Genomic DNA, 71,742 nt, shown 5'->3' with positions numbered 1-71,742 from the left:
TGAGTCTGATAATATACACCGAGACTGCAATGCCAACCTTAGAAACTGTTATGATAGAGCCACTATAGCAAAATAAAATGACTTTAAGATTATCAGTAAGCATCTCATGTTGTCTATCTTGAGTTATTATTTGTCAAATATGTATTCACTTTTTTCAATGCCACATCAGCACTCCAGTGATGTTAAAATGATTCTCACAAAGAAGCGACTGAGTGAGATAAAATATGCAGCATATTTCCCCCGAGGCATCACCTTGAAGATAACAGACCCTTTGCTGACGTGCTGATCCCGTCTGAAAAAGATCTGTCTCCATCCATCAAGCAGTACCATGCTGCACACCTGAGGTGCCCACAAAAAGAGAACTCTCCAGACTTCCATATATGTATTAAATACTTTTCTTAATCTAGTCTTATGGTATGGAAATTGTTGTGATGTGCTCTGTCATATCACAGTTATTATGTCTGTCTGTCTGTCTGTCTGTCTGTCTGTCTCTGTGTGTGTCTGTGTGTGTGTGTGTCAGTGTCTGTCTGTCCTGGCTTTTCCCCCAAATGTCCTCTCTTTGTCCAACTCCATGTTTAACTATCTTTCCCTCCTTCCTCTTTGTGTCTCTGTATGACTCTTATCAAACCACATTAGACTTCTATCACATGCCACAAGGCAAGCTCATGGTCTGCTCCTTATCTTGTTCCATCTGATAAGACTGCCATTCTGTGCATGTGCAGAAAGCCAGACACAAAGCAATACCATGCAGATGTGCAGATAGAGGTGGGGGAAAGAGAGGACAGAGACCATGAGAGAGAAATGGGGCATCATTATTCCTAAACCTAACCCAGCCACCACCACAACCACTAAAACATGTGAGTGTAAATGATCATTAAGTTCAGCTCCATACAGTATATAGCTTGTGGTCGGAGTAATGCCCACCTGGCTACTTGTACTTGTGTCCTCTCCTCCACACTACTACAGTGCTGTAGTCTAATGGCCTGACTGAAGCTAAATCCTCTTGAGGGCGTTTTATCTTCCCTGGCTGATGAGGACAAGGGGGGCTTTCATCTATGCTGTTAATAAACACATGACAGGGCCCAAGGTGACGCTCTTTAGTGACTCCTCCCCTTCCTTTTATGTAGCTCAACACAAAGCAAAGACCTAAAGCTGCAGCTCAATAATATGGATCAGCATGGGGCATGCTACTTGGGCCCTTGCTTTACAGAAAAAGCAAGACAAGGCAACAAAGCCATACAAGGCAACGATATTAGGTTCCTCTCAGTAAAATGTATTATTTTCTCCCTTTAGTTCCATTCTTCTCGAGGTCATATTTTGTTGTCCATCCATTCATTTTGTGTCCTTAATAAGATCACTATCAGTTCGCCACATTTATTTTACAAGAATAAACTTGATAATGGGTGCAAATAAATAATCACTTGTAGTTTGGGAAATTGGGATGTAAATGAAACACACTGGGGAAGAATCTTCTCTAGAACCTGACAAGCATACTGTATAAGTAGCTGACACATTTTTGCTGCATCCCTCTGCTTTCTACCTTGTGAGTATTAAAAGTCCATCAGCCTCAAGAAGAGATGTAACCAGAGGCTGATTTTGAGCTTTTAATCTTCACATACAACTTAAGACATTATAGGCGTATATGAGTCACATGTCAAATTAAAATAATCTCTCTCCCTCTCAGAAATGTGATTATAATAAGCTGTCAAAAAGTAACCCCAGAATTTAACATGACCAAAATGTTATTCTGTATTTCTACAGAATTGGTCATAAGAATTGGACATCTCTATCTCTCTCTCACTCTCTCTCTCTCTAACATTAATGCAGATATGACAATTCTCAAGCAGATATATATATATAGGATTCCTTCCATCTTGCCCTCCATTCAATCATGTGTGAGTGAGGAAAGGTGACAGGCCAAAGGCAGGCTTCTCTCGTGAACAAGCTCTTGTAAGGATGATGGTAAGGATGATTCCGATGACAGCTGTCCATCTGTTCACTCTGCTCAAAGCTAAGTGGCTTGCTGATCAGCCTGTGCTGGTTGTCCACTGGAAGGGGACCCAGTCAGGCGAACATCCACTCACTGTTTAGTTGAAAAAAAAAACTTCAGAGGCCATGCATGACTCATTTCTTCTGTGTTTTTCTGTCGCTTTTGCATGAGCTAATTATCACCCATGTGTATAAATGGGAGCTAATTTTCAGTGCAGTTTAGTTTACCTCGTTGTTGCTACTGAATGTAGCATCTGTGTTGGAAATGGAGCGAGACTGTCACTTAGTCATAATTGGGAGATATTGTACTTACTTGGATGCTATTGTCATTTGGGACACTGTTTGGCGTGCCTCCTCCTTACAATTTAAGATCCTTCTCATAGTGACGTTTTTTATGTTAAGAATCATATCCCATAGCCTAGATGTTAGAGGGCTTGACTGTCATTTAATAATTATGAAATTCTATGCAATACAATGCATTTTAAAGAATGCTTAACAACAGAACATTTATCAGGTAGATAGATATAAAGAAAGAAAAAGATTTGTCACAGATGGAGTGGAGGAGATGATTACTCTTCCCACATGCAATATGGTGGCTCCACATGACCAAAACACTGCCAGGATAGCATTGCAAGGATAAACAACAGCCAGGGCGGTATTGAAAATGTACTGTTTTGCCAGTCATGTACATATATCTACCTTGAAGCCACACTAGAATAGGTAATGTTTATAACACATGCTGGTTAATGGTCTCCCTGCAGATTGCAAGTAGCCTGTCAAGTTACATTTACCTCTGTTTACCTGCTGGTGATGATAAGGCAATGTGAGACATGTGCTGTGTACTTTAGACACAGTTCTCCCTCCAGATAATTGCACTTCATCAGTTTATTTATGTGCAGCATAATGCACTCTTTGCATCATTTCTTGTCTTCATCGATGATGAAGTCTCTTGCTTATTCTATTCCTCATTGGTATTTCATAGCCTTTTTGGGGGCAAATATTACTACTTGTGTACTTCACAATAACATGATTTAAAGACTGCACATCAGATACCTTTTATGATTGAACAGTATGAAAACACATGCATCTAAGCCATTTGTTGAGATTCTTTGGACTGTTGATCAAATTCCGAAAGAAATCGGCACATTGAGTCACCTCTTATGCTGTAGTTCCAGTTATTTCAAAGTTGCAGAGGAACAAATGGTGAAACAAACCAAAGGGAACTGACTGGCACAGATTAGAACTGTGCAACATAAGGGTTTGTGCTTTTGTTTAGACTTCAGAGTAACAGCACATTGCATGACAGAATGTTTCTTCACCAGACTGATCATTTGCCCTGCGGTGGGTTGGGATCAACTGAAAACCTCATCCAGATCCTGCACTACCTTCCATGTCATTCCCCCACCACAAGAAAAATCAAGGACAAAACAAAGAGAGGTCCCAGTGTCTTCTATGTCAGCACAGTGGGTGTCTTCTGAAAAGTAACCCTATACAAAGGAAAGTCAAGTTTCATGTATTTCAGTCCTATTCAGATGTAGTGCCAAAAATGCAGTCCCTCCTGTGGTTTACATAATGTGTGCTGAAACAGTCACAGCGACCAGATTGTGGGGAGGGATATTGCCGGAACATTCTCTTGAGTACCCAGCTGAGAGTGCAACCCCTGTTTCATGCTTGATTAAATCTGTCTGCCATTTGCTATAAATACTAATATATCATGTGTGCGAACAGCGTATCCATCACAGGTTATGCCAATTGATAAATCCTTACATCAACTTGACATGAGACAATACACCTTATACAGAAAGGTCTTCTTAATATCTGGGGTTTTGCTGGCTTCAACTGTATCCTATATTATGGAATTGTTTTATGTGTGATAATTCTGATCCCTGAACTGCTGCTTTTATTCCCCAGTGTTACACTAATTAAAATGTCTATCACTCAAGTTTTTGGTTCTTCTGTCATTTCATTACGGTCAGTTCTCTTTGCTGCTTATTGCTGCTGAAAGCATCTTGACAAAATGAATTTCCTCCATCTTTCTTAGTAGGTCCTCCAATCCGTGAATGATGGCTGACATGTTTTACGTGTGCCTGATGATGTTTGCAAAGATAAATCTCCCTGGAATGATGACTCAGCTTATTTAAACTCAGTCCTCCACCAGGGATACAAACTGAGTGAAACCTCCTGCTGTTTTTGCTCTGTGCAGCCAAATAAACATTAGAGGTGGCAGCTGGGTGTCAGTCACAGTGACTGACATGGTATCGCTCTACTCCAGCAGGGCTTTAGTTCTCCCTCTGGCTTTCCTCTCAGAAGGATTAGAAGGTTCCTTGCAAGAAATTATTTTCTTGAGAACTAAGAACTTTTTAGCAGTGCCTCTAAAAATGTGTTTGATGTAAGTGTGGCATTTGCCCCATGGCAGGTGAACAACACTGTCATTTCCCTAGTCGTTATCAACTGCCACTTCTTCTAAGACAGCATTTTTTATTTAAGTCAATCTGTTCTAATTCATGTTAGTGCATATGCTCCACATGCCTGGTCAAAGTCCTAATGCATTTGACCCAAGCACACCTATAGCCTATATTCTATAGCCTACTGCACAACAGCGTAACACAACACTGATGCTGTCGATACACTTCACTGTCATCACATCAATATGACAACTCTATGTTATGCTGTATACTGAAATGGTACCCTGCATTGCAGCTTCCAAAAAACCCCTGTCAGACAAAAAATGAATAAATACATACATTTATTTCGCTGTGACTGCTGCTGCAATGGTAATACCTGAATAAGGCAAGACACCACATCAGCTTGGAATGACGTCCACCAGTGTTTTTACTAAGGTTGTCTACACTGTATAGTCTTTGAACTAGTTGGCTAACTGTTACTCCCTCCCAACTTGTTACTGTACATTCAAATGCTGTAGGCTAAAATATATTTATACTAGTTTTCTTCAATGTTTTTATAGAAAAAAATATCTTTATACTAGTTTTCTTCAATGTTTTTATAGAAAAAATTCAGTCATGATGTCCGTTATTCAGGACAAGTATCCCTTCAGCTGCATGCTCATGATATGCTGTTATGAAGACATATAGCAGAATGTATTCTAGACTGTTCAGCATTAATCTCTGGTAGGATGAAATGCCCCCAAATTACTTCAATCTCACCATGGTAATGAAGAGCCATGTAGAGCTAGACATGTTCATGCATGAGTAGCTCTGTTTCTAAACAAATCACTCTGCTCCCGTAACCCTTTAACTGCCAGCGAGGGCAGAAGGTGCAACACAAATGATGATACATTCCTCATGTAACTGGTCATCTAATGTAATGGAGGACACCATAATGACATGGTTAAATCACAACACTGTCACAACGGCTTTGGCTGGGAGTAGCATTTTGCACGGGAGAGTGTGCATAATATTTCACTGTGGGATGGGCCAAAATGAGATTTTAGTGGCAACAGACATTACAAAAGCTGTTTGTGAGGCAGCAGATACGATCAAACTTGTCAGAAGATGGACAGATGGAGCAGCCGTGGCCCACTGGTTAGCACTCTGGACTTGTAACCGGAGGGTTGCCGGTTCGAGCCGCGGCTGAAGTGCCCTTGAGCAAGGCACCTAACCCGTCACTGCTCCCCGAGCGCCGCCGTTGAAGCAGGCAGCTCACTGCGCCGGGATAAGTGTGTGCTTCACCTCACTGTGTGTTCACTGTGTCCTGAGTGTGTTTCACTAATTCACCGATTGGGTTAAATGCAGAGACCAAATTTCCCTCACGGGATCAAAAAAGTATATATACTTACTTATACTTATAGATACTGTTCGTCTCTGACAGGCATTTAAGAGCTGACAGGCTTCCATGGCTGCATTTGTCCCCTACTCACCAATTAAATCATGCCTCCTTTCTCTATTTTCTGTTTTCTTTTTTTTGTCTGAAGCAGGTGGGATGATTGATTTTGGATGGCTCCTCCATGGCTCTCTGGGGGTATCTGCACGTCCTCACTGGCTATCATTCAAGCATGCCACAGACAGCTGTAGCACATTCGCTTTTCAAACTGTAACATGTGGCTGTTTCTCAAATGTATTTGTGGTTTGGCAGGCATCCTGGGTACATAATAGTGGGATCACAGCACTGAGAGGACCACATGACCACTCATATTCAATTTGATCTCTGAAAACATATGTCCGTCATTGGCCGACTATAATAGGCTGTCACTTGGTTGGCCCTAACATTTCTAACAGTGCAGTGTATGGGTTTAAAATGTAGATGAAATCATTTGAGAGCACCTTTGAAACCCCTTTCTACTATCATCCATCTTCACTTGGGTTTTTTTCCAGTCTCCAATTATCTTGCGTCTCTCTGCCTTTTTCACCTATATGTCTCATGCACCATCCTTTCATATCCGCCTCTTGTTCGCCCCCATTTTCTATCCTCTCACAAACACACACACACACACACACACACACACACACACACACACACACACACACACACACACACACACACACACACACACACACACACACACACACACACACACACACACACACACACACACACACACACACACACACACACACACACACACACACACACACAAACACACACACACACACACTTGAATTATAGGACCATCTGTACATCTCATCCTGTGGCTATCAGAGTCAGGCTAGTTCTTGTGCCATCACACTACGGGAGGATTTTGTACAGATAGGGAAAACAGTGCTTTCCTTCAAAATGCAAAACCACATCAGTGGATTTCTTCAGGTATATAGGCTGCCATTCACCAGTGCATCTTCTTTTCTTGTGAAACACAGACTCATTAGCCATTCTGAGAGGTCTCGTTTCTCTGTGTGAAGCCTGTCTGACTCGGAACTGACTGTCTGTGCCTGTGTAATTAACAATGTTTTATTCTGAACACCAAAGACAAGAGCTCTAGCCCCCGCACATGCTCTCTGCCCAGATCAGTTGGTGGTTCACAACATGGGTTAACAGCTTTGCCAGACATTTTACACTATTTCTAGGAGACAGAAAACTGGCATTCAGCACAAATGGATACAGACTAAGCACATAGCATCTTTCTTTACCTGCTATACCATTCCATACATCTTTTTTCTCAGGAAAATGAAATAAAAGAGAACATTATCATAACACCATTGTGCTGGCTTAACTTTGAAAAAGCCAAATGGTTTGGATAGCAAAAGCACACAAGTAGGTGAAAGCAGATAAAGAAGAACAATGATTGAAGAGCATAGAGGAAACACATGAAAGGGAATTTTATACCAAAATATAAAGAATTATGAAATGCAAATGTTTTGCGTGACAAACAATGGCTCATAAAGAATGCCATGAAATATTTACAGTATATGCACAATGTATTTTCATTGTGGAATTATTGAAATTATGAGGATTAGTACCGTCGTGTTTGCTGAAAAGATGAAAAGGAGTCAAAGATAGAGAGCAGGAGAAAGAGACAGAGAGATTCTGTCCTGTATAAAATGTGAATATTGTGTGTTTAAAAGAGTTTGTGGTGAAAGATAATTTGGAGTCTGCTTCTTACCTTTGCCCTCTTCTGAAATGGCACATCTGATGGCATTTACAGGCTGCAGCTCTGAGAAGACCACGGTCAGTGAGAGGAGGGAATTGATAGCCTTTTACCTTCAAAACACCATAGAGGTCTCCCATAAACATAGAGTGTGCGGTCCAACATGAATCACAAAAGTCAGTCACACAGTACACCACAGCATTAAGAGGAAAGGGTAATAATAAAACACAAATGGGGGGAAATAGAGAATAAAATGGAGAAAGGTTGTGTTCATGGGTGCAATGATTAGAACATGTCCTTGTCCTAGGCAATGTTTCCCAATATCTAATCATTGTAGTGGGAATATGTGGTACTCTAGACTGGAGAGAAGCCTGGGGATCCAGCAAGGAGATGTAACCCTGGAGGCTATGGTCATGATACAGTGCCATACTTTCATGCTTACAAAGGCCCATATAGTGATGGTGGTGGTCATGCTATTTAAAGTGAAAACATTTATAACAAGGACATTTACATTTTTAGTTTAGTAGCCACATTATAACACATCATTCTGCATTATCTCAATACAGAGTATAGCCACTGCTGTGTCAATATGGATGGAAAAAATGAGATAGCTTGAACAGTACCCATGTTGTGCAGATTAGAGACTCTACTAATTAGAGATAACTCATTAGCAGTCCTTTCCACTTTGACAGGTCCAAATGGAAATAGGATGTGTTAGATAGCTATGGTTATATGGCATCAGTGCCAAAGTAAAGCAGACCCGATTTAGATAAGCTGAGCATATTTTTAACTCAGTGGGCTCCTCATTAGTAGGCTGCAGTGTGCTCATGCTGAGATGTGAACCATCATAAGACATTGTAAACCGCATTGCCTTTTTAAAGAATCAAAGGGGGAAACATAACTGTTGAAAGATAACTGTTGCCTTGTTTACACAGAGATCTCACCCAATCGCCCAAATACACCTCATTATGCCAGCTTTGGTTGTTTACACTGAACCAAATAAAGTCAACATGATGAACAGTACTTCATATGTTGTGGGATTGTGTAGTGAACACTTTATGGACTCACATATGTAATGGTTTGGGTAAAATACTCTGGATTATGATAACCCCAGACCCAGTCTGTTAAATGATGATATGTTTTGAACTTTGAATGAATACATAGGGGAATATTTTTTTGGCTTTTTGGCAGAGAATCAAACCATCTTAGAATATTGGTTTAATGAGGAGATAAATGTATTAAGACATTGGAATATTCAACTGCCAGACTCAAGCTGATGAAGCCCAAAACTGTAGCAGCCTGGGGAAATGTAGTGGAGACGAATGTGTTCTTTGGAATGTGCTCCTCCAATTCCATGTAGGTGCAGAATTAGCCTGGGTGTTCCCATGCTGCCTTGCGCGCGATTTGATTCACGCTGCTAAGGCAGCCTGGAGACCATGGAGCAAATTTTCGCCTGAGATAGGGAACCAATCACAGAACAGGGGGGAAAGCAAGACGATGATGAGCTATGCACAGACGCATTTGATAGACATCCGTGGCACCCAATAAACGGATCTGGGCATTTTTTTCTAATACGAGAAAATGAACGTTTGGTTCCCAGACCACGTCTCATTGAGAAGTGGTGGCGCTAGCCAGGCTAGTGCAGAATGGTGAGGTGGAATAAAAGAACAGCACTCCCGCCCTGAAAAGGCTGTACAAAAAGCATGTGGGTGGGTGGAGGGTCACTCTGTTGATTGACAGGACTATAAGGATGTTGATCCAAATCCTTTAAGACTGCATAGGCTACTCTCCTAAAAAAAACTCACCTTTCTCATTATAATGTATTCAGCATCCACCATGTTTGTCAAATAAACCAATGCCTCTATCCCTGCCAGGGGCGTTGTGTGGAAAAGCTCCAGAATGATCTTGTTCTCTAACCCTGTTCGTAAGTTACGTTACACTTGCCAAACAGGCATTTCCTCCTATGTTCCACACCACAGAGGTCAGAATAAATACCTGAGTACACTTATTTCTATACCCCAGGGCAGTTAATTTCAAAACTGGCATTATACAACAATTGGGTTCTATGGAACTATTTATTTGTTTCTGATTGGCCGAGTGACGTTCCATGAGTTGGAATATCCCTGGACATTTCAACTCAGACTTTGCACAGGTAATAATAAATCACTCCGCGAAGATTCAACACCATGTTCTCATCCCAGCTCTCCACTATTTTAAGCAATGGGTTACTCCTTAGCAAACCATAACGAAACAGTGCTTCACCACATCTGTGGATTAAGCCACACAGTCAACTCTAAGTAAGATAAACGAGGATGCTAATTGATGCCATGAGCCATAAACCAGCGCACATCACATCAGCACAGCAGAAACTTAAATGTAAGGGACAGAATACCTTCTACACTTGAAAATGCATAAATGAATAATAAAATCATATGAAACTGTATTGTATTTTGTTCATGAAAAACACAAAAATGTGGCACACTTGCATTGTGTCCACAAAATATATTGAAGAGGGCTCATTGTATCATGCACAAAAACAAAATGAATAAAAATAATGGTTATATAAATATTATTCTTGGAATTTGTACTATTGAAATAATTAGCCTACCTTTGTCTATGAAATGAGTTGATCAGAAGAGAATTTGGACTTGTCCAAAAAACAAAAAGATCAACAGTCAATTTAGTACAAGAAATGAATCCATTGGCATATTTCAGAGTGAGGAAGAGGGAATTCTCAGACTGATGTAAATTATTCATCGTTCTGGATTCAAAGTCAGATCTAAATATGTCTTGCCATATACTGTATGTCTGTATATGGAGGGCACACATGAACATTGTTTGCACCATAATAGACAAAATCTATAGGCTCTTTGGTGTGCTTGAAGGCACATTTCCTTTTTTTAATTTGTTTGGATTTTTAAGTGATAAGAAAGAGGGAGAACGAGAGAGAGCTCACGTGTGCATGTTGGGGAGAAAGGATTGAGGAACATCAGGTTCCCACTGATCGACTTTCCTCTAGTGTTACTATGGAAACATGGGACCAGCAGGCTACCATGTTAATGTTGATCAGAAAAGGCTCATCAGTCGGCCCTTTCGAGTTATTTTTTTCTCTCTCCATGATGAGTTAGGAAATTAGGAAATCAGCTGCTTCACAAGATATCATTTTCCATCAACAGAATGCAATAATTATTACAAAGCTTCCGACGATGCATACAATTATGTGATTCATGAGAAGACAGTATTGTTTATTTGCTTTCTCATCTGCAAATGACCAAAGCTATTACACTAGCACATCTGCTGTTGAAACTATGGATCATGTCCTAGCAGATATAGCAGTGAAATAATTTGATATAACGGTCAAGACCTCATCTATCTCTCCTGCAATGCATAGGCAAATATGTGCAAGTCGGGTATATTTTAGCACTTGTGAGTCTCTTGTAGTACATTATTGTCACTAAGATAGGCTACATAAAGATGAACTACAGCCTGGAACATCTAGACGCAAGGAACCTAATGACCCAAATCTGCTAACGCTGTCGGGCATGGGGGCATGAGGCAATAACTGAATGAGAGCTCCAGGATTGTTGCATGTGAAAAGCCTGTTTGCATACTGTAACCGAACAATAGCTCTTACCTGGGCCTTCAAATGGTCAAATAGTTTGAGTCTTGCACGGGTTAGTTAGTGGTGCAAAGTGAAAGAAACTCACATATTGATGACATGATGATCATGAGAGTCATCAGGCATTACTGGTGGTCATGATTCTGAATGATGACGATAACAAACATGCAGGGTCATCACGTATGGCAGCATGTCCATTCACACATGACCACACTTGCATTTGCACCCTACCCAACCCCCACTCCCATGCGTTTGGTGAAGGATATTTTATTTATTTGTAGTGTTAGAGAGAAGCAGCGAGGCTCCCTCCCTCCATCACCAACAAGCCTTCGCGCTAAACGCTAAGAGAGGTTTGAAGAGCGTCTCGTGCATACGCACCTGCTTTCTTGGAGACATCCGGGGAGACGGATGAGGAGATGGCAAGCGCAGTTTTATATATATTTGGTGCACGGCATCGAACGCCAACCATTCATATGATGCTTGTCCTAACAAAATCCAGTGGGATCTAATAAACCAAAAGGTGAGTTTATTTGGATTCAGTCTTGCATCGATGAGAGATGTGTTGCGCTCAAATTCACAATCATATCGCATTTGGATATAGTTCAGCAAACACGCGAGGTGGCGAAGAGGATGAAAAGGAATACATATTATCGATTGTTTTTATTTTATTGAAGGCATCAAGTGCTTTGCTTTACGCATCGGTGTTTTTATATAGAGACATTTTACACGGATTTGTTTGTGGCGTTTTTGAGTACTGTTTCTGTAACCTACATTTTACTGTCCACAACAGTAAGCCCATATTAGTCATATTAAATTATCATTGTTATTTAGACTATGTGAAATTATTAACTGTGAAAAATATATAAATCAATGCTTATTTTGTCCTGGTAAGTTGTGCATTCATATTACCTTTCGTTTTGGAAGATATAGTATTTTTTTTCTCACGTGGCTATATGATAATTGTATGATTTTAGAAATTGTGGGAAATTGACTTCAGGCATAGTGAAATAAAGAGCCTAGTTGTTAGCTGGAAGCCGAGAGCACAAAAGGCTCAGACGTGCGAAAATCTGATTTCTGAGAGAAAACACTATTCATGGGAACACAAGATGTTCAGAGAACACTATAATTACATCCATAATTTTAAAACAAGAACGAAAGGGTGGGTGAGTGGAGAGAGAGAGAGAAAGAGAGAGAGAGAGAGAGAGAGAGAGAGAGAGAGACCCCTTGTGGGATTCTATGTAGTTGCAGTCTCATACCAAGATTTCCGTTGGAAGCGATCACTCTGTAGTACAAAAGAGACAAATTAAAATCCTTAAAGGTGATTATTTTTCTTCCACAACTATTTACATTCTGTTTTGGGTAGAATCGAACATATGCACACATATATGCATACATTAATTAATGCATATATGCAGCATGATGATAGATATTACCATTCCATTATCATTTTTCTCTCTGAATGGAATTACAGTATTTGCTGTTTTCTCTTTTCACTTTGTATATCTCCTGAATTGTAAACCAACCTCTGGGTTTGCCTCTCTCTTATATAATGTCTCAGCCATCAAACTGAGTCAACCTCAACACGCTTCTCTAAGCAGGCTCTACAGCACTTAAATATAGACATTGCATTGCACATGAGAGATGAAGGAAGAAAGAGAGAAAGAGAGAGATAGATAGAATGATGGAAGTGCAGAGTGAGACAGCCTGAAAAGGGGAGCACTGAGGCAGTAAGTTATGAATTATGTAAGCACCTCATCTGCATTTGGGGAAGCCGTGGTAGTACCTTAGTAAGCAATAAAAATAGTTTACTGACACCGTTTTGATCCACGCAAAGCGGATTGTTTGCTTCTAACAAAATGTTTATTTAATTTTTTTGTTTATGAGCACAAACAAAATCAAGGAACTAAGATGCACCGGATCGTATGGATTTTTAAGTTGCCAGTGTCTTAAAATGAATGTTTTAATTTTATTGTATTTTTAAAAAAATATTATTATTAATCTGTGCCTGTTTTTTTTCCCTAGCAGCACCGCACTCTATTGAACTCCTTCAGATTAGAGTTCAGGAACCATGGATCCAACCTCCTCAAAACAACAGTATGGCTCCAAAAAGCGAGTCAAAATCCATCCCAGCAGTGTCACAGTGAAGTATGCCACCCACTTCCCTCAGCCAGGTGAAGAGGGCTATGATGATGCACCCTCCTTCGAGGACTTCAGCTCCTTTATGGATCAGAGTCCTGGTAAGCGACTGGTGACGGAGGGTGGACAGGGCAGGACTTTGTTTGGCACCATGGACACGCGACCACGGCCCCCAGGACCCACCAGCGCTGAGGCCATGCGGGACAGAGGCGTGGGCAGTCAGCTTCAAAGCTTTGGCGAGGCCTCGGTGCTGGCCTCACGCGTTACCTGGGGCGCCTTGTTTGGGGCAGCGGTAGCCCACGGCTGCGTGGCCCTCATCACACGCCTGGCGGCTGACCGCTCCAACGTGCCCTCTCTGGAGCTCATATTCATCCGCTCGGTTATCCAGGTATTGTCAGTGGTAGTGGTCTTCTATCGCAAGGAGGCTCCCTTTGGTCCCAAAGGCTACCGTCTACGGCTCTTCCTCTATGGCGTCTGCAATGTCATCTCCATCACCTGTGCGTACACCTCCTTTGCCATTGTGCCACCCAGCAATGGCACCCTCATGTGGCGTGCCAGCACCACAGTCTTCAGCGCAGTGCTAGCCTTCCTGCTGTTGGAGGAGCGGCTGGGCTACACAGACGTGGTGACAGTGGTGGGTAGTGTCTTCGGCCTGTGCCTGGTCATGGTTCCCAACATCGCTGACGAGGATAAGTCACCGCTGGGATTCTGGAAGGAGGCCTTTGGCTACACCATGACGGTGATGGCGGGCTTGACCGCTGCCCTCTCCATGATCGTCTACCGTGCCATCAAGGACCGGGTGAGCATGTGGACTGCACTCTTCACCTTTGGGTGGACGGGCACAGTGTGGGGCGCATCCACCATGTTCATCATGCAGGAGCCCATTATCCCTCTGAATGGGGAGACCTGGGGCTACCTTATTGGCATTTGTATCTGCTCGACCGTGGCGTTCCTGGGGGTCTACTACGCCCTCAACAAGTTCCACCCCGCGCTGGTGAGCACTGTCCAGCACCTGGAGATTGTGGTGGCCATGCTGCTGCAGCTCATCGTGCTGCGCATGGTTCCATCCGCCTATGATGTGCTGGGCGCTCTGGTAATCATGCTGAGCGTGTTCGCCCTCACTGGAGTCAAGCTCTACTGGGTGAGCCGGGCTGTACGACAGGATTACCAAGAGATCCTCGACTCTCCATGAACACTCGGCATTCCTAGATGTGTGTGTATTGGTATCTGTCTGGATTTTGTGTGTGTGTGTGTGTGTGTGTGTGTGTGCATATCTGTGTGCATTGTTGATGTACAGTATGTGTGTGTATGTACTAGTATGAAAGTGAGTGTGAATGTTTGTATGTATGTTTGTACGATGGATGTGTTTACTTGTTTGCTAATCAATGTGCAATCAATGAATGTCTGAAATATCATCTATTTATTTTATATGGTGTATATGGTGTTGAAAGAGTGGCAATTGTGTAAAGTCTCTGCTAAATGTTATTGCGTGACAAAATAAAAAATAAATATGTTCCATGATGCATTTGTACTCCAAACATTATCCTATCCAAACAACATTTTATTAACTGTCAACAGTTATCAAGTACGGTTCAGAAACAACTGAATTAATTTGTCCTGTGTCAAATTATTCTAGATACTCATGGCTATGCTATATACACATGATATAAAATCAGGGTAAACACTGATTCTATCCCAGTATGTTTTCAGCAAATTCTTATAAAGATTAGATTTAAAGACAGCCATCCTAATTGTTGAACCATTATTGATTCTGACCCCTGCTACTGATTTTCTTTTGTGCAATTAGTACTTAAGAAAATGGAGGTCAGCAAGAGGGTAAAAAGGCATTTGTGTCTTTGATGTTCTGCAGTCACAAATGATGATACAGAATTCAATAGCTACAGCTGTGCTACTGTCTTTATATAATGAGCATCTCTGAGAGACAGCAAAGAAATCAAGGGCAGGTGCTGCAGACCCTCGCAGTCAGTCACAATAAGTAAAACATCTGCATTCTGAGACGAATCATAATGATAATGCAGCAGGATCAAGATATGGTGACTCCCTGCCTTGTGTTTTTGTAAATTATACATTTTTGTTAGTACATCTACAGCAGTTTCTCCAGTTCTGCCTTCAAGGCCACTGCTGTTTTCTTTTTCTTTTTTTACTTTCTGTGGCACAGAAGCCCTTTATTCAAGAAGTCTCTACAGCTATTGAATGTAAAGTTTTAGCACAACTCACAACCTAATGATGGGGAGGTGAGGAGAGGTTGCATCACTTGCAACATTTAGATTTCTGATAAGTATTTCAAATTACTACAGTTTCAGGTGTAGCAGTGTGTGAAATGTGCATGTAAGACGTAGGCCTACATACAACATGGTAACAAACAAGCATCAAATGTGTATTGTTTCCCCCCCATAGTACAGTGCATTAATTGTCATCCTGATCTGATTTAATGAAATTTTGTTTTTTATGTTTCTCTCCAGTCCAGTAGGTGGCATATGAGAGATATCCCTGGATGTAATCATATTCAGAGATCAGTGTTATGTAGTCTCATGGTTAATGTTGTACTGGCGAGCCAAGGTAACCAAGACTACAAATCAGTTTAAATTGTATTAATTGCAGTGCTGTTTAGCAATAGAAATAATAAAGATAAATTAAGGGAATATTATCTGTGGTGGTCAGATCAGAGCAATGAAAAGGAGGGGTGCAATGGGACATACACTAAGTCCATCTGTTTGTGCAGGAAACAGATTGCTTCCTGTACTGTGTCATGCAAGAGCACCATCACATACTGTCTTGCACCTCTGCCAACAGAGCTTCAGAGCTCAGTGTGTGTGTGTGTGTGTGTGTGTGTGTGTGTGTGTGTCTCTTTGTGGGTGTCAGTGTGTAGTTGTATTCACAACCAGTGACCTGGTATAACCATCTCATAGTCAATGTAGATTAGCTTTCTGGACTCTGAACCATGTGTATGATGAATAAGTAAATGTAATGTATTGTTTACCTGAGTACAGCAATGATTTGGATGTAACTTGACAATGTTGAGTCATTTAATTTTCCATGGCCAATAGAATCCACTGTTTAGTATCCGTTTGTGCCTTAGCTAACAATATTACAATTTGGCCCTTTTGAGGTAGATTTTCATGAGCAAATGATGGACAGATAAAAACACCTGCCATTCCCACCATAATTTCTTTTCACCATGATGCTCCCCCTGGGCCAGTTAAGCCATCGCCATGGACTCAGCTTCCACTGCTGATGACACCCAACTATACTGTACATCAGCACCAAACCCTCTACCCAGCTCCCACACACACCACTTGTCAACTGCCTGCAGAAAATAAAAACTTGGATTACTGCTAATTTACTCAAACTAAACAGCAATAAAACCTAGCTCATGGTGGTGGCTCCCACGTCACTGCTAAGAAAGGTTGGGGATCACCTCCTAGATGTGGATGGCAGTTCCATCTCTCCATTCTCAGGAGTCTGCAACCTGGGCAACATCCTGGACTCTACCCTCTTATCCCAGTCATATATAAAAAACATCACCAAATCTGACTTATACCACCTCAAGACTCAATCCCTCACTCACGGACTATTGCAATGGTGTCCTGTCTGGTCTGCCCAGCAAGGTCCTGGGCAGTCTACAATATGTGCAGAACTCGGCTGTCAGAGTCCTAACACACACCAAACCATGGCAGCACATCACCCTTTATGCAGCTACACAGGTCTCGTATCAACTTTAAAATCCTCCTCCTTAAATGGCTCCATGCACTTGCGAAGCGTTTAGTCAGAGTTTTTTCCTACTTTTTTTTTTTTTTTTTTTTTTGGCCTTTTTATGCCTTTATTGATAGGACAGTGGAGAGTGACAGGAAGTGAATGGGAGAGAGAGCAGGGGTGGGATCCGGAAAGGACCACAGGGGAAGGAATCGAACCCGGGTCGCCGGCGTACAGTGCAGGTGCCCCAGCCAGTTGCGCCACAGCTGGGGCCTCTACTGATTTTTTAAATAATTTTTCTCTTCAGTAATTTTGTGTCAACAATTCTCGGGACACTGAAAGACCGAGGTACACAAAACTTGGTGGGCATATAGGCCCACAAGGATGACCCATTGTTTTCCGTTTTGATCAGTCGCCCCATGTCAACCCATCCCATATCCACTCATTTGATGTATAGCCTAGTATAGCCTTGATGTACAGTATACCTGTACACCTAGCTAAAAATGAAAAAGCAAAAACGAGGCATCGTAATCGCAAGTATCTTTGGCTGAAACCCTCTGAATGCATGCCAGGTTTTGTGGAATTCTGTTCATGGGGGACCATACGATAAATGAATATATGTGCACATTAAGTGACTGCACATGCACACACACCCGCACTCATTTACACACACAAACACACATAAACACACATAAACACACACACACACACACACATAAACACACACACACACATAAACACAAGCTCACGCACACATGCACATTGCACACACACACACACACACACACACACACACATAAACACAAACATGTACACGCATGCATGCATGCACACAACACACACACACACACACACACACACACACACATCAACACACCCACACGGACACACATGCAGGCACACACACACACCCCATTACCCCCAGTCCCCCCCCACATACACACTCACAAGCGAACACGCACACACGCACAGACACATAAAACACACACACATGCAGGCAAGGGACACATGCACGCACGCACGCACGCACACACACACACACACACACACACACACAGAGAAGTACACGTATACACAAAAGCAAATGCACACATGCACACTAATTTACATACACAATAAAAAACACACGATAATGTATAATCATCAACAGTTAAGTGCCAAATCCTTTTGTTATGCAGGCTATATTTGGAGAGGTGTTGCCTACAGCCTTGTTGATCTGACTCAGAGGAACACATCTTGAGGTGGAGGTGGTATTTTCTAAGTAAACTGTCACAGGCTTGCAGTGCGTAGGCTACCCTACATCAACAGAGCAAGATAGGTTACTCTGTAGGCCTAACTAACGTCGTGTCTAAAGAAATTCTTAAGAATTCCCAACATGCGCCGCAATATTCAATAACAAAAAGGACCCTCTTTTGATGAGGCTCTGGCGTTTTTTGTAAAACAAACAACTATAAAGAGATATTCCATCAAAAACAAAATAGCCTATGCCAGTAGAGGAAGAATAAGTAGATAGATTATTTAAACATTAAACTACAGTAGGCTACTATTGTAATTTGGCCAACGTTGGTTAGACTTGAGCAGCTAACTCAAGAGCTGATGATTCCTTAATTTTGTGTAGTGTTACATAGAGAGTACTATATATGACTAGTGTTACATAGAGAGTAGGCTATATAACATTGAATCGTATCAACTCGCCTTGAATCCACAACCAACAACTGATCAGAAGACTTCGCGTTTTCCCCTCTAAATAAAGGAGACAGAGTAGCCGCACAGTCCATACGGCTTCGACCCGTGGCATATGAGTTGATTGGCAGAAGCGCTGGCGAATAAAAACGTGTTCTGAGTAGAGCAGCCAATGAAAACCAAGGCAGCGAGGATTGTAGAAACAAGTTAGATCGAATAGAACTTCTCATGCTGGAGACTGAACCGTGAACCACACTCCATCCAAGGCAAAATGATAATAGAAGCCTTGGCACCGTAGCCATACTGATGTGCCCATCATTATACTTTTTGCGTCTTGGACCTCATACCTAAAGCAGTGCACCGTCAAGTGATTGAATCGAAGATAGTTCAATCACAGACAGGTAAGACCGCCGCGCCAAGCTGACATAATTTGTGATCACACCGATATCAGGGTTGGCACACATGCTACTCTTGCAGGGCTAGGACAACTACCCTATGCTAGCCATCGACCTAGCATTTGAATGCTAACCCATCTCCGTATGGAAATGAAAAACGTATTTTTTAAGAACTAATAGTAGTAATTCCCCCCAGATAAATCCATTCTTAAAGTAACGTCAACTGACAGAGGCAAGCAGATGGAGGATGCATTTACAATGCTTGTGGAGTCAGAGGGCTTTTAAATATGGGTAGGCTAGCCAGCTAACAGTTAATGTTATATATAAACGTTAGCAGGATTTTGCACTTAACGTGAATGTTGTCGAAGATTTGCGTTTGTTTGTATTTATTGCATTAATACGTTTTACATATCCGGCGCGGCAGGATGTGAGTTTAAGGCCAGCTTTAATCTTAGATCGTGGTGTGGTGTTTTCACCCGGCTAGCTGGCTGACTGTTGATGTGGCTAGTGCGCTTTGATTTTTTTTCTCCCAACGTTAATGAATCCGTGGCCACTTAACTCGATTCCTTTTTTTTAGAAGAGAGGTTGCAAGGGGTTCAGCAAACCTCCAGGTGACATTATTGTCCTCGTGCGGCTTTATTCGTCTAATGGCCATTTGTGAGGACTGTAGGGTGGGTATTTGTGATCCTCGGTAACGTTACTGTGGAATTAGTACTGCATTGGCGTCTATGCTGAATGCTTATTTTTGTCTTTGTGACATATCCTAAGTAGCGGCACAACTGTCAGGCATTGCCAGGTGTGGCAATGAGGTTGAATTCAAAACTGTCTTTAATCCACGAAGAGCGTGGAAACTTTAAAACAACGTTGCCTTTGCCCTTCACTGTTCTGAATTACAATCATTATTCAGATATTTTTCGCTTCCATAAGCTGGATACATTCATAGTCATAGTGGATGCCCATTTGTGAAACGTGTGGTTAGCACGTATAGCGAATTAACCACTTTCTCGAAAGTGCTGTAATCGAAGGGTTTTGTGCTTTTTTTTTTTTTTTGCCAAATCAAGTCAAAAATGCCCCTGAGTTTGTCGTGCAGGGTATTTTATTTCTTACTTGTTGCCTAAATGTGATTATTTTTCATTGTCGTCTTTTATAATGTTTTTTGTCTTAACAAAGTTTGATGGGGATTATTGATAGCTGTTACTCCTCACCCACAAGTGCTCCAGCATACATAAGTATTATTTTGACTTGGTTATCTGATGAGGATGCCATACCTCAAAAAATAAATAAATAAAAGAATCCATGGATTACTTGGGGTACAGCTGATCACCATGACCACCCCTCTTGATCTAGTAGGACTCCTGGTCACCTAGCTCAGGCTCCCAGCTCTCCCCAAACTGCAGTTTCATCTAATGGTAGAGCTCGGAACTACCAAACCAAGGAGCCTCCCATCCATTGAATGATAGTGTGTAGTTATAGCATGCCTGTGAGTGTGACATCACATTCTAGAGCTCATTCAGTTAAATCCAGAGCCCTAGAGAGAGATCTATCTATAAGGCTCTGGTTAAATCAAGAGAATCCTGCACTGAACTCCAGTATTACCCAGCAGTAGCTGTAGCAGGTTCAGTATGGCCAGTAGAGCCCTGTACTGTGCATTACTGTACATCCTTCATCCTTGATCTCCCCCTCTTTATGCTTTTCTGTTTGCTCCCACTTTGTTTTGCTCCCCACCTTTACACTCTTAGGCACATTTTCCCAACTCTCATTACGGTACTGGCAATAGGCACTGATGCTGTGACCCCATCTTCTCTTGCTAGCGTATACACTGCAGCAGAATTCTGGGTCCTACGTCTCCACCCATATCAAGTATTTTTGCCACTTAATTGCCACTTAATACCACAACTTCTATGAAAGGATGTGGAATGGGGGATTCTTTCCATCCCCCTATTATGCCGGCAGTTAACATACTATGCCCTTTTACAAAGCAGAGCCCCAATCATAGGCCCACGGGAAGAGTGGACAATTATAGTTATCTGCCCGTGCCCGTGTCCTGAAAAAGAAACGGGGAAAACGAAAGAAACACAAAGCAATAGCCTATATTTTTCACTCAAGTATTCACAAAGTTTTTGTGTCACTCATGCCCATCCCTACGTCACTGGTTCCACACACTCTTCTACATCTGGACTCCATTAAGAGAGGAGCTGTGATATGAGGAGCAATTAAAATGCTTAGCTGTTGATCCTCAAATGCCTAGCAATCATAGATTACATCATGTTACATGCATCTGTTCCACTATAGATAGGCCTACCTCTTTTGAAAGCAGCCACATGCATGCTCTCTTGGGGTGTCTGTGGACGTCGCTCACGTAATCTTGGCTGTAGGCATCCTAGGACCACTATCAAGCCAAACGTCCTTATTAGCTTTTTAATCAAGCATCCTAGTTGGCAAACTAGTGAAATTATGTTTTCTAAGCTCAAAGTTCTGGAGGAGCCAATGATCGACAGCTTCAGCTTTTGCGAGATCTGCCTTACCTCTCTGCATCACACATTCCACCTCTTCCCCATTCTCCTCCACTTCACTAGTAGCTCTTAGCTCACATTATCCCTCATCCAAAGACAGTGTGAGTGATGTCCACTGAAACTATCTCCTTTATAGACATGATCTCAGAACCATGGCCAGCTACCAATCCAAACATGCTTCTTATTTAGTGTTCTAAATGAAAGATCCTGATAGGCAAACTAGTGAACTGTGATTTAACAAAGCCTCACTTCAACACATGTGCAGAGTTATCAACAATAGCCTTATTATTTTGATCAGCCTATATCCCTTTCTCCTCACTGGATTTGGGCCCATACACACAATTACCTCTGTACACAGGGTACAGGATCTCTCTCTCACTCTTTCACATACTCACACTAGGCAAGGAGGCTACACTTGGGTTGTGACACTTAGGAAACCGATTCAAGACCACAGTAAATCTCTTCAGTGTTCTATCTTTGAGGACTTAACTGTTTTTTAACTACGGTATGTGTGCAGTTATTAGCTGTGGAAATGACACTGAAGTGAGACAAAACATCAGTCATTTACTGTAGTACTAGTATGCCTCACAGTAGCAGCAGCAGCACATAACCTTTTCTGAAGCCTCAAGTTCAAGAGCTTCTGACGTGTGTTTGTTGAAGGGGGCCTGTTGCAGCTGGTGAGATTCTGTAATTACTGTGACACTGACAGACATTTCCAGAGTCTTTCATTATGTCTGGGGTGGAGGTGGGTTGCATTTGCATTTGCATTTGCTTGAGGCCGACTCGAGACTATCCCACAGCACTGAGACAGTTGTGTTTGAGGAAGATTGAGAGTAGCTAATTTATCAAGTGCCATTTTTCTCAGACGTGGAGGTGTGGCATCCCCATTCTGTTGGGTGTGAATGATTATATCTGACTGGGAAAAAGATGGGAACCCCATCCCCACACACACACATCCGACCCATTCTGTCAAGCAGATTTGTCTCACAAACATCCAAAAATCTCCAAGTAGACCTCCTCTCTTCACCCTCTTACTGGTCCTGGCTGCCAAGAGATTAGCCAAAAGGCTGTTTTACCCCAGTCTAGGGGAAACACATGTGTTATAGCTCCATAGTTTTGTAGTGCTAACATGAAGGAACATGAATAATGTTGTTTTTTGAGATACAGGATGTGATCTTTTATAACTAGCTACAACTATTACCTACAACTTTATCACTTCCTCATTTCTTTGTAATTGTGTCTGGTCGAGCGACTGCAGTCATCACTACTGCACCACATGCAAAGTTGTTATGTTGGCAGTAGATTCAGAAGAAGCCCCGACTTTAGGGGTCTGCAAGCTTTTCTCTGTCAGAAAGTGCCGGGTGAGCGTAGTTTGTTTAATTGAAGCAAAACATTTAGGCTACACTAAAGCCACTGCACCACCACCTAGTTGTGCATCAGACAGGAGGAGGCATTATGCCACATGACATACTACAAATCAACTGAGGACTATGTAACCTAATACCTACACTGAACATTAAGTGATGAGTTGACACAGTGTATATATATATATATATATATATATATATATATATATATATATATATATATATAATCACACACACATGTATGTATATATGTGTGTGTGTGTCAACCCATCACTTTGGTTAGATATAATACACACACACACATGCGCTGAAATGCCAGCTAGTTTATTATGAACTGAACTGTGCTTGATTAAATCTGTTTTTTGTGTCTGTGTTCACTACTTCTTTTTATGGAGAGAATGATTTGTCTGAGTGAGCACACCACAATTCTTCACAGCTTTCAGTTTCAGCTTACTAAGTTATTATTGCTTCTTTTAGTTCTCCTTTGGTTAATGTTATTTTTGCTTAAATAAAGTTTTCATAGCTGTTTGTTCATTCATGAATATCAGGACAAGGATTTGGCCTTAGTCCAGGGAAATTTCCCAATGTTGCAGAATGAAGTAAGCTGAATGTGATTAACTGGTTGTATTTACAATTCCTTACCACCAGACTTTGTCACTGGGTGATGTGTAGTGTAGAGTGTTGCTAAACTTGACTTCACTAGCATCTCTAGCATAACATTTTATTATACACAGTACACCATTGGTTTATTGTTATTGTTTTGATTTTGTTTTAAGTTGCTACATTCTGCCACCTGACCTCATATGTAGGCTAGTCTACTAGTCCATATTTAGGCTCCTGATGTATTTCAGCTGTTTCCCAGTTCCTCTTATTATTCAGACTTAAAACTCTGTGTCTTATTTACCAAAGAGGAAATGAGAGAAATCTATTCAGCCACATTTTGTGTTTATGGCTTTCAATTAAGTGCAGGACATGGTCAGTGGTCATGTGGGCTAGGTTATAGGCCGTCTCTGGTTTGTTTTGATTTAGGGGGAGGGGGGGCGGGGGCTTCTCAATGCTCAATTCCCAATTCCATTTATAATTTTCGTGCCTTCCCCTTCCATTACCCCTTGCTCTTATCCCTCGAAACTGAGTTACAGAATTAGGGGACAGCCCTTCAAGAACCCGATAGCCTCATCATGCAAACAGATATGACTGGGGGATAGACAACAAATAAGATTATTTCCCAAAGTAGTTCCGAAATGTATTTCAATGAATCATAAAATGGCCCTGATATGTCACTAGACATTAAGTAATCATGTTCATTTCAAATACTTATATCACTGACAACAGTACTCCGGCCAGGATATTGTCATTTAAGAAGTGAAGTTGCAGCCCTCAACTGATGTTGATGTTGTGTTTTGCCCTGATCCTCTATCTATCTACTAATCACAAAGTCAGTAGTGTTTCGGCATCCGGGTTGGCAACCTCGAGTCAGGGAGGAGAGGGAGGGGATACACCATTCTACAGTAATTTTAAAGTAATTGCAGTACCAGTTTTGGCCACAATCTTACATATGGTTCCTTTAACATAAGCGAAATGATCAAAGAAGTGCAGAAAATTTGTCACTGGCTTATTATTCAACCATCATGCATCGGACATTGAAATGGCTGTAGCCTACTCACTCACACGTCATGTTTACATAAAGTTACATTGTGGATAAAGATTTTTCAGAAATGCTTGTTACAGCAATCCAATTTTATGCCCCCTTGCATCTACAGTCAGCTCAGATGTTTCGACAATGTGTAGTGATGCTCATAAAAATTTCACCTTGTTGTAGGCCTATCAAATAAGTGGGAAAGTGGAGAATTGACTTTCGAGAGCATAGCTGTACTGTCATTGCATCTTTGACACCAAACTCTGAAATGTGTGTATTGCATATTATTCCTCAATATTACAAGACTTAAAAGATTATAACATTTATGGACTTCTTTCAATGCATTTGATAGTTGCCCCTCAAAAATCATACAATGGCCGTAGCCCCTCAGTTCCAGAATTAATCGGGACACCCCTACATGTGAAAACGTAGGAGTACAGTGAATTGGGAGTAATGGGATTCAGCCTAACTGTTGATTGTAGTAAAATGTTTTGGAGACTGAAACTGAAAGAAGGTGGTTTATGTGAATGTTTTTGCATGTGCTCCATTTGACCTGGTTACAGCAAAGCGGGCAAACCAGGTGTGCCAGTACTGAAATGTTTCCCTTCTCCTTTGTCAAACGTCTGTCTTGGTCTCTTCTTTTTTTTTGGCATGATGTCATTTTGCTTGTGTGCAGTGCATCTCGGAATGCTTTCGTGTAATATCATGCGGCCCTGCGTGTTAGAGCGTGTGCCGCTCAGCTCCGTACCCCAGTGGCTTGTTTAGCCAGACTGTGTCCGAGCCCTGGAGCAGGTAAACTGTCAAAGCACATTGACTGGAGATAAACCTCTTTGTGTGGATTCACTCCACTCCATTTTCATACATCCTGTAGCTGCCTTCCGGGACTGTTATCTCTGTGGTTTGCGAAATATCTTTCAACTCAATTGATTGTGTGGGTTGGGACCTATCTTTGATTCTCAGTGACATTTCTGTCAGGTCTTCCTTAACCCTTAGAACCCGATTGACGCAAAGTGCGTCAAAAAACACACCCTTTCTTCTCTGTTACATTGCTCCGCGACTGTTCATCACAACGAGATAAAACCTTTATTTTATGACAGAGAAGAATTGGGGCTTTCCAAAGAGACTATGCACTTGTCTGTACGATCAAGTATGAAAAATCATGAAATTAAATCAAATTGCATCATATTTACAGTCTATACTTCTCTGCGTTCACCTGCGCACCCATTACTCTCGTTTGAATTACCCGCGAACCCGTGATCGCATAGATATGGCAAGCATATCAGATGAAAAAGGAGAAACAGGGCTATCCATTGGTACCATGAAACCAATGGATAAACCAACGCTGCACACCCATTACTCTCGGAGTAATTACTCGCGGACTCGTGATCGGATATATATGCCACGTATGTTAGATGAAAGAGGAGACACAGAGCTATCATTTGATACCAAATACATTCTTCTGGGTTATAAAACAGATGAAGTAACAGCAAAATAATAACTTCATATAGCTGGACTTACCACACATTTTTGTCTGTTTTTGTGGCAAAGCATGTTTATAATCCAACGCTATCGTGTGTTTCTCTATGGCAAAACATGTTCATAATCCGGTTTTGAGATCCTAGCAAATTCCTGCATGGCATCCAATTCAAGGCTCACATTGCATCCCAATTTGTTCAACAAAGAAACACCTTTTTTGCCTTTACTTTGTTCATGGCAATGCAGTAAAAAGTGGAGAATCATCACGAGTGCATACACCATAGTCACACATGCTAACAGGCAAACTTGGGTCAAGTCAGGTCAGATCAGTTCGTGTCACAGATATGGAGCGCAGAATGGTCATTTTTCATCGCTAAATAAAAAATGGCATTTATTTCTGTAAATCACACACCACATATTTCTGTAAATTGCTCAACCCCAGAGTATCCCTCCAACATGGCAATTATATTGCCCGTTTCAGGACAGTCTGCCCTACACACACATGAAATGCATGTAGAGCTATGAGCTTGCTGTGGTGAGATACAGGTCAAAATATAAGACTTTTTATAATATGATTTTTATATTTTAATTATTGAAAAATCAAAATAAAATCAATGCTAGTACTAATACATGAAATGATGGATAGCCTAGACTCTGCTGAAAAAAACAATATATAATATGTGTGTGTGGCACTTACAATGGCCAGAATAAATCCTTATGAATAAAGGTAGTGAAAATGCCCTAAAAACAGCTTAGGGTTCTAAGGGTTAAATTTGTATGTTGGTTTACTTTGGTGTATATCATAGTATTAATATAACACTATGTTTATTTGCTTTTATGATGCCATGGATTGAATGCCTTTGTAATGAAGGGAGAACTTTAATTGTTTGAATACCATAGAGGATGATTATTCCAGTATGATTATTATTCACTGTATGGATGCTTGTTATGTAAACTCTACTGGGGAAAACCCTTCCTTGTTCAACTGTAAGGTGTAAGGGTTATTCAGGCTTCTCTTCTATACTGGACAAGAAAGTAGGAGAGAGGAGAGAATACACTGATATCATAAACAATTGCACTCACTGATGTTGGATCTGTGTTTTTTAAGTGAACAACTTAGGTGACACATACCAACTGGACATTATTATTGCCATGTAGCCAGGGTAGACAGTCATGCACACAGAACTTATGTAAGCGGGTGTGACTTGTGGCCACACAAGGTGACATGTCTTCAGCTTGCTAAATCTGATGACACTTTTGCCATGGTCAATGGTTTTCTAGATTTAGAAGAAAAGTAAAAAAAAAACTTTTTTGTACACATTTGGCATCAATCATTTTTTCTTTAAATACAAGATATTCTTATTTGTTGTTGATGTGCCAATATGTGAAGTCTCCAGAAACAATGGGCATGAATATATTAAGGATAAAACGGGCTGGTTGGGTTTTTTAAGTCATTTTCAAATGACTAAAATTGTATGTGAGGTATCTAGCAGGAACATGAAAATCTATAGATTTGGAAGTAGCTTATACGATAAGGTAACTGTATTTAAAGTGCTCCACACACAAGACATTAACATCAGACAAAAGATGCTGGACTGAGCGGCGTAGTCGCCAGCATACCTGTGACCCCAAGACATAAATAAATGTACAAAATGGCAAATTACACAAGACGAGATGCTGAATGGAGCGGCGTAATCGCCAGCGTACCCGTGACACCAAGACATACAAGACAGACAACAAACAAAATTATCTAATAATAAATAAATAAGAAGAAATTTCACAAAAAGAAAATTCCATGTTAACTTAGTCCAAATGTTAATTGGTTGCATCTAACTGGCTGATGTCCAAGGGCAATGATGATGACGGCGCACAGCTGTGTCTTTAGGCAAGACAAACCTGGTCAGAAATCCATGGCGAGTTGTTTGTTGTTTTAAGAGTGCATTATCAACAGTGATATGGGCGGGTGCACAACGCACCCCGCTTCTCTTATCCACGAACGCACCAGTGCACATCCATGCAGAACATTACAAATTATTACACGATTAGGCTACCATGGGAAACATAATTAGAGTAAAGATATTATGAAATGCATCTCTCAATGAGTAGTTATTCACCATCATTTGCAAATTGGTAATGATGTGATAAAAGTGATTAGGCAATAGGCAAGGGGCAAATACGAAGCACAGCTGAAGATGCACTTTCACGAGATGTAAGCAGCAACTCCTCTGCAGGATAAATGTCCTTAGGTTTTTTATTCAGTCATTCAAACATTATTGGGGAAAGTGCTTTTTTCAGGCTATGTCTTCGATGGTAACCTATTGTCAGTCAATAGTGAAAGTAACTGTGTATAACTGTTTTATCGTTGACTATGAGACTACGGTGAAGTTGGTTTCACTTTGGCAATGAGTTCAAATGTGTGTAGCTATACTCTGCTAGGTTTTAGTAAAGTATGGTTTAGTGGAATAACTGTTCCATACGGTCTCGCGTGCAAGCAGATTCCTTCAATTATGCCGCTGTCTATCAAAATACCGATGCGCTGTTTGAAATTGTGCTGCTCGCTGTTAAAGGGAATGACATATGTCATTCTCATTGGTTTAAATTATGTTAAGCCCATAACACACCCATGACTGATTAAGGAACGCCTTGTTGCGCCATCCGCCCGACGTTTGATAACGAAAACACTCCCTATGTGGACTGGACATCCTACTAAATTTAAGTAAGCTTTTGACTAGTGATCATGCGTTTTAGACCACGATAATAGGGAATTTTCATGTTCGTATGCTGTGGAGACCTAAAATATATTGGCACAACATTAATAAAGTATTAGGCCAATGTTTGCAGACAAAATACTAATGCTATGTGACTACTAAACGACCCTCAATATCACTCTTTTTACACTTTAATCTGAATCTAGGGCCTTATATAAAATCAGAGGGCATACAGTGAAACTTTAAATGAACATTAAAATAGCCCCACATCACGTACCCTTCACCATACCAGGAGATTGGCATGGTTTTATTTCAGTTAGCCTAATAGCTGGTTTGATTTGCATTGAGAGATGATCTTATGGAAAGTACCCCATGCCAATCACGAGATATGGTGAAAGGTATGATGTGGTGCTATTTTAATTCCAAAGGCCAGGGGATCTTTATCAGGATGCAGAGTATCCTGGATCCATGAAATAACTGACCTTTGAAAAATGTATCGTAAATAAATAAATGTTCTTCCTTAAAATACAGGGGCTCATAAGTATACATACCCCTATGTTAAATTCCCATAGAGGCAGGCAGATTATTATTTTTATTCACGAAGAAAATCGGTGTCCTTAAAGGTTTGATTTTTCCTCATTATATTTAATTAAGGCATTCAGGTCAATTCCCAAAAGATGATTTTTTTTTTATTTCTCTTTTTAGTCAACTTTATCATGTGTATGTACAGGGTATGTAAACTTATGAGCACAACTGTACCCTTCTCGTCTCTGCGAGCAGTTACTCTTGATACACCTACCGCTAGCCTAGCTTAGCACAGTGCCTCGAAGTGGCCGGCCACAGTTCCCAATAGTGACAAAAGAACTCCAACATTTTCCTATTTACATGTGATTTGCATAGTTACAATTTGTACAAATAATAATGTCAAATGAGACACAGCCTAGCTGGAAATTTGTGTAGGGTACAGGATGACTTTTGGTCTACTGGTTTGCAGGCTCCATTTTCCTCATAGCTAAGTACACAAGGGTATTCGGATCCTGTCTTCATATAGACATCACATAGATGTTTGTTGAAAGCAAGGACATTGTTGAAATGTGATGTTGATCAGTGTAATCTCCTACTGTTTGAATACAAGGAATAATAAAGTGCAAAAAGGGACAGAATGTTGTGATGGTGTAGAGCCACTGTTGTGGTGTAGGCCTACCGCCTGTCAATCATCTATCTATGCTCTCCTAAGTTCTCTTGGAAGTTAGCAAAAAATGCAAATATAGTTTAAATCTTTCACATTAAATAGTTTCCTTTGGGCTATGCTTTGTAAGACTGCAGAGCATTAGGAACTACACACACATACGCAAAGCACATTCCAGAAGGCTCCACAGCCCTGTTATTTGAACAGGCTCTGAAAGGGATTAGGTTTCTGTGTGTTTGTGTGTGTGTGTGTGTGTGTGTGTGTGTGTGTGTGTGTGTGTGTGTGTGTGTATGCTCTGGTTTGTGTGTGTACGCCAATGGTATTGCCCTGCTAAAAGGGGTATCACCTTCTTTTCGATCACTGGCTGTCTGTTTAGAGACGGGTAAGGCATATGACTGCAACAACATGTCTGCATGTTCTTGTTGTCTCAGACAATACTCGGAGCTCAGAGAACTGCTGCAACCTTGTGTCATCAAATGAGGTTGAAATGGAAACAGAAAACTTTGATATAATCTCAACAAATAAAGGACTGGGACACAATGTTCCTCTCCCTGTAATTTTCGCTTCATTCAAAGCCCCCATTAGAAGCCATTAATCAGTGGTCTGTCATGGGCCCTCTGCAGAGCTAGAGGGTGACTCGCTGAAATCATCTTCTGGCTCCTCTGGCTAAAATCTCATCTCTCTGATCTTCAGCGTGGGTTCACCCTGGCATGGGCTGTCGATGACACGCTTGTTGCTGTGACACGAGGCCGGGGTGCAGCAGTGATGAAGGATGTGGGGAGGCTGAACTTATCTTTGCACGCTTTGTCTTTTTTGTCCCACGATTTCTGCACTCACATCTCAGTGCAAGTGCACCAAAACCACACTCGGCGTCGGTTATGACACAAGAATGAGGTGTGAATGCACCTTTTGTCATGGTGTGTGAGGTTGCTATGCAGACTGTTTTCTTACTCACTTCCTTTGAGGTGTGGTAGGTGAGAACAAGCAGGTTTCCTCAGTGGCTGCTGGGTGCCTGGTGTGGAGGTGTAGATGATGCTAAGTCTTAGACGATGCTTGTCACTGTCAATATAGGCTGGGATCGGTGTGCTGTATTTGTTTGGGGGAAGGAGATTCTGGGAGAGGGAGGGAAAGGGAGCTATCTGTGAGGGAGTGTGAGGAGAGGAGTGGAGCCATCATGTCACTGGATGACCTCCTGGCCCACAGCTGGAGCCTGACTGGGGAGTGTAAGCAGTGCTCAGATAAGGTAGGCCGCTGCTTCCTGTCAGCCAAACTGCATGTTGCCGTGCTCTGTGTGTGTGTGTGTGTGTGAGAAGGCAAAAATCCTTCCAGAGAATTTAGTGGTGTATCAGTTTTCCAGTAAACACGTATAACCTACTTTTGTTCTTGGCTTGTTAAAAGCCAAAGCAAATATAACAGAGTGTCTTTCGACAACTAGCTCTGCTTTTTTCCCAGCACCTCTGTTAGTCAAGAAGTTCCATATGGTGCCATTAAACTAAATTAGAGCCAGTCAGACTGTTGGTGTGAGAAAGCCTAAAAGAGCTCGCTAGTGGGCAGTAGTCTTTCTGCAGTGCTGTAAATGTAGACCTGGTGTGGTTAATAGAAATGGTGCATGGTCCTTCCTGTTTCCTCAGGACAAGCTGCTGTAGAACGGGTGGCATCTTTAAATACCAGTGAGAGGTTTTCTAGGGCAGTTGAGTGGGGAAGAAGGGAGGAGCTTAGCACGAGGGAGAGAAATCCAGCTCGTTCTCTCTCTCTTTTTTTTTTTTTTTCTCCTTCCCCTTTCTCTCACTGTTGAAATGTTTTCCGTTTTTTTTTTTTTCCCTCCCCCAGATTTGCCAAAATTAGGAAAGACTCTTGTCATAGCGAAGTTACAGCCCTCAGTCATTGTTCAGAAGTCTTCTTTTTCCTTGGAAGCCCTGTGAATTGTGTCTGTTGGTATATATTGGATCTGTGAAATATGAGCTTAGAAAGTAATGTCCCTGTCTGTGCTGTCTGTGACCACCTGACCTCTCTGTTCTTTAAATCCTGGGATCTGGTGTACTTTTCACTCTTGGTTATGGAAACCAACCTGCCACCAAGCTTGGCTATCACTGCCCACATCTGTTGGAAAGTCGTCGCCAACAAACACTCAGTCATGTGCACACAGACCACATCAAACATGTGTTGCAAAGCATCCTTGATTTTATAAGTGTCCCTCTCTTTATTAGTTCCAATATCAAGGCCCAGTTTTCCACAATATGGCTATCTCTCTACAATAGTTCTCTACAAATCCCGTGAGATTATGTAGTCCTATCTCTCCTCTCACTTGTGCTGTTCATATAAGCCTGGGTACTTTTTTTAAATTATTCTTAAGAAATTTGTCTAGGGCATTTCATCATATCTCCAATAGGCCTACTCCCTGCAATTTGAGTCATGGGACTTTCATGTAACGGTGGGGCAGCAGTGGCCTACTGGTTAGAGCTTCGGGCTTGTAACCAGAGGGTTCCCCGACCAGTAGGAACGGCTGAAGTGCCCTTGAGCAAGGCACCTAACCCCTCACTGCTCCCCGAGCGCCGCCGTTGAAGCAGGCAGCTCACTGCACCGGGATTAGTGTGTGCTCCACCTCACTGTGTGTTCACTGTGTGCTGAGTGTGTTTCACAAATTCACGGATTGGGATAAATGCAGAGACCAAATTTCCCTCACGGGATCAAAAGAGTATACTATATACTATACTATACTATACTGTACAATCCCATCTGACCCCAGACAGACAAACACTCTTTTAGCCGGCCTTACATTGTAGGATTTTCGTGTGATTTCACAGTCAACGACTACATTTTCATGGCGCGCTCCTGTCAACTCCATCGTAACTTTTGGCGTTACGACAATATCAAACATGTTTCGCAAGTCTTTTAGTCGTGGCTCATGCAAATAAGGACGTAAACAATGTAAAAACCAATAGTGACCTCGCTCCACCAAACACGAAGGGGCAAAGTAGGTGACAGCTGTAGCCTATTCATGGGTTTCATCAGGTCCCTTGCCACAGGTGCATTAATCAAGCACCACTATGCAGTCTGCATTCATAATCTAGGTGCTTGATTTTATACACCTGTGGCAAGCGACCTGATGAAACCCATGAATATGATAATTTGCTAATTTGTTTCTTAAAAAATATTAGTCGGCTATTCCATTTCAGTTCCAACTCTATCATTTAGGGATGCCACAGAAACACGAAAATATGACTGATATGAGTAGGCTATCGTTTGAGTTCCTGCTGATATCTAGTGCACAATGGGAAATAATTGAAAGGAATCTAGTTGCAGTCTTGTAATCGGTGACCCTGCAAGATCCCTAGTCGTTAAAATCATAGTCTCTGTGATTTAAAAACTCGATTTGTCTTTTAATGTGAGGGGGTCTGAGACTGTAGTCTTTCAAAAAAAAAATCTTTGCAAAGTTTTTCAGTGTAAGGAGGGCTTTGTTAGAGTGCTTGATGGTACAATTTCATATTAAGTTGGATTGGCAGAGGGAGAGTTTGCCAGGGTCTGTATGCTCTACTCCTTCTACATCTCCATGGTTTTATTGAGTCAACTCTGAAGAGAGTGGTGCTGGTGCCTAGAGCTTCCTGAATACTCAGACTGTTGAGAGGAGCTTCTGGATAGAATAGATGGCGGAGTATCACTGCATTAGTGCAGGGTTGAGGGGGATATCTTGTGATGTTGTTGTTATTTTATGTGAGTTGAAAAGGGTACGTGTGCATAGTAACATAGCTAGGCAGAGCAGCTGGTTGTCTCTGCTTCATCTGATATTTGACAGAATAATTTACGAGCCTTGTAATGGCTAATTCTCACGTTACATTAACACTTGACCCGGTTTGGATTTTGATGTATTCTTTGACTGGTTGCTCCTTCTCTCCTCTCCAGCCTCTACTTCAACTTTTTCTCTGCAGATCAAGTGTTGGTTGAAACCCAGTTTTCTGCATATCGTTGTCCCAAATGCCCCTTACTTTGATTGCAGGCTGTATCATCTGCTGCTCACATGGCACTAGCGATCGCTTGTTTGATCTGAGATCTGAGGAAAAGGGATAGGCTCTATGTGAGGCCCCTTGCTATGTTGTAGGTCTGCAGAATGTCTATGTTGTAAGCTGCTATGTGGAATACTGTACTGCTAAGATGTCTATTTGAGTCTAAATCACTTGCTTTAATAAGGAGTTTTTTTGAGAAATAGAACGGTGAATGGGCTAAAGTTTTGTGACCTATGCCTAACCGTAGAGAACTACTCTGAGACGCCTTCTATAAAGGATTAAAAAAAAACACTTACACCAGCAATACATTTGGCAAATGATTAATTTAAAATTCAGTGCGAATGTTGTTACGGATTGTCAACAGATGAACCATGACATGTTAAAGTGAAAGTGTTACTCCAGGAAGTGGTAGGCCATACTGTTAAACTGCATTGAATTCAATTAAGTTAAGACATGCATTTCATTCTGCTTAGTCATTTGTAACATCACAGAGATTGCCTCAACCATCTTTTTTGTGCTACCACTAATGAGCCTAAGCTGTTTTGTTACAGTTGTATAACTTCAGAATGGTACAATTTATTCAGAATCATTCCCAAAGCATTTGTTCCTGCTGAAAAGAGCAAGACATTAAAAAAGCCAGTTCCTAGTTTTCCTTGCAGTAAAAAGACCATCATCCATCATGACAGTTATAAGGTGAAAAGCCATTTTCTTAAGATCATTTTATTATATTTTCTCTATATTTATTTATATAGTCTTTCCCTGTCTATGCCTTTTCCTTTCACCATTCCCTCTGAGTCATGTTGTGGACAATAGACAATTGCTGGCTACATTCCCCATAAAGGAAGTCCTGCTGAAGTTCTAACTACATCAGAAAATACGGAAATATAAACCCATCAGATTGTATACTTACCTTTTGGCAAGTGAGGCAGTTGAACATTTGAAAATAATGGGTGACTTCTGTCCTTTTTTCACACAATCTACTAAAGTTTGTCTTGCAGTACCGTACACTTCAGTTTCAATGTTTCATTCTGCATGGCTTAGATCTTTTCACATCAAACAGTACAACAACAACAACAAACAACAAAGTTAGCAGAGATGATCAATCGAGTGGAAAGCATTTATCACCTGTTGGCAAAATCTAATTGTTAGCCTATGCTAAACGCTTATTTACTTGCTTGATTCAGTGATATTTGTCAGGATGGTGGTTGGTTGACAGAAGTCCATAACATCTGGTGGTCCAGGCAGACCGACTTGGCTCATGTCAATGATGTCAAACAAGGCAGTATGCCACTTGTTGCATGCTACATAGGCCATCACCTCTCCTGTCCAGTTGAAGTTTTATTGTCATGTTCTCATAAATAGACATTTATCAATAATGAAAAATCTTGTGCTCAGGAGCCAGCTCAACTTTAAAGAATAATCAATTGGATAGTTTTAATTTCTAATAAACAAGACTGAAAAGTGGGTGAGTATTAGAAATAAAAAAAGGAAATAAAGTGACGAGCAATAAAATATTGAGGAGCTTTACACATTACGAGTGGGTGAAGTGACAATTCAGCATCCTGATGGTTTGTAGATGGAAACATCACATCACTGCATCTGCTTTTACAGGCCTGACTACTCTTGTACCTTCTACCAGATGGTAGGAGGGTGAAGAGACTGGCTGGGATGACTGGGCTCAGAGAGGATCCGCTTGGCCTTTCTCGTGCAGCACTGGCTGTAAAAGGTGCTGGATAGTTGGTAGCTCAGTCGTTGTAATGCACTGCGCTGCGCTGACCTGACGACACTCTGCAAAGCTTTGCAGTCATGGGCAGTGCTGTTACCATACCATGCTGTGATGTTGCCAGACAGGATACTCTCAATGGCACAGCGGTAAAAGTTGGACAGTATCTCACAGTACACACCAAACCTCTGCAGCCGCCGAAGAAAGAAAGAGCCTGTAAATACCTCACTAACAATTCATACTTTCTAATGAGGAGACACAGCACTCAAATAATCCTCCGTAGAAATGCATGGGGTTAGTTTGTAACACCAATATAGCAGTTGTCTACACATATCCTGCCTCTTCCTCGGCAAAAAGTACTGTATATGTAAGTAACCATTTAAAACCTATATGGAACAGTGAAATACTGTGGTACTGTTCCAGTCAGTGAAGATGTTTTAGAACTTGTAAAACTGCTGTTACAACAATAAGTGATTTTATTTTCTTTCTTGCAGGTTCACACTAGAACAACTGGATTCTTAAGCTTCCAGCTTTGATGTGGTGCAGGTAGGTAATGCTGTAATACATGTTAGTTTTTATTTAAATAGCATATTGTAATATGCAGCCTTCTAGCATATCAAATAAAAGGTATTTGTCACATTATACAGTCATAGAAAATGCAATATGTACTGAAATGCTTTATCAATGTGCATTAATGAAAAGATGTGTTGTACATAAAACACAAGAATTGTATGGATGAATGGTGATGTGACATTTACAGGTGTACACTATGTCAATAAATATGCCTTTGTTTTCATAAACAGCATACAAAACATCATGCACACCTTCAATACTGATTTATTTCAGAATATTGAAAAAATAATAATAATTAAAACTTCCAAAGGTTTAGATATTTTGTTGTATCAATTTGTTGTATCAATTCATGTATGAAATTCATCTTTTGGCTCCAGAGAGCGGTAGCAGACCAGGTGGTGTAGGCTACTGCCACTTCAACAGCCAGAAGCTGATGAGCACTGAGGCTTAACTGACATTCACTAAAATTCATTGGCCCAAACCCCTTAGGGGTGATGTGATTATGGGTAAAGGATCTAGAACTTTCTAGTCTGTTGTCTGCAATATGTCTGGCTAATGTTCCCTGTCGATTTTAATCAATCATCTTTTCAAGAATCATTCAGAATGACCTTAGGTTCTCTGTCCATCTCTTGTTCATTACTTGTTATGGTTGTCTTGAGCTAGACATTTCCAGATGCCATCTCTTTCATCTAGAAACAATTACACTCGTTGCCTGGAGTTATAGTTTCTGGCCCTCTTCCTTCATAGTATCAAGTCAAATCCAAGATGACGGAAGAGGTGATTGTTGTTGCCAAGTTTGACTACACGGCCCAGCAGGAGCAGGAGCTGGACATCAAGAAGAATGAACGCCTCTGGCTGCTGGACGACTCCAAGTCCTGGTGGCGCGTACGCAACGCCACCAACAAGACTGGCTTTGTGCCCTCCAACTATGTGGAGAGGAAAAACAGTGCAAGAAAAGCCTCGATCGTCAAAAACCTCAAAGACACACTAGGTAGGGATGTTTTTTTTCCTTCACACCTTCCAAAGCAAAGAGTTTTTGATACCATATTCCAGTCAGCTGCTTAATATTCCTGTCCACTTGTATTTCTAACTATTGTTAAGTGTTCTTTTATAATAATAAATCCATATTTATTGTGCACTACATGCGATTAGTCTTCAAAAGTGACTGAAATGAGGCCACTGTAACAATAGGCTGGTATCATGGTGAATCTCTCAAAGTTGCTCTGTGTATTCTCTCAGTTTTGCTTCATTAACCACAAGCAGAGACCAGACAGGAAGATTTGCTACTCTGCAGCATGCTTTCTTTTTTCTTCTCATGTTGCTTACCTTGGTGTACAAACACTTGCGCTCATACACAGCCGATGCACAGATGCATAGATGTACAGCACGCCCGATAGTTAGAAAACTGACTCTCATCTTGTCTTGCTGGTGAACAGATCCTCTCCTCTTGTCTTATCAGGTAATTGGGACCTTTCCTATGATACGTATTTACTGTGCACTGGTCTGAGTGGAGCAGTGCAAATTGAGGTCAGATCAAAAACAACATTTTTATGCAAAGAAAGATTCCAAATAAATGAGAGATACATGAATCGTCTATTTTGCTTACACCCTGTGGTTGAATTCAGGCAGTTTGGGGAGGAAAAACAGGAAACATGGCAGGAATAGAGTAATGAGCAGATGCAATGATTAATCAATTATTTTTATTTAAAGGGCTGCAGGGGCTTAGTTGTTGTTATCGCCTGTATTATAGAAGGAAGGGGAAGGTCTGAGCCAAGTGCAAGATAATTGGTCAGAGGATTGAGTCCAACTAATCATTTTTAATGGGGCTCAGGAAATTATTAGTACCTATAGGACTTTTACCAATGAACTGACATTATAATGCAGCCTTGCAACTTAGTATTATGTAGCCTATGTAGAAACATTGGTTTCTTCATTTGGGAATGCTTTAATGATTACTCAGAAAATTGTACCATGTTTCCATTTTACTTCTGCTATAAAACAGGACATAGCTTCAACCTTGAAATCAGAAGATCTATGTCTTCAGTTATGTTCTCCCAGATTTTTTTTTTTTTTTTTGGTGAAAATCAAAACAACATAATTTATCACTACTCATTTTAAAAGGAAGCCTGTTTCAATTGTTTTCTCTTTGCTCTAATGTGCGCGAGGGAATGCGCATATGCCTCTAGAGGAGAAATTGGGTCTTGCTAAACACACATGTGAAGTGAGAGCTGAAATTCACAGAAATGAGGCTCAGGAAATTCAGCCGTGGACTGTGCATGAAGTGACCAGGTTTCATTATGAGTAACGTGTGTGTGTGTGTGTGTGTGTGTGAGAGAGAGAGAGACTTGTAAAGAAGTTTAACAAGCTAATTTTCTACACTTGGTTAACTAGGTTGCCATAACAATTCCTATTATGTGTTTGACCACAGTAATCATTATGAAGCCTAAGAATGATGTCAAACTGAATTATTAAAATGGCCAACCCCTGGTTATGTGCTCTTGGTATCTTGTTTAGTATGCTAAAAGCCATTATGTTGTAGCAGAGAAATCACTACATTTGCACAAATAAAGCACCCTACGGCCTTTTTTTTTTTTTTTTTTTGGAAAGTTTTTATACTTTAGGCCTGTAATCTTCAACATTGCCATTCAGCACAAGCAACTATGTTCAGTATGAAGGATCTGGTTCGTAATATTGCCCGGTTACATTCAGTTATTGAGCAAATAAATGTCTAGACCATTATTTGCTGTTTTGTGGCAATAAAACAAATATGGACCATGGTATGGTGACAGCCTGAAAACTTTACAAGTGCTGTCCTAAAAAAAAATATAGGTCCTATTGAGGGCAGAATACTGTGCAGTGTAGGCTAGCTAGTGTGGACAGCTGATTGTTGCTCCTGTTTTAAAAGAAAGCACTTGTTAGGGCCATAACCTTTCTCTCTCACCTGTACCAAAACATTCAAACTTGAATGAACATTTGATTTGTGTTTTTTAGACTGTGCTGCTGATACTTAGCCTCAAATTGATGTAGGCCACAGTCATCAGCATGCTGCCATGCAGAGCAGATGCAATCCTGTACAGATAACTGTTACAGCCCTGCCCTGATGAGACATGAGGATTAGGAATGCAGGCGGCCCAACAGTGTTATGATCTCAGTAGTAGGCTCTTTTAGCCCGCGAGCAGAGCCCCAAAGGGAGCCGAGGGGCTGATCACGGTCTCCTCATGACTGCATGCAGATGGGTGCTGGCCTGGCCTGGGGGGTGGGGGGTGTTCAGTGGATGTGTTTTGAGCTTGTTGCTATACGGCACAACACATGACTAGGACCACTGTGAACAAGTCAATTGTTTTTTTTGTTTTTTTTTCTCAAAAAAATGTGTAACTTGATGGGACAAGAAGAACTATCTAAAATAAAAGCTCAGTCTCATTTCCTCTCTTTTCAAAAGTGCTGGTGATGAATCATTGGGTGGTATGGGACCGTTTCCTCTCGTTTGGAACCTGAAGTGTGTGTGTGTGTGTGTGTGTGTGTGTGTGTACATGAGTGGAGGGGTGAGTGAGGGGGGGCTGAGTGTGGAAAGTAGCCTCTTCATTGGTCAAGTCTGATCACATGGGGAGCTGTGGAGTTGGAGGGCAGTGAGATTCCTCTCTGAGTTGTGGGAGTTTCACATGGAATAGCAGCTCAGCAGAGGGAAGTTGGGACTCGCCGGTGGGGAGGTGAAAATGGATATGGCTAACCTCTTTAAGCACTTCTTCCGTGAGTCCTTCACTTATCTGTTTTGTTTTGTTTTATAATAAACAGCGAGGAAACACTCTTTCTATTACTTTTTCAAAGATTGGTGAAAGATTTGTTCATCTATTTTTCATCTCTCTGTGTCTTTTTTCGTTTCAATGTCTGAATCAGGGCTGGGTGGTTATTTCCTGAAGTGATTTTGAGAGCTTTTCTCTATGTTAACAGAGTGTTAGTTTTCCAATGTTCACAACTTGTTAAAGAGAATTGAGAATTCAGTAATTAATGGATTGTTTGGAAGTTGGCTATGGCATAGAAAAAAAAAAAACTGTCCTCGCAGCTTTGTAAAGCGTCTGCTCGGGGTGTCTGCAAAAACAGGGCGGGTAGCACTTCTGAGAGCTTGCTGTCGAAGCCTGTAATTGCACAGTCTCTCTCACACACTCACACTCACACACGCATACGCACTAATACACACTCTCAAACACAGAATATGCATAACAATCCAATTCTGTGTGAAAACCTTCCTCCACACATTGCGCATATGGAAAAGAAGTGTAATTTTCTCAAGACCGAAATGCTTTTTTCACACCACTCAGTGAGCCAGCATGACCATGGAAATGGTTAATTTCAGACACAAGCTGCTGCTAATATGCCCTATCCCCAACTAAATTCCAACAGTAGGGATTTCTTTCTGTTGTGACTAAAATACTCCAGGTTATTTAAGGCAGTAGTTGTGTTTGAAGAAGTTGAAGTTTTTTTTTTCTTTTTCTTGGTGATCTGTAAAATCTGGAACACAGGCAGTCCCCATGGTTCCCCCAGCAGCCAGCCGGCAGTGGAACATTACTTTTCCCTGTTGAACACTGCAGGCATTGTGTCATTTTTTTTTAAACTGTGTGCTAAGATTGACTAGTGCTTGGCTGGTTATCAGACGAACGTTTTTGGTGTGGAGGAGCTTCCACAGAGAGATGAATCCTTAACTGCTGTGTAGCTGACTTTTTTTAAGTCAGCCGTGCTGGGCATTATTGTCTAATCACCATTCCCATTGAGTTATGGTGACTGCTCTTAGGGCTCGAGATTATCATCATTGTTGTATTAATACATTGAGATTCTAGTGCAAAAAAAAATCTGCATTGATGTAGGAAGTTTAAATAATTGTTAAAAGTGCTATGCAATTTAAATGATGAAAGACAAGTTCCTTTGTACATATCACTGGCAGTACCACATTGTGTGTGGTGAAACACATTCCTTAGGGTCGTGACACTAGCCAAGTACACTTAAATGTAAACAAACCGAAATCATTATCATATTTTCCATTTTCAGGCAATACCCTGTCTGACAGGCATAAGAAGTTGAATATAATCAATATCAATCTAAGAAATCAATCCTATCCAGATTGAGAATTACAAGCGAAACACTAGAAAAGCAAAAGTCCTCATGTGGCGCTAGTAGGCCTTGATTTGATCACAATCACAAACACATTTTACAGGCTGTTAGGCCAGCCAAGTTTTCTCAAGAGCTGGTTATTTCAGACAAATAAAGGTCAATGAGGGGGGATAAGAGTATTTCAAATAGACCTAGAACATAAATTGAACTTGGACTGAGGTGAGAGGATGGCTGTTTCTTTGGACTTGAATATAAGAAATATGAGAAAATAGTCAATCTTATTGAGCCAATGCTGTAAGTAAGATCAATTATATCCTGAGCTAGACAAAGATGAGATCTTGTGCTCAGTTGTAATGCTATCCAGGTACAGTTACACGTTAGTTTGATCATATTTTAAACACTTATTGATCTAACTATGTATTGTCACATCAGTGAATGAAAACATACAGTAGCTTTAATGACCAGAGAGAGAGAATTAAAGTGAAAAGATGTTCCAAAAAAAGGTTTACCAAGAGCTAGCAAAACACAATGATGTGTAAATTGTGAATGTTGGACTCTCACTCTCCCTGTCTTTTTGCCTCTCTGTCTCTCTTCCTCTGTCCCTTTTGCTGTGCTTTATTTTCGCCCTCCGGAGCTAGCGGAAGTAGTTTAATTTGAGACAGCTTTTTTCTCCCACCCCAAGGCAGGAAGCTGGGGCTTTTGGATAGAGCAACCAACCCATGCTGTGTACGTCATTCTTTCTTCCGGTCATTTGCTCGTCACCCCTGCTTCTTTCATTTGTATGTCTCCCTTACAACCATCCCGCTGCTTGCTCATTTATTGGCCTTGATGGTAACACTTGTAATAGATGTTTTTTGGAACAGATGTTGATATTTTTTTTGCAAATGTCCCTCTTGTTGCTTGCTTCTACCCTGCCATTTTCCACATTTTCCATCTTTTTGTCTTCGTCTGATTTAAGGGCCAGAGTTCAGGGCCTGTGAGCCAAAGAGCGTTGCATAAGAGGAAGTGATAGTGGCCCTTTTTGAAGTGTGTCCAGTGGTTGTAAATGTGTCAGGAGCGGTGGAATTCTGCAGAAGGTTCCCTGAGTGCCTGAGGAGAGGACTCCAGCCCTGCACTTGGCTCCCCCTGTGCTCTACAAATCCCATCTCTAACCAAACAAGAGCACTCCGACGACTGCAGACCCTTGTCCCTGTCTCGCAATAACCAAAATCAAATCTAAGTTCCTTGTTTGTGTAAGCATTGGCCAGAAAGGCCTACATGTGTTTAGATATTTTATATATCTTATATATTTGTTTACACTTTACTTGACAGTATCGACATAAGAGTGACATGACACTGTCATGAACGTTTCATAAACAAGTCATAAACATTTATGACATAACACTTCTGTCATTGAGTGTCATTCGGATTTTGTCATAACAAGTTAGGGTTATGTGTTCATGACTGTCATGTAACTCTTATGTCGATACTGTCAAGTAAAGTGTTACCATCTTTTATAATTGATTTAAAACTGACCTTTTTTTATCCGTGATTATTATTTTAATTCTGTCCACAAGACACTCGTTTCAGAAATATCTCCCTACACTCTAGAACACAAACTACAGCTGATAATGTGACTATATTTTTGCTCTTGCCCTTTTTCACGTCATTGTTTAATCTAAAAATCTCTGTTTTACTTGTCCACATGGATCCACGGAAACTGCCGTTTTGTACAAAATATATGAAACACATGTTAGCAGGCATTTTTAGAAATGTCCTCTTGAGTGAGCAGACAGATGATTGACCCACTGGGGGACAACAAGGGTAATAAACCCCTTTTGCACCAAAGATTTCATATGCCAATCAGTCGCATCACACCAGGTTAAAGCAGGAGGCCTGAAGTGTTGCAGTGTTCACCCTCATATAATCCATGGTATAGTGGTCTGTCCTGAAGTCTGTTTGATGGTGGAAGAGTATAGCTGTCTGGTTAAAAAGCCTATTGGGAGTGACCTTACTGAAGCCTTTGCGTGTCTGTGCTGTAAGAATAGTGACCTAGGTGAAGCTGTTTGTGAAAATGATCGGACTAAGAGCTTGTGAAGTCTGTCAAGTTGTTTGAGACTTTCATGGTTGGAGTGTAGTGGGTTTCTTTTTCTGATATTCCCTTTAACTCATGATGCTAGCTTGAGGCATTCAACATCTTGTTTTTGTTTTCTTTAACATTCTGGTAAATCTGCAAAGGTTTTTTTTGTCTGTCATGATCTCTATCTAGGCATGATCAGTTTATTTTTGCCTTTTCATTAAAAGATTGCCTGAAATATACCAGTGTGTAGGGTTATGAAGTCACCCTGAATCTGACCAAAACATACACATATGTCAACAGTCTGGTCTCTAAACTGTCGTTGACTAATCAATGTATAACGTGGAGGTTTGACTTAGCTTAAGCATTCTTTTTGACCCTCTTACATTCCTTGTTATGTGAGGCATCTCAGCCTCCTGCTTGAAGAATGCTGTCAAAAGAAATAGAAAGAAGTGACTTGATATCATACAGAAGGGCTCAGATAATGACGATGATGGACAGATGATGGAAGTTTTCTGGAGAGTCTTTCTTTAGAGAGAATTCAGTTTTCAACAGAGACCTGACAGTGAAGAACCAGAATGAGGTGAAAGCTCTACAAGTTGAGCCTCCTGTTTCCTTGCTGTCTTTCTGTCCAAATGAATGTTAAGATATCATTTTCTCCTTCACACTCATTTCCAAATGTCTGAAAGGCATTATGTTAATAAGGACCACTTTAGGTAATGCATTTGTATCAATTAAGTAGACGTGTGACCGCGCACATCCCTTTTCACTGTTTTGGATGGGTGCTGGATCAGAGAAATGACTCCAAAAGTAAAATAAGAAAGTGATCCGCACACCATATAACTCCCTTGAAAGGTTTTTTTTACTTTGCATGCAACGTTTCGAGCCCCTGGCTTTTCCTCAGGCTAGGAAGAGACGGGGGCTCGAAACGTTGCACGCAAAATAAAACAACTTTCAAGGGAGCGATATGGCATTTGTATCAATCGACATGAAAAAGCAAAAGGAAAGGGGAAAAAAGTAACACAGAAATATCCCCTTGCACACACATCTTTGTGTATGTGCATATTAGTGAATCTCAGTCGATTCAGTTTAAGTCAATACACTAATTTGGCAATTTAAAATGAAATGGTGTTGCAAAAGCAAACATAGAATAGAACATGGAATCTTGTAACATGTCCTAGGCCTAATCTCTCTCTCTTTCTCTCTCACTCACTCACACACACACACACACACACACACACACGGATATATGCAGATTCAAGTCCTTTTTCCACTGAAAGGTGAGCGACAAATACATATACATCCATATATACACTCAGACGTATATACATATACACGCACTGTATGGGGGAATTGGGATGAGTACCTGTGTGTACTCAGTAAGTACTCATTTACACATTTACAAATAACAGGGGTGTAATCATTTACAAGAAATGGTAGACAAGCTTGAAGGTTTGCTCTACCTCTTCCTTGATATATAGTGTAAAGCTACATAAAGAGTAAGAAGTGTGCAAAGAAATGAGAAAATAAGAACAAAAAAGACATAAGAAGCCAAAGAAACGACTGTTGAATAAGAGAATATTGCAGAAGGTTGCTTTACACACTTGGTACTAACACAGGGCGAAGATGAGCATGCTTCGAGAGGGCCTCTGATTGTTGTTGAGGAGGCTCCCTGTTCTTCTCTCCTCCCTGCCATGCAAGCCATGACTCATCTCATTTCATAACCCATCATTTCATGACTCATCTGATTTCTCATGTCTGCTTTTACATTCATACCTGTCTTTTAGTATGTTTAGTGTGTTAGTATGCAGTAACTCCTACAGCATAGTTTGTGAGTAGACTCTTTCCATATACCCTCTGCTAATCCTATCAAATGCTGTTTTTGAAAAATATATATTCTAGGCAGACACGTAGAAATAGTCACGTACATTCACCAACCGTGTCTCGGTGTTCAATGATTCTGCACCTGACCTACATAAAGGTATAAGTGAGTTTAAGATATGATATGGCTGTTTGTGTGAGACCGTTGCCGTTTGCAAATCTCTCTGTGCCTTCAATCAGCCATCAAAAAGGAAACATAGAGGCAAATATATCAGTCCCAGATTGCCTGTGTTTGTAATGCAAAACAGGCATTTCGACACAGCAGGAACTTCTCTTAAGTAAATTATCTTGCTTGATAAGGAGCAAAGCTTTATCAGAAAAACCTGCAGGGGCAATGCAGGAGTTCTGTGCTTATTGAAGTGAAATTGGCAGTAGAACAGTTAAAACCTTCAATGGATACTGTAGCTGCTTGCACACTAAGGATTTTTTTTCCCTTGTCACTAGCATGTCTGAGTAGACAAAAGTAGAGTGGCGAAAAGTAACAGTAACCTTAAAGGTATTTTCATTCCTCACTTGCAGTGATGCACAAGGGAAAGGAGTTATGCACAAGTTGTTGCGCAGCACAACATAGGCTACTTTGAAACAGTGTGTGCACAAAATACACACAACAGCTAGTCACAGTTTCTCAGCTGTCTTAATAACCGAGATCCACATCTATGAGCTGTTTGGGTGTAGTACTTCATGCACGTTTATGCTTTAGGTTGTCTTGTTTGGTTTGTTTTGATGTAGAGGAGTGATCGTGTTCTGATATTGTTGGGGCTTTTGAGCGCACGCTGGCTGCCAAATGGACATTCCTTTGCTGTAACACCATCACTCCCCGCCCCAGCTGCCTGCCAAACCCAGCAACATGGCAAGGAGGCCAGACGAGGGTCAAAGTTTTTTTTTTTTTTTTTTTTTTTTTCCCTCCCGTAGTAATCCGCGCGGCCGCGCCAAGCCCGACGCTCTGGGCCTGATGGTAATGTAGTGCGGCAGGGTGGAATCCTCGAGAGTGTCAGAGGACCCATCCCTGTTGACCCGCCTTCTCCTTCCCCCTGCGGAGGATGACGGCAGCTGGGATGATGTCACCAGTCCAGTCATGCAGATCACTGGGTTTGTGCTGCACTAAAATTGTAGCAGAATATAGCCTAGCCTATAGCACAAGGATGGCACGAGTAGGTTAGTGAGTTTGAGTCGTTATTAACTAGACTTATTCTGCAAACTTGCTCTGGATTTCTACAAGACTGTTTTCTGTAAGAACATTATAAATTAATATTTGTTCTGTGCTACGGTAGCTCTTCTCAGAGCCTTAGCAGTTTGCAGCCAGCCTGGTGTGTGGGAGGAGGCCCCTTCTAAGCCAGCATTTTTAGTTTCTGCCAGCCGTGCAGTGGGACTGACAGGTGTTAACTGCTGTTTACCCCTCTCCACTACCGATCTTATCACAGGCCTCTTCTTTCCATGTCACTGTGTGCATCTGTTTTTGTGTGTGTGCGGTTAGTATAACGTACGTCACCATGACTGCAGTGGCCCCGGTTGCCAACGTTAGGATGACTGGAATGCCACACACACACATTTGGTACAGTGAGACTGCTAGGTACGTGTGTACAGTACATGTGAGTATGCTTGATGAGCTCAGCTGTGCCAAAACATGTGTTTGGACAAGTCATGCCTCCTCACAAGCAGCCTGTTTGTGCCTGTCCCAAACCACAGAATCTTTTCTAAGGGGTTTTATCCAGTGAATACCCTAAAACAACACTTCAAGTTGCTCTTCAAAAGTCTGGTATTTCCCCCCTCTCTCCTCCTTTATAAAGTTTATTATTGGCAGCTATTATTTTCCATTTTTGTGTTGTGGTTTTTGTCCTCTGATGGCTTTTTTTTTCAGTATAAGCCTGTTGCACTTCCCGTCGAGTGTGACCCAGATGGGTTTGAGCCAAATTGAAGTGCGTTTGTGGAGCAGGAGGAGGATTACACAGTGTGCCATCATGAGCTGTGTGGACATGCTAACACACATTCACTCTCTTACCCCACTAAAGCCTGTCGATAATAACACCTTATCATCTCCTCTGGTTACAAACCACTTGCAACAGCCCATAATTCAACATAATTTGTACTCTGTATCATCTTATATACTATAGTGTACCTTTAACTAATACATGTAGTCTTAGAGCTGGGTTAAGGTTTAGTGTTTGGAGGAGATTCTTTCAGAACCTTTTTACCAGTCGTACAAATCATAAAGCTATTTGACCTGAGCTGTATTTACTGTAAACGTTTGTACTCTACCCATGCACACAGGTTACATGCACACACACAGTCCTCTTGAAAAACTAGGGCATATGGGGTCTTTGTTTCTGCACATCTGGACTGAAACTCTTCCATGTTGTTTCCTGTGGCTGCAGGGATCGGCAAGGTGAAACGGAAAACCGGCATGCGGGACACAGCCTCCAACGCAGACACAGACCAGTACGCTGACAATGGCGAGCGCCTTTATGACCTTAACCTGCCGGCACTTGTCAAGTTCAGCTACGCGGCTGAGCGCGAGGATGAACTGTCGCTGGTCAAGGGAACGCGGGTGATCGTCATGGAGAAGTGCAGCGACGGCTGGTGGCGCGGCAGCTACGCGGGCCACTCCGGCTGGTTTCCCTCCAACTACGTGACGGAGGACATGGACGGCACCGCGGCGCTGGGATCGGGTGAGCCTGTCTCGTCGCTATCCGAGAAGCTGGCAGCTGCCGTGCACGGTGCCTCGACCGGCGGCTACGCTTCCAACGGCAACAGCAGCTGCGGAGTTCTGCACACGGTGCAGGCCCTCTACCCCTTCAGCTCCACCAACGAGGAGGAGCTGCGCTTCGAGAAGGGCGAACTGATGGAGGTGATCGAGAAGCCCGAGAACGACCCCGAGTGGTGGAAGTGCCGAAAGGCAGACGGCCAGGTAGGCCTGGTACCCAAGAACTACGTGACTGTGCTGGCTGAGGCACCCAGTGTAGGCCCTCCCACTCCAGACTGCGACTACGTCCAGCCCTCTACGACTGGACGCTTCGCCGGCAAGCTGTGGTACTATGGTAAGGTGACGCGGCACCAGGCGGAAGTGGCCCTCAACGAGCGTGGCACTGAGGGGGACTTCCTTATCCGAGATAGTGAATCATCGGTGAGTACAGCCAAAAATTATATTTTAACTATTGTTTTACAAGCACTCTGCATATGGTACAGTAAAGGTATCTTAAATCTAATTCCGGCATCTTTATTTCCTTTGTGCAGCCCAACGACTTCTCCATCTCCTTAAAGGCCCAGGCAAAGAACAAGCATTTCAAAGTGCAGTTGAAGGACACCCTCTACTGCATAGGCCAGCGCAAGTTCAACTCGATGGAGGAGCTGGTGGAACACTACAAAAAAGCGCCAATCTTCACCAGTGAACAGGGGGACAAACTCTACCTGGTCAAAGCCCTCGCAGCTTCTTGATCACTCCAGAAATGTAAAACCTCGGCCTAAAAACTGACAAAACAGAAGAGACTACATCCAAAAGAGACTTGTGGGGAATAATGAACATTCCAAGTGAAGACGGAGTGAGAAGAGAAAAGAATGACAAGAGAGATTAAACGGGAGCGAGAAGTTGGACTATGACTCATTCTTAAGGACATGGACACATAAAAATGTATTAAGTCATGTTTAGGTCATAGGACACAACGTATTTCAGCGTATGTCAACATATACTAGATCTACATTTAGTTAATTTTGTTAATATATATTCTTTTTCATTTTCTTTTAAAATGTGATGCTTTCATTCTTCCCAGGACTAACACGGGCACAGGGATCTTTTCAACATGGCAAACAATCATTGGGAGTTTTGAAAGAAACTGAGATAAATCGTGTTACACGAATTGCTTAAGAATTTATGTACTTTTCCTGTCATTCTGCCAAGCTGCAAACATTTTGGAAATAATTTCAGACTCACCATCTGCAACATAATGTTTGTGGAGAAGCTAAACTTTTGCTAATAGTGCAAACAAAATAAAATCAAAAATTGAATGAATGACCAAATGATTTATTTTCCAAATACAAGATGCTGCTTTGTGAAACCATAAAACCTTTTGGATATTATTATTATTATTATTATTATTATTATTATTATTACTATTACCAAGATCAGAGGTCATGCCAAAGGCAGCTTATGATATAGCATGATGCTTGATGACCAGTAAGAAACTAAATGTATTTTGTTAGTCTTACAGCTTCTGAAAATTATAGTCCCACCAAAAGTGATTTGTTGCTATGAATTAAGACAATGTTAACAAGAGCAGTGAGGTGACTGCAGAGCCCCATCCCTGTATTTGGTCAGTAAAGAAAGTGGAAAAGAATTTCTGTACCCAGATTCTAATCCGGATCATCGTGTGGGTAGCCTGGGTGAGCCCAGATGAACCTGTTCGCAAATTTGAATTTGCTAATTTGCTATCAGGTTCGTCTGGGTTCACGAAGGCTATCATGTAGGAGGACCGATATGGTAACAATGTACCTTGTCTGAATGTTTGACATAAATCAGACCAGTACTTTTTAAGTTGTGTAAGTGGACACATAAATGGAAAGACAGTGGACATTATTATAATGGGAGTATGAAAAAAATGCTATAGTTATATAAATTCTATAGTAATATGGGAAGGAAATTACTCGGTGAGTCAAGTGACTGATGAAATGGAAAGAAACGATTCTCTGGTTTAGATGATGTCTGTTTGTCTTTGGTGTCTGTATCATGGGAGATCCTGGAGAAAATGGCCCTCTGGGCTAAGATCATTTTGGCTGGATTAGAGGTGGTTGCATTTGTGAAGTTCATCTGAATCTGGTGAGGAATTTTGACAGGGGTGCTGGGCTGCTATTGTGTAACTTTCTGCTCTAACTGCTGCAACAGTGGAGAAGGAGAAGGTGCACTTTGACCCCTAATTGTGTCGCAGTCACCGTTTCCTGTTATTCCACTGCACTGATAAAAAAAGCCACAGGATGTGGAGAGAGAAGTGCAGTCACTAGGATGAGTGGCTAGCTTAGGATATGTAAAACTGGACTCACAAGGATGTTTATGCAGGGAAATTGATGCAGGCAGAATTGAGGTCACCCCGCTTCACTGGATGGGGTCCTAAGATGTGCATGAGCATGAGTTGTGTGATGCTATGCAGAGTCTAGTCTCTGAAGGGAAAGGGGTTTCACTCCTCCCGTTGTCTCTCGCTCTCTCTCTCTGATGAGTTTTCCAGCTGTGCAGAGGTGGACTGTTTGGCTGAGGAAAGGAGGGAAATTCAGAGAGGCTAATGGAAAAATATGACACCAGAAAAAAAAAAAGCAGCCCGATCTAGAACGTATGTCTGGGGAGTACGCACTAGTCTGGAGTATTAATCAGCACAGTGGAGAGAGGGTTGTGCCGAGAATGTGCGTGTTTTTGCATCTTTGTGGAGGAAAGAAGTCTTATCTTATTCAACAAGCAACTGTAGTACCATTTCTGAGAGGTGACTGAACTGTCTACATTTATTCACCATCATTGGGGCTGCTGCTGCCACTTGTACTTAAGAGTTTACGATTGACCAGATTTGCCAAGTTAGCCAGTGTTATTACTTTGAACACTGCTGGGTGTCTGAATAGGCCTACTCCTTTTATGCTCCAACACTCTTTCAGTAACACCCCCTGACACACACACACAACACAGAAGGACATGATGTATTAATGTACTCATTATGCATTAATGAATACAGAATTTGAAAACTGAAAGCTGTCAAATAATTACATTCAAACAACAGGAGTGTGATTATTTAATGTGGGCCTATACTGCTCATGGACGGTCATCCATGGTGGGGCCCTCCTGATCCCAGCTTTCACCTGCTGCAGCGCTTCATCACTGCTCCATCTGGATCTGCTGCTTTGCATGTGCGTGATGAGCTATGCCTCTGTGCTGGATTCAAATGGGCAGCAACCCGAAGTGGGAAAACTTCCGTCCTGAGGCTCATTTTACTGTTGAGTCTTGGCACTGATTGATTTATGATGCTGGCTGTGTGACTGATAACTTGTATCTCTGTGTGTGTGTGTGTTCATTCAGCGGCATGCATGTAACTGCAGCTTAATCGTAACAGCTGAGTGCTAAGTGCCAAACAAGGATGTCCTTCAGATTACCCTTTCTGTTTGCTTTCCCCCCCCCCAGTTATAACTCCTACACCTCATGAAATTATACATTCAAGCACCTGTGTTATTTACAAACTCGGACAGTGATTCAGATAGCAGTTTTTTAAGGAGCCACTCCAGCGGAGCAAGTGTTTTAGCATTCAAATTAAAACTCTGAATGAGTGGTTCACTTCAGTGATCATACATTATTATTATCATACATTAGTATTAACAAATATAGCCTATATTAGTGATAGCACAATAATCTTATGATCTTATTAAGATTATTAGCGAGGTCCATAACTCACACAATATTTCAGTCTCTAATTTGTGGACTGCCGTCATGCATAATATGTAATAAAGGACATACAAATGGCAGGTATAGCCAACCAAATACATAAATGTTTACAGTAACACCATTTAAAAAAAAAAAAAATCCTCAAAGATTACTCATTTAGCTCAGAATTCCACTCCTACTGATTGTATTTTATTGTCTATTTTATACTTACAAGTATGTAACAATTGTGCCCCCAAGTGGTTCCAATAAGAACATCAGAAAAGTAGGTTGGTGATCAGCATCTCATCATTCAACTCATTAAGCCATTAAAAAGTTTTTTTTTTTTTTTTTTTTATAATACAGCCATATATAAAAAGGCCCTGTTTGTGCTTCACAATTGCACCATGTGATGTCTTTCTTAGTATTTATAATACTCATAGCCAGAGATGGACAGGACTATAAGGGACCCCTGCAGGCAGTATGGTGATCGCAGTGCTGGTCACCACTGACTGTGCCCAGAGCCCCACTAACACAATGTGCCTTTCTACTTTAGACAGCTGCCTTTGGGATATTAATTACTTGTTTACATAAATCCATCTCTAGGAATATCTCCATAAAAATATTTATGGTAACACGTTAAAACAATATTGCATTGTCAGATTTCATCAACATGATCAAAATGATCTCATTTAATTCTGCTAGTAAATGAAGAATATAACTCATCAACTCAAGTGCAAACAGTAAAAAAAACAAAACCACCTTCAAACAACAATTCTGGTGTTAGAAAAATACAAAAAAGAGGTGGTGCAATTTTAAATGGCACCAGAAAGAATAGTTCTAGCAGAGAAATGTCATCAACATGATTTACAAATTTCCTCCGAAATAGGCATGACACACTGCATACCCAATACTCTTGTGGGCACTCAAAATATATATTTTTCTCAGAAATCTCAATATTTCTCTATTCATAGTTCACATTTTCATATAAGGCAGACAGGAATTACTGGCCATATGGAATATCAATGATCAGGAATGATAACACTGGGCTACACAGGGTCTGTAACTGAAGCACTCTGTTCCCGTAGCGTAAAGAATAGTTTTAGAAGACTGGTGTAATTTTCCGAACATACACGCTGCTATTATGTGTAGCCAGTTCTATTGATTATTGTGGAAGCTATTTGTTGCAGCAGAACGGAATGCTTCAGTTACGTGTCTGTTGTAACTGTTAGACAAAAAATCTAAACTGATTGATCTTTGCAGCAATCCTTTTACATGATACAAAACAGGACTGACTAATAGGATGTTTTGCGGTATCTGGGTGTTGTTTTCTGTTTCTCAGAAATACAATCGGTCAGAGATGGCTGCAGGCAGGTGGGTCATAACCTGCATGCGGATCCACCAGTGAGGCTCCATGGGGTTGTAGCGTGTAAAAGGCCGCTGGGACACGATGGCATCAGTGATGTCCTCAAGCACAGGCACCACATCTCTCTGGCCACTGCCACAGTAGGAGCGCATCAGGGCCATGTGCTGCTCAAAGTGGGACTTGCCGTAGTCCTCCTGGACTACAGGAGGCGCCTCTCGCCACAGTTTGTCTGCAGTGGCAGCAACCAGGTCCCGTGACAGTATGCCAGTGGCTGCCACAAAGTTACCCGGTTCTATTAGTGACACTTTGACACCCCAGGGCTTCATCTCGTAGCGTAGGCAGTCGGTGAAGGCTTCTACACCGTATTTGGAGATACAATAGGGTGAGCGCAGTGCATTGCCCATCCGACCATACATGCTGGCCAAATTGACCACACGCCCTGAGAAGAACAAAAATTTTCACATTTGGCTTGATCATGCAAACAGGTTGAATGTTGCATAATTGTGCCATTTTGTTGGCCAGATCCTAGGAAGTTCTCTTATAAAAATGTTAAAATGTCCCACATTAAATATGAACTGGAAAATAAATGCTCTAATCCAGAGAAAAAAAATTGTAATGTTAAAGCAAAGCTGCCTATGCAAGCAAATGAGTTAATGTTAATATCCAGTGCAAGTACAGAAAGAATTAGCCAAAGTCCATTTCTTCAACCAAACTCCCCAGCATTCTTCTGAATAGTGGTGAAAGATTGACCAAGCCAAAAATGGGGATGTACAGTGCCAAAGTTCTAGGCATGTTTGAAACAATGCTGTAATGATAGCATGCTTTAACATTACATTTTCAGTTTTTTATTTATCAATCAATAACATACAAAGTATGTATAAAAAAATGTTTAAAAATCTAAACAGATGGACACATTAATGGAGAATTAAAAATAACTGTGTTAAGACAAATCCCTTTTCACAGAACTACATATTTACTCTAATCACCTTAAAATCACCTTGCTGGTCTAATTTGCCAAGTACTGGGAGTACAAGGAATTTATTTATATGGAAAGTAGTAAGTAGAAGTGGAACAACTGTAACTGACAAGAGAATACTTAATAGTTGTACCACACCTTCTATCTAACAAGCCTTCCTCACCTTTAGTCCTGCGGATGAGTGGCAGTAGGGCCTTGGTGATCCTGATGGTACCCCAAAGATTGACCTCTGACACCTGTTTGTATGTCTCCATGGAAGTGAACTCAACCTCGCCGAAAGTGGAAACACCAGCATTGTTAACCAGGGCCCACAGACCTGCTCCGAAAAGAAATGAGGATGATGACACATTAATATTCAGTCCAGTCATCTTCGACTGCAAACTGCTAGATGAGGAGTGTTTTAATTGAATTAATGGCATCGTTTGAGTTGAGAATTTGCATGGGAGAGAAGAGAACCAAGGTAATTCACCATTTGAGCATATGTGACTTTCTTTGGCTGGAGCAAGTCTAGCCTACACTATGATGCTTATCTGAAACTGCATTCTATGCATACATCCACTTGAATTTCCCCTTGGGGATCAATAAAGTATCTATCTATCTATCTATCTTCTGTAGTCATGTCAAAAGTAGCAATAGAAAGAATCTGTGCGAGCCATTTTTTTTTTTTCACCTTTATTTAACCAGGCAGAACCAAGAACAAGTTCTTATTTACAGTGATGGCCTGACAAGAAGCACAAGCTTCACCTCCTCCTTAGATAGCAGTCATTTGTAAAACCATCATCTGGACACTATCAGTCACGAAAGAATGGATTCCCACCCCAACTACCCACCCCCAAACGCAGCCATAATGTAGCCTACCTTTCCCTGAATCCTCTAGATTTGCCTTCACAAACTCTGCAGACTCTGCCACCTGTTCTTCGCTGCACACATCCAGCTGTAGGACTTTCATTCGTTCAGAGTGCATCTCCTTCAGCTCCTTTGCACCATCCCCATCCTCCTGCAGAGCCAAGCCAAAGGAGAAACCTTTCACACATGACATATTAGTGGATAAAGTATGACATAGAGATAGGCTACAGTGACACATAGTAGGAAATGTTGCCATACACTTGTAATAATACCGGCTTCAATTCACTGAACATAGTGACAGTACAGATGCCAAGGCCTTATTCAGCAGACTTTTGACAGTTGCATGCCTACCGTAAACAAGCATCCTGCAAACACAATGAAACCTTTTTTGTGAAGGTGTTTCGCCAACGCATGACCAAATCCACTGTCACAGCCAGTAATGAAAACGGCTTTGCCCTCAATCTGAGGAGGGAGAGAAGACATGACGAAATGTTGCTTAACTTAACGGCTGCGCTGCTAGTTCCTTTCAAAGAGACAATTCCCGTGGGCTATTAACCTACAATGTCGTCTGAAGGGTAAATGCATCCTCAATATGCTGTAATAACATCAACTAAGTGTGATCGGTGTTTTATTGCACACAAGCATATCAGTGTTGCGATGTAGATGGTTGTAAAAGGTTTGCGATAGACAATAGCCTACATAGCTTATTAGCTTTACCTGTACAACATTCATTCAGTAGGCCTAGGCCTTACAGTGATCTAACGTAGACAGGTGAATGGCTACCAACTCATTCACTCAGACAAACCAACCCCCTTACCTTAACCGTACCCCTTGGTAATCGAGGCATTGCAACATACACAACGAATACTAAATACACTGCGACAACGCATTCAGTCACGCTAGCGTCGGGATAACCACAGCACCTCGCTAAAAAACTGAGTGCTGTTGGTAGACCAAAACCCAACACAATGGTTAGAAATACAGAAAAGCCCACCAGGAGCGCGACTCGCACATAAGGTAGCGGAGCCATCTTGAGAAGTTCTACTGTTGACAAAATTATAGAGGGGTTGGGTCTGGGGAGTAAACGTCATCCTCATGCCTGTTGCGCTCCCAGAGGCGCACTTGTAGCCTACAGATCTTTCCCTGAATGTCCAAGGACAGAATAAATAAAATAAGGTCTAGCCCAGGGTAAAAATAGATTCATTGAATTGAAATAGCTATTTCTCAGTTGCTTTATTTATAGGCATACATTTCTCAGGTCAGGGTATAATTTCTAAAGACTTAGGGTACTATAGTTTGCTTCCCAACCACGCACATCCTAGCAGTTTCACAGCATTTTGGCCAACATGCACTTTCATGCAAAAAGGTACCCTATTGAGTAGGCCTAAGGCCTGTAGCCTAGCCTAGGCCTACAGATTGCTGTAAGTCTTAACTCAAACACCAGATGGGTATCACTGCCAATCGGGCGAAACAAATAGTATTTTGTGTGGTATTTGCCAAACCACTTGTCATTCAGACCTTTACATGTGACCTTTAAATTTGATTTCTTAAAAAAATAAAATAAAAAAAAACCTCATAGGCCAACAAATCCAGAAAATCCAGCATCATTAGGCCCACATCAGGCAACAATGTGTTTATTTTTGACCCAATTAGCCTACTCTATACAGTCCTTATAGACCAGGGGTCTCCAACCTTTTTTCTTCCAAGAGCTGCTTTCACTGTTGGAGACCATTGTTGGAGACCATTGTTTTAGACCATTGAAATTTAGACCAAAAAACACAAATTCTAATATTTGTTGTAAATATGACATGAATATGTAAATGTGCAAGTAAAACATAAATAAATCAGGTAGCTGGAGTCCGGCAATGAATTTCTACTCTTTCAGCAGCCTAGTGGACATGGATACAAAGCCTGAACAACCAATTGGATGGGCCACTGGATGGTCTCAGATGCCAACTCCTTTCCTCTCATTTGCTTCAACAGATTCCTCCCAACGTACTGTCAGCTCAACAATGTAGACAGTGCACAGAGAGTTGGAACAGAGTATGTTCAGCTCTCAAAGTAGAATGACTATTTCAGATAAAACATTGGCCTATATCCGCCAGCATTTCCCAGTCCTGTGCTGCTTCCAGTTGTCCGACATTTGTCAGTGGGGGAAGATTTCTGTAATTTTTCCAACCCAAATTATGTTTTCATGACTGCACCGTTATTATTTTGGAAACAACAGGTTGTGTCTGAATTATATAGGCCTAGTAATTGAGGTTGACTTAGCCTATATATGAGTCATTGTTATACTGAAATTTTTATTTTTTAAATGGATAAACACTACCATCTAGTGGTAGACAAGATCCCACACAGATCAACCATACATTAGAAAATCTTGAAGGTGGTTGGTTGTTGTTATTTTTTATCTTTCAATGTAATTAACATTTTGTATTGGCTTAACACAATACCATTGTGGATGTTTTATTTGTATAGCAAGAGCAGAAATGTAGGGGTCCGACCATTTTGAAACATACAAAAAAGGAATGAAACAACCAAGTGACCTGATGTTAATTTACAGGGTGTCTCGTGAGAAAGAGCATTGGGAGTCATTGTATTTGTCATTCCAGTGACCAGTGTGAGGGATCCTTTGGTTTATCATTGTCATTAAAAGGTGGAAGAGATAATCAGATATCTGTCAGATTGTTAGCCACAGAAGGTAAGATCTCATCCTGACACAGTATATTCAGTCGTTGTGTATTTATAACAATAATAAGCTCAATTTTCATTCAATCTGACCATAGAATATGATTCCAGGGAAAGTCCAAGGAGCATTTAGCAACTCTAGGAATTTATATTTGCAATGTAATGACAGTAAAGGTTTTCCCTTTAATATATTAGCATGATGGTATTCTCTGAAGGGCCCTACTGGTGACCACAAGATGCTACTCTTTTCTGTGTGATCCTCAGAGACTCTTACCATCAGACACACTGTGCGTTGGAGTTACGTGTGTCGTGGTCATGGATTACAGCACGAACATTCATAGACAATCTAATTAACTTTTGAGCTTAAGTTATATTTTATCTTTAATATATTTAGGGGTGTCAACAATTCTGGCAATAATTGTGGCACATTTGCTATACTGCACTCTACTTTACCAGAGATGCCAATAAATGTGTGAGGCCCTGGATAATGGAAATATGTAGCCTACATGATAAATATATGTAGGTTGGGTACCTGTGAATACCACTATTATTCAAAATGTGTTAATATTCTGCAAAATTTGCACATTATGATGAGGTATTTTTAGTACTTTTAACAGTACTATTCTGGTTTGACAGGCAATGTCACCATTTTATTTGAGCATACAGGCATACGGTATGCTAATGCAGCAAAAAAGTAGAAGTGAAACAAGACCATTTTTGTCTTTTGCTGAACATATGCAAAAAACAGAAGTCCATTCACATCCTTGTAAGGGTGTGAATAAACAACCCATGAGTCTTCAACCCCACCTTTTATTAATATAACCTCAACTCAAACAACCCTTTAAGTACTGTTTCTGTGTCTGTAAGCAGTATGTCTCTTCTCTTCAGCTGAAACCCATAAACACAGCTATGAAGTACCACCTGTTCCTTCTCAGACTCTTAGTCACCATTGGAAACACAGGTAAAACATTCTCTAATTGTTTTCTTAATTTTACAAAATTGAATGATCAGTTGAGTTTATTCTTTTTATTACACTTTTTCTCAGTTGCTTTGGCATATTTCTCAGATCAGAATGGTCATTCTCAAAACTGTTCAAACTCCATTTCCTCTTATCACTTGCACATGATTGAATCAGTTTCTCCCCATCTTGAACAAATAGCAAATGCCAATGCTTTTATACAACTGATTTTGTACAAATGTCTGCTGTTTTTTTTATTTTATTTCTAATGACTAGTGTCTCAAAATACACTATACTGGTTCTCTGCTGAATAGTCCTGCCTTATATCATCGCTTGTGTCATTACATGCAAATGTGTTGAACTAGCTGTCATAACTAGTCATCATTATCTGTCTAGTATATATAAGCATATGTGACCTGACAGACAGGAACGTCAGAATGTATAGAAAGATGTACAGCACAGCTCTGACCAAGGGCAATGAATGTGTATATTGGTAATTTTTGCATCTGCACAATGCTGTAAAAGCCTTTTTTCTTTATACTGTCACAATATCTGTCAACAGAAAAAAGCTTTTAAAACATATCCACTGTCTTCCACATGTCCACATCCACATATCCAGTGTCAACCCCCTCCACACACGATAATGTATAACTAGTTTTTAAATAGAAAATACTGCCTTGCGCATTGTTCATTAGAAAATACTTACAGACTGAGTAAACTGTTATATAACAAGACAAAACAGTTTGACTATTTTGATATAAACAGTGGCATTTTGATTGCACTAACCATTTCAATGGCATACATATTTGCTTTTGAGGCATAAACTAAGCATTTTGAGCAAGATATGTGCTTTTGCAGATGCGGTGCAGTTTGCATTAATTGTTTTGAGGAATGCACCAAAGAAACTGGTGTGCAAATGTTTATGATTTAATAAATGCACCTAAGCGACTGCAGAAGTGCTCTTACATCAGTATGACCTGCAGTTTACAGTGAAGGAATGGTAGAAGGGTCTTTGTTATGGGGGACTATAGCCTGAGGGAGGAAGCTCTGGAGGTTATGATGACACCTGGTGTGTGAAGATGTGGATGAGACATAGTGACTGCTGTATTATGACGGTGTAGAACTGAAGTGGCAATGGTTGAGGCAACCCTTTTTTTTATCAATTCTATATAAGGTGTGTGTGGGGGGGTGGTTGGAATAGGGAGAGTTGTCGATACAAGTGTCACTGGGACCTCTTCATAACTGCAGTACAGTATCTGTCACATGTGAGATGAGATCCTGCTTCAAAAGGGTGCCCAGGAATTTTGTATTTTGTAATTTTGTGCTGGTAACCATGGTGGTGCCATGTATGTCAAGTGGGGTAGTGTGGTAGGTTTCTTTCTGAAATCAATAATCGTCTCCAGTGTGTTCAGTTTCAGGTTAAAGGTTGTATCAGCGATTTCAGGCCCAAAAAAGACCCAAACATAAATGATCACATTCATCTAATCTTTCCTAACGATTCACTAGCTGCCTGCCCCATAAGCAAGCCGTCAAAAAAATGTGTCTCTGTAGGCAGCCTAGGCTCCGAGATCTGTACACAAAAACAATAGCTACCAACAGGGGTTGCCAACCACTCAAAAGCAAAATAAAGTGTTTCAACCAGTAACCGACGAGATGCGTGTTTAGGAGAGTTTTTGTTTAATTGAGTAATATCCAAAAATGAAATCATTAAAGAAAGCACAGCAGGGGAGAGAGCACACAGGCCTGTGGAGCATCAGTGTAGAGGCACAGAGACGTCATCCACCTTGACATACTGTGCGGCGCCATATTTATCAATATTTAAACATGTCTCTTGGGCATGTCTAACTTGGTCCACTGTTTCCTGTTAAATAGAAAGTTGAAGGTCCAATTACAGATAGATGAGGGGACACTGTGTTGCCACAATTCATAGAAGGTCTGGAATTATAGTGCAAAAGGAAGAAATAAAATCTATAAACATCACATGCACATCTGGATGATGCAGCATAAAACTTAGCTGAGGTACAGAAGGTACTGAGGTACAGAAGTCAATGCCCTTCAGAGTAACATTTTAGTCTCTAAGAATAGAAAGATGAACTCCAATAAATAGCATTCTAAACGGAAGTTCGGGAGGAGCATGATGAAATGTGCCACACTTACAGTACACCGTCACTTTTATCAGGTAGTTTATGCCCAGCCTGCCAGTTCATGTTGTAGTAGTTGGTTTGATCACTCACTTTGAACCCACCATCACCCCTCACGCCTCCAATCTTAGGAATAGCATAGGGGTGTACGTATGGATCCTGCTTAACTCCTGCACAGTAGATTCCTGCACGATCCCTGCATATAACACTCCATGATCCTGGCAAGAGACCTCGCCAAACACGCTTTTAACTTGCTTCTCTTTTTGCAAATTTGGAATGTGAACTTGTGAATAACTAATAGTTGTAAAGGTTGTATGATACATTAGGTGGCGAGGCAAAACACACCTTACACTGGCCTGTAGAAAATGTATGACAGCTAGTCATAGAACCACATTGGACCACCAGATAATAACTATCTCTTTCATAAAAAGAATTATTTCTCTGCAGGTTATTTGTCATTGCATTTGAATTTACCAGTCAATAATCTATTTCACAGAAAGTCAACACCTCAGCTCTGTGACTAATGTGTGTGTACAGAGTGGAAAAAGCATCACCATTCCATTCCTCTATGACCAGAAGTACAAAGATAATAAGAAATTCTGCCTACGAGGAACTGGAGCTGTAACCCATCCAGACTGGGAGGCTGAAGTACATAATAGAAATAATAAAAGCTCTAAGACCATGTTTATGTGTGATGATGTCACCAACAGCATTTTCACTCTGACTGTGATGATGGATGTTGGAGTGCAGTATACTAACGTGAATGTTAAGAAATATGATTGTGCTGTTGCAGGAGGTGGGCCGGATAATGAGAAAGCGTTCATATTGTTAGACACAGAAGGTAAGATCTCCTAACACAGCATGTCCAGCCTTTGTGTGTTAATTTCAGTATTACTGGTATGCAGACTGGTGGTGCAGAATTGATGGATCTTGTGTGAAAGCTGGAGAAGTGGATGGAATGTCAGTGGAGACAGCAGATGCAGCAGCAGTGTTCAAAGTGACTCTGAGGAACCTCCAGGAGAAGAACAGCGGCTGGTACTGGTGCTCTGTGGGAACATTCCAGATGCCTGTTCACATCACTGTCAGTAAGAGGACCATTCTTCCCACCACCATCACTCCAACACTCCAGACATCTCCAACAACAGAGATGTCTAATAACAGTTCAGCTGGTATTTACATGATGGATATACTAACTTCTTTCTCATGTCCCCAGATGTCTCTGAATGCAAAAAAAGAAATGCGAGTTTTTTTCTCATATCCTTTTCATATTTATGCAATGGTGAAATATGATTAGAACTGCAGAGGGTCAAATATAATATTCTATTTCATATTAACCTGAATTCATTTTTCTGATTTTGCCTTTAATGTAATGGTGATCTGAACTTCACAATCACTACCAGAACATTGACAAGACCAACCTTTGAATGTATTTTTTCATAATATACCTCATATGACGATAACACTAACTGAGACTTTGTCTCAGTGTCTTTCAGCTGGAAACAAATTCTTGGCACCCTTTTGAAGTCTGCTGTGGCCCTGGTCTGTCTCACCCTCTCTATCATAACTGCAGTGAAGCTCCTGAAGCTCAGAGCTGCTCTATCTAAAGATGACAGAAATGCTCCTATTCCCAGTGCTGAGTAGCACACCCCAGTATGGAGTTGAACTGGCCTGAAGCAGCACTGTGTGCACTCTGCCATTAGTTGCTTAATTCTTAATTTTGCAGCTGAAGGTCAGGCAGTGGGTGATGGGCTTCTGAGTCACTAAGAGTAGAGCAAAGGAAAGCATTCAAGGCAGAATTCCTTGATCAGAAATGATACATTGTTTAGACGCTGATAATATGTTGTTTATTCACAGCTTAAAAGACTGCTAATGACCCGTCTTAAACTGCACCATATTTCAACAGAGCTAGATGCTTTTACATGGCTAGATGACTGTATACTACTGTATTATGATCAATTGCTGATAATGAATTTCACATTCTTATTTTTTGTTGTTTATTGTGATGTGGTTGATGTCATACTGAATATGATGCCTTTTATATTATGCAGGTAATTCAATATTCTGTTCTATTTTACACCAATATTGTGAGGACAAAACAAGCTTTTATTTTAATATTATACATTTAAAGGTAAAACTTTACTTGACTCAACATTCATACCAAACCTTTAATGAATGTGAAAGACAGAACAACGACAACTTGTCAAAATAAAAGTCCAATTTGTCAAAACAAAAGTCCATTTTTGTTCCAAACCTCTTACCTGATTACGTCACATCTGAGTCAATGGGGTAAATATTTCATGAATATCTTAAGTCTACATCAAATGTCACTTTACTAGTTGTGAAGTATTCATATAATCACTGAGTTTAACACTTGGAGGTAAACTAGCTACATTCAGCTGACCTGTATTTGTTTAACCTGGAACGGTTGGACATTCCCAGTAGCAAAAGATGAGAAATCACCTGCAAAGGTTACATCATAAAACAAATACATTTTTATAAAACAAAAATGATATGCTTGACCATGTCCTGTCTTTTTGGTACTGAAGTAGCCCATTGACTCAGATGTGACATGATCAGGTAAGAGATCTGGAACAAAAACGGCAATGCTGCTTTGCGATTGTTGGACTTTTATTTTGACAAGTTGTCGTTGTTCTGTCTTTCACATTCACGAAAGTTTTGGTATGAATGTTGAGTCATGTCTCATGAAACAGTCATTAATGCTTTATGTGCAGTTTATGACAGCTGCTATGAATGTGTTATGAACTCACTCGTCAAGTAAAGTGTTACCCATTTAACCCTTTATTGCTGTATTGATATATCAGATATTTCAGTGTTTCTTATAAACTTTAACTTGAGCTTTTTAGCTTTAACTTCATCAACTTCTAATAAATTATTACACCACACTGACATATTTTTTGTTCATGAATGATGTATGATAGCACATGCTTTTGCATAAAACTAAATAAATCAGACACAAGAATATTCAGTTTGCATACAAAACTTAAGATAGATCCACTTTCAAAACTATGATATGTTGAAAATGTAAATGGACAGATGGACAATAAAGTGTTCCTTTATATTTAGCAACTCAACTTGTTATAGCGAGTCACATATTTGTTTTAGAGTCACACATTTGTTATAGATACTATAGAGTCACACATTTGACTATGGAGTGACATTATTTATGGTTGTGCATTTATGTGGACATAAATGCCAATCACCATTTTCAAACCACAATAAAATAGAATAGAATATATTTATTTTCATTACAGAAGTGTAGCCTCCATACACAATGTTGTGAAGAGAAAATAATTGCAGTAGATTAAAAAACAGCATAAACAGCGTCCAACAGTATTCTGTAAAGGTATAAATGTACACAACCCATTCGCCTATATGACTAAAAAAATGATTAAAAGCCTTGTTCCAATTAGACGCAGAACTTTAAGTATAGACTCACTTTCCACTGATGACAAACATTTTCCATTGATGAAAGGAAGGCACTATTAGCCTATGTTCCTAAATGTTTAAACTTCAATATAGACATTCTATATACATTCTTAGATTGGTTAGATTCTCCACTTGTATTGTTACAAAATGTTGGTGCTAAAAATTAATAAGGCGTATATCCCGGGACCAAATAGGGATATGAATTCAATTCTTCTCTACTGAAGTGGGCTCCTGGGTGAAATATAGAATGGGTTCAGAGTTTTATGCAATGACATAGAGCTTGAAGCTTGCTGTGAGGCTGTTTTGAGATGACTCTTACCTATTACTGGCTGGTGTTGTTTTCTTTGTTTAAAGGACTCGACTCGGAATAGGGACTCAAGTCAGACTTGATTCGAATTTTTGAAAAATGACTTGGACTTGACTCGGACTTGAACACTAGGGACAGTGGCGCTAGCTTGTATGGCGCCCTGGGCAACCACCCCCCTCAGCGCCGGAGATGAATCCCCTGGCTGCCCCTCCTCCTTTCCCTTCTCAGCTTTTGTGTGTGAGACCTTCTCAGCAGCAAGTACAGGCACCTGCAAACTATACAGGGCGCCTACTCCCCACATGGTGACATATGATTGACTTGACGTGCAAATGAACGATAGAAAACTGATTAGCGCAAATGAAAGCTAAACAAAATAGTCTTTTTTTTGGGAGCATTCGTGCCGCCACCAGGAAGATGCCTCCTTGGGCAGCTGCCCATACTGCCCATATGAGAAACCGCCCCTGACTAGGGTCTTGAGACTGGACTCGGACTCTAGGTTTAGTGACTTGACCAACACACTGGTAGACACACAGTCATATGTAAAGAGAGTAGAGTAGGGGGGCTCAGGATACGCGGCCCCTGTATTCAGGATGGAGTTAGAGGTGAAGGGGTGGACATTCTGACTACATGAGGTCTGCCAGCACCCAGTCACAGAGATATAGTCATTCAGACCAAGGTCCTTGATTTTAGATAAGGAGGGACTGGGTGCATGGGAGGGACTATGGTATAAAAGTAATAATTAGGATTAGGGTTAGTTATAATCAATTAACATGTCTCACAGAGTTCTCTAGCAAACAGGTTGAGTTTTTGCTAGAGTTGACTATTGAAGCAAATAAAAGCCCAGGCAATTAATCAAGTTTGTATGGTATTTAGATCCCAGAATTTAACCAAGGTGTTGCCATAGCAGGATATAAAGAAACACAATGTAGGGATTCCCCTTTTGTCTGTTTTCAACTTGGTTACATTAAGCATTATCGGGTGTACCGAATTAGTCTAAATGATAATTCCGATAAATAGCCCAACAATAAGGATCATGCTCTTACCCATGATAGCAACTTTACATCGCATTGACAATGTGTACATCGGCAATGTGAAAGACTCCTTTCTCTGAAATGCAAAATACAAAAATGAGTTTGAAGCCACTATTGTAATCAGGGGCATAGCACAAGGTCCTGGGCCCTATACATACAGTATAGGCAGTCCTGATGGGCTCCCATAATAAATATAATAAAATATATTCAAGACTTTTCAAGGGCCCCCCTCCCCTTGGGGCCCTAGTAATCAGTACTGGTTTTATCCCCAGTCCGACGCCCCTGATTATAAGGCAAAAGTACTACACTGTGTTGCTTTTAGTAACCACACTTAAAGCGGAACTGAAACAAGACCACTTTGTCATTTTGGCCCAACAGATGTTAAACACAGAAGGCCCTTTTTGTCCACTGTCTTTATTTTCTGAGATACTGTAGGCTACACACTTATATGTATGTTTATTAGCAGCAGGCCCTGGGCCACGTGATGACTGAACCCAGGGACGGACCGGAGCACGCATACAGTATTTTTCAAACTTAAATGGTTGTGCAAGTGACAAATGCTGTGCATTGAAACAAGTGATGCTCATTTCATTACTTGTATGTTTATGTTTATGCAAATGCTGTTATGAATATTTTGTCTTAGACACAATGCTATTCAAATTGGTTTTCACTTCAGCCGCTCACCCAGGCCTACAGAGGGCTGGTAGAGAGTGCAGTGTTTCCCACAGAATTGGATTCAATTTGTGGCGGTAGCTGACATGGACAACGGGGGCTGTCACTTTAAGACGTTCGTGAGGGAACCCTTGCAAATTGCAATTATAACACAGTTTAAAGGCTGCTGATGTGTGGATGCAATTCATAATGTTTTCTAGTTAAAATAAAGGTTCGTACTTCTCTTTGGGACAAGCACTTTTGAATTTTAGAAAACACTTTTCCTTTCATCGGGATTTTGCAAACATTCAGTGTCAGAGTCAATAAAATGAGCCCTTCAACAAAATTGACAAGCAGCTGTAAGTAGGCTAAGCATGCTAAATTCGACATCCGAACAGTATTCTAACGTTACCTTTGAGATACTGCTTGATTGCATAACTTAACTTAGTAGGCTACATTGAAGAGACTATCTATGTTGTGATAAGATCTTAGCAGAGTTAAATTCAATGCAGCAGTTTTGAACAAATTTGTGCAGCATGGTCACGATGCTAAGCGGATTTAATAGCAATTTAGCCAGACGTCTTCTATGCAATGCTTCTATGTAGCAACAACAATCATGAATATTTTGTTAAATGCACATGCAGAGGAGGGGCAGCGGGCTACGAGAGAGAGCGGGGCGGGGCAAGGAAAGGCTGCGTGCGTAAAAAGCGCAGCTCAATGGCAATGCAAGGATTTGATCTTATATTTAATTTCAATTAAATTAAATTAAATTAAATTAAATTAAATTAAATTAAACATAGAATATTTATGTGTGGCGGCCGATTTTTATTGTGTGGCGCCCCACCACAGATTAGTCAATGTATGGGAAACACTGGAGAGTGTCCTTACAAGGGGCATTACTGTTTGGTATGGTAACACCACATGGTAAAGGAGAAGAGGGCCCTCCAGAGGATAATTAAAACAGCAATGAGGATCATAGGGACACAGCTCCCCTCCAAATCCATTCTCCAGGATCCACATCACCCCAGTCACTCTCTGTTTAGGTGGAGAAGCTCTGGTCGTGTGCTGAGACACATAGACTGGAGAGCATAAAAGCGAATAGAAAGCGCTTTCAAAACAGCTTCTACCCAGCAGCCATCAGACTGCTGGCTAAGGACATTCTATCTGGTTTGAAATACCCTGCCCCACCTCAGACTCTGAAACATTGAGACCACACACGCGCACAAACACACGCCCATACACCCACCTACCTCATCTTTCTGTGCAATCGAGCACAAGTTTGCACTGTATTTATTGTACTTATTCTTATTTATTAGTACCGGTATGTGGTGTTTTTTAATTGTTTTTTAATAATGAGTGTTTGTTTTTACTGACTGGTTGATCCTCACAAGTATGCCCCTGTACGCTTGTACTTAAAAACACACTTACAAAAATAAACACTTGACACTTGGCTTTACACTTGTATTTTGAGAACATTGACTCATGATACACATCCCATCTGATGTTCACTGTACACGGCAACATTGCTGACAAAAAGCAAAAAAAAAAGCAGAACTGTGTGGCCTCTGGCATGTATAGTTTAGCAGCTGAAGTCTAAAAGTGTAAAACTCATAGGCCAATAAATGTCTCAGGCCAGAAAAGGGGAAATCCAGCATCATTAGCCTACCAGGCAACAATGTTGTTTTTGAACATTGGAATTTGGGCTACAGAACACAAATTATGTTATGTAAAGGTGACATGAATAGTGCACTTGCAACTAAATATAACAAAACATCAGATAGTTGGAGTCTGGGCTTGGTCATGATGAATTCCTAGTCTGTCAGCAGCCTAATGGACAGTGCCAACTCTGCCTCTTCCTCTCATTTGCTTCATCAACAGCTTCCTCTAAAGGTACTGGGCTCAACAGTGTGGCAGTGTGCAGAGAGTTGGAACAGAATAGGCTTCCTTCTGCTCAGGTAGCCCAGTGACTATTTCTGATGGGGCTGTAAGACATACAGTATATGACACAAATGGGAGTGGGGTTGGTAAAGGACATCTCCACGGCTGTAATTCGGCCGTAGGTACGAAGCCAAAGGCCAAGTGCTGCCAAGCAATAAAAAACACCACTCAAGAATAATTAATTAAGAGGCAAACTTGAAAAAATAATCCAAGATTGTGGAACTAACTAACAGATGGTAGTATTTCTGTATTAACAAATAAGTTCAGAGTTTGTTCTCTTGTATTTTGTAAAAGTTAGCAAGAAATAAGTTCTATTAAAACTCAGGTTTTGTAACCAAAAAATACCTTTCACCAATGAAATTGCTGATCTGTCGCTTTGAATGAATGGAATGTCCGTTCTGGATAATTCAATGCAATATGCAGAGTTTATTTATAGTAATTAATGCTACTAGTGGTAAAAAAGTTTGAGTGGGAATGTTCTGTCGCATTGTCACTCTTGATGACACATTGAATGCCTCTCGTCCAATCAGAAATTAATAAATAGTTTGACCAGATCTATAGAGTATGGCACATAGATATACATACACGTAGATACCGCATTGGCTATAAGTTAGCTAGGCCAGCAACACACGCTGGAGAGATGCAAATAAACAGATAGACTTAATGTTATACTCGGGTCTGGCTTGTCAGGCTAGGCATAGCTAGGAGGTTGATGTGAAGGTGCTTCTGGCACTCACTGTTGGCAGTGCTCAGTCCGAGGGGCGGGATAATCGGTTGTCTTTCAAATTCCCTCTGCACGCAATAGGTCATCGCTACAGCTCATGAGTCCCATTCGTTTTCCCACCAGCGGAGCTAGTTGGCTAGTTCAAACTTGTGCCAACTTAATAAAAGCTTGACTCGTGTTCGCAAACAGCAACATCCATCTTCTTTGTTTTCAAGTAGCAGGGAATTCAAGCCAAACCGGTGCAACTCTGCCATCATTATGTTAAGCCCGCCTAACGTCTCTATACAGTACATGATGTGATTGGCTCTATCGAAGTTTAATTTTTCCAGCTCACAAGCCAACGGAGAGTTGCTAGACTAGCCCAGGCAGCAAATTACATTTACACTACATTACATTTGCTCCTGCTAGGGTGTGTCTAGATTTCTAGGCTAAGATATGCCAGATTTCCTACCAGATTTCACCCGGCTGACCGGTTGTCACATTTTAATCAAGATGGACAACACAGCCAGAATAACAACTGTGAGGGTGGCCTATGCTCTCCACAGCTGCAGGCAGCCACACATCTGTTGTCATTTGTTTAGTTCACAGAACTTCAGTACGAACCTGCTGTCCAGGGGACGCCCATGCCAGTCAACATGACACCTGAACGTGCAGGTGCAGGTGTACAGTAGATGGAGATGCTTCGGTGTGGCACAGGTGAACCTGTTCGCATCAAGAGAAAGAACGAGCTGTGGTTCTCAATTCATAACAACAACCAACCACTGGGACTGAACACGTTAGCGCACTCATCGCCACAAACTCTTTTTTAGGCCGTAGCCGCTGCCAGCATAACGTCCTGACACAAGCACAGGCCTCCCAGATGGCCTCTAATATGCCACCCAGACCCAGAAAAATATCAACTGACCCCATTTCGCGCCCATAGACATGAAGTACGACAAAGTATCTTGCTCCGCCTATGTATAATCTTTACTTTAAGGGCCCTATTGTGCACCAGATGGCACAAAGCACAATGTTAGGCTTATTCATATATCCCAGTCAGTGGTGAATTTTTTTGCCATGCGCTCCACTTTTATTAAACCTTGCGCCCAGGACTGTGGCTATTAACGCCATAAGGTGTGGTCTGGCGCACGATCCAAAAATCACTATCTCAGGGGTTTTTCCACACTTGGAGCTATTTTAATAAATGGACATTTCACCCTCTCTGTTTTCAAAAATAACATTGTGTAGGGCCTACACCTGTCAGTTTTCAGAAATGTTTTCTTTTACACTAACCTGTGTATATACTGTATGCCGTCAAAGGCATGCCAAACCTGTAGGTGGCAGTCAGACGAAAAGAGTTTGCGCTAACATAAATGCAACTGCTACTCTGAATGCATACATGATCACCATAGCCAAATGAAAATGTAGGCTAAACACAGGTTGCACTTTTGGCGCTGGCGCATAGGTCTAATGTGACGTTGGCTCCAACATGCAAACGAAGTTTTCCAAAATCTCCACTCTGGCCGGAGTTTTTCGAGTGGTAGAAGGGGGGGTAAAACCTCCGTCAAATGCTGAAAAATATCACCATTTGCATAATTTTCTTTGTTGACTAAACACCACCTCAGTCTTTTAAACGAACTATGTTTTTGAGCCCACATTTCCCCGGTAAAATACAGAAAAAAACTACACTTGTCCCCACTACATACTAGATCCAAACTGGAATTGTCCACGGGTTGATCCTCCACACCCTCCTTTGCTGTTGACGCTGGGCAAACTGTATAAGCACTGCAGATTTCTTCAGTAACAGATTTGTTCACGATGACATTCATTGTCGTAATGACATTCATTGTCGTAAATTGTCTGTAGGTCACGCTCCAATCTTATCGATACTGCGGATGTTGTGGATGAGGAAATCTAGACTACAAAACACTGCGTCTCTTGGGTGTCGCGACGCAACAGGTCCCACTCCATGCAACACAGACACTCCTCTTCGGTGGCCTAGCTTCACAATGTCTGCAGGTACATCACCAGTTTCCAGAAGTGCGAGGCTGTGTTGCGGCATTGGCTACAAGATCTCTCTCTCATAGCCCTTTCATGGAGCTCCAGCAGCTCTTTGTCGGTATATTCCGGCTTGAAAAGATAAGGAGGACGTCCATCAAACCGAAAGGGTTCATCCTCGATGTCTTCAAATTCGTTCAAATAACCTCCCATATGTTATGTCTCCTGTTGCGTTCAGTGCTTCTCTTATGCGCTCAGTGCTTTCTTTTGGCAACAACGTTTCACGCGAGATTCACTTCACATCCCAGCGCCTGCCTGTATGTGAACCAGACGTGAACGGTAATGTGTTTCTTTTTAATAAACTGCCTGTAGGCCTACACTTACAAAGTTCTCAATGCTTCGGTTTACATGTAGAGACCCTCGTTATGCTACCGTGTAAGTGTGGTGCTATTTTGAGCCTTGTTAGTGGTATAGAAATAGCGATTTCTTTTTACTGTACGTCTGCCCCGAAGGCTAGCGTACAGTCGAACTCGGTAGGCCTACACATGTGTTATTAACCCCTAGGTTCATTTTGCGCCGGAATTGTCCTTTAACTTAGTGAATGTGGACTGATCACACCTTTAATGTCTTTCAACTTTGCACCTCTGATCAGACGTTTTAGATCGCCAAGATGGGACCATAAGACTGAGTCATGAGCTGATTTTAAAAAGGTGTGAAAAGTAGAAAGTATATCATGGGTCTGTATCTTCTATGTGCAAATGGCAACTATTTGAAGAGTTTGGTTCCAAAATGCTATATCCTCCTTTTCACTTAGTTACATTTTCTTTTCCAGGTAATTGTAATTGGGTTATTGCTATTTGATTTATGTTTACTGAGCCTGAAATACACCCGGAACACCTATAGCCTAGCCTGTAATACACAATTAAATAACATCATTTTATTAATGTTTTTAAAAATGGATGTAGCATTTTGGAACCAAACTCTTCATTTGTCAATTTAGTCAAGACCAAAA

At 41.1% G+C, this 71,742-nt stretch overlaps 4 protein-coding genes across 11 annotated transcripts; 3 read left to right on the top strand and 1 right to left on the bottom strand.

The window, feature by feature from the left end:
* The first annotated feature begins 11,336 nt into the window (after positions 1-11,336).
* On the top strand, positions 11,337-14,804 carry slc35g2b (solute carrier family 35 member G2b). 2 transcript variants are annotated; one of them, XM_048266482.1, is made up of 2 exons: positions 11,337-11,667; positions 13,170-14,804. In XM_048266482.1, exon 2 carries the CDS (start codon positions 13,216-13,218, stop codon positions 14,473-14,475), a length of 1,260 nt encoding a protein of 419 aa, XP_048122439.1. In that variant the 5' UTR covers positions 11,337-11,667; positions 13,170-13,215; the 3' UTR covers positions 14,476-14,804. The 2 variants fall into 2 exon arrangements, with proteins under 2 accessions (XP_048122439.1, XP_048122438.1); XM_048266481.1 differs by having other exon boundaries at positions 11,339-11,667; positions 13,173-14,804.
* Positions 14,805-18,879: 4,075 nt separating this feature from the next.
* On the top strand, positions 18,880-49,300 carry nck1b (NCK adaptor protein 1b). 2 transcript variants are annotated; one of them, XM_048266162.1, is made up of 5 exons: positions 18,880-19,081; positions 36,183-36,234; positions 37,009-37,252; positions 47,674-48,422; positions 48,533-49,300. In XM_048266162.1, the coding sequence occupies exons 3-5, from the start codon at positions 37,027-37,029 to the stop codon at positions 48,731-48,733; spliced, it is 1,176 nt and encodes a 391-aa protein (XP_048122119.1). In that variant the 5' UTR covers positions 18,880-19,081; positions 36,183-36,234; positions 37,009-37,026; the 3' UTR covers positions 48,734-49,300. The 2 variants fall into 2 exon arrangements, with proteins under 2 accessions (XP_048122119.1, XP_048122120.1); XM_048266163.1 differs by lacking the exons at positions 18,880-19,081; positions 36,183-36,234; positions 37,009-37,252 and adding an exon at positions 39,905-40,008.
* Positions 49,301-52,343: 3,043 nt separating this feature from the next.
* On the bottom strand, positions 52,344-55,924 carry bdh1 (3-hydroxybutyrate dehydrogenase, type 1). 3 transcript variants are annotated; one of them, XM_048266164.1, is made up of 5 exons: positions 55,686-55,924; positions 55,220-55,330; positions 54,881-55,019; positions 54,186-54,341; positions 52,344-53,485 (listed from the first exon to the last, which is right to left on the bottom strand). In XM_048266164.1, exons 1-5 carry the CDS (start codon positions 55,896-55,898, stop codon positions 53,019-53,021), a joined length of 1,086 nt encoding a protein of 361 aa, XP_048122121.1. In that variant the 5' UTR covers positions 55,899-55,924; the 3' UTR covers positions 52,344-53,018. The 3 variants fall into 3 exon arrangements, with proteins under 3 accessions (XP_048122121.1, XP_048122123.1, XP_048122124.1); XM_048266166.1 differs by having other exon boundaries at positions 54,186-54,338; XM_048266167.1 differs by lacking the exon at positions 55,220-55,330.
* A 1,617-nt stretch (positions 55,925-57,541) lies between these two features.
* LOC125309026 (CMRF35-like molecule 8) lies at positions 57,542-62,836 on the top strand. Of its 4 annotated transcripts, XM_048265676.1 has the most exons (5): positions 57,542-57,569; positions 58,445-58,517; positions 61,152-61,496; positions 61,597-61,824; positions 62,139-62,836. In XM_048265676.1, exons 2-5 carry the CDS (start codon positions 58,466-58,468, stop codon positions 62,294-62,296), a joined length of 783 nt encoding a protein of 260 aa, XP_048121633.1. In that variant the 5' UTR covers positions 57,542-57,569; positions 58,445-58,465; the 3' UTR covers positions 62,297-62,836. The 4 variants fall into 4 exon arrangements, 3 of the variants coding, with proteins under 3 accessions (XP_048121633.1, XP_048121634.1, XP_048121635.1); XM_048265677.1 differs by lacking the exon at positions 57,542-57,569 and having other exon boundaries at positions 58,429-58,517; XM_048265678.1 differs by lacking the exons at positions 57,542-57,569; positions 61,152-61,496 and having other exon boundaries at positions 58,429-58,517; positions 61,561-61,824.
* The last annotated feature ends 8,906 nt before the right edge of the window (positions 62,837-71,742 follow it).

The sequence above is a fragment of the Alosa alosa genome, chromosome 16, assembly GCF_017589495.1.
Source record: "Alosa alosa isolate M-15738 ecotype Scorff River chromosome 16, AALO_Geno_1.1, whole genome shotgun sequence".
In the NCBI taxonomy this organism is placed as follows: Eukaryota; Metazoa; Chordata; class Actinopteri; order Clupeiformes; family Clupeidae; genus Alosa; species Alosa alosa.
This window is presented reverse-complemented; position numbering and strand designations above follow the sequence as displayed.

Excerpts from the sequence above, each read along its gene's own strand:
- bdh1 (XM_048266164.1), bottom strand. The coding sequence starts at position 55,898 with ATGGCTCCGCTACCTTATGTGCGAGTCGCGCTCCTGGTGGGCTTTTCT. Across the intron at positions 55,020-55,219 it reads TTGCAGGATGCTTGTTTACG|GAGGATGGGGATGGTGCAAA; the intron begins GTAGGCATGCAA and ends TTGGCTCTGCAG. Across the intron at positions 53,486-54,185 it reads ACTCATCCGCAGGACTAAAG|GGCGTGTGGTCAATTTGGCC; the intron begins GTGAGGAAGGCT and ends TGTTCTTCTCAG.
- nck1b (XM_048266162.1), top strand. The coding sequence starts at position 37,027 with ATGACGGAAGAGGTGATTGTTGTTGCCAAGTTTGACTACACGGCCCAG. Across the intron at positions 37,253-47,673 it reads AAACCTCAAAGACACACTAG|GGATCGGCAAGGTGAAACGG; the intron begins GTAGGGATGTTT and ends CTGTGGCTGCAG. Across the intron at positions 48,423-48,532 it reads TCCGAGATAGTGAATCATCG|CCCAACGACTTCTCCATCTC; the intron begins GTGAGTACAGCC and ends TCCTTTGTGCAG.
- LOC125309026 (XM_048265676.1), top strand. The coding sequence starts at position 58,466 with ATGAAGTACCACCTGTTCCTTCTCAGACTCTTAGTCACCATTGGAAAC. Across the intron at positions 58,518-61,151 it reads AGTCACCATTGGAAACACAG|AAAGTCAACACCTCAGCTCT; the intron begins GTAAAACATTCT and ends TCTATTTCACAG. Across the intron at positions 61,497-61,596 it reads CATATTGTTAGACACAGAAG|CTGGAGAAGTGGATGGAATG; the intron begins GTAAGATCTCCT and ends CTTGTGTGAAAG.
- slc35g2b (XM_048266482.1), top strand. The coding sequence starts at position 13,216 with ATGGATCCAACCTCCTCAAAACAACAGTATGGCTCCAAAAAGCGAGTC.